Source organism: Heterodontus francisci, unplaced genomic scaffold, assembly GCF_036365525.1.
Source record: "Heterodontus francisci isolate sHetFra1 unplaced genomic scaffold, sHetFra1.hap1 HAP1_SCAFFOLD_313, whole genome shotgun sequence".
Taxonomy (NCBI): domain Eukaryota; kingdom Metazoa; phylum Chordata; class Chondrichthyes; order Heterodontiformes; family Heterodontidae; genus Heterodontus; species Heterodontus francisci.
Window position 1 is genome coordinate 1758651 of NW_027141364.1, and position 72089 is coordinate 1830739.

General features: G+C 45.0%; 1 protein-coding gene and 1 pseudogene across 1 annotated transcript; both read right to left on the reverse strand.

Annotated features, from left to right (window-relative positions):
- Nucleotides 1–10117: 10117 nt before the first annotated feature.
- LOC137362981 (probable G-protein coupled receptor 139) lies at nucleotides 10118–12882 on the reverse strand. The gene is made up of 3 exons (XM_068027092.1): nucleotides 12723–12882; nucleotides 11282–11449; nucleotides 10118–11019 (listed from the first exon to the last, which is right to left on the reverse strand). Exons 1-3 carry the CDS (start codon nucleotides 12880–12882, stop codon nucleotides 10118–10120), a joined length of 1230 nt encoding a protein of 409 aa, XP_067883193.1.
- A 23630-nt stretch (nucleotides 12883–36512) lies between these two features.
- LOC137362982 (probable G-protein coupled receptor 139) lies at nucleotides 36513–52901 on the reverse strand (annotated as a pseudogene).
- Nucleotides 52902–72089: the final 19188 nt, after the last annotated feature.

The following is a 72089-nucleotide window of genomic DNA, read 5'->3' on the forward strand; positions in this document are numbered from 1 at the left end:
AAATCCCAAAACATGCCAACTCAAATCAGAGCCTGCTCCGCCGTTCTATACGATCATGGCTGATCTCATCTTGGCCTCAATTCCACTTTCCTCCGTGTTCTTCTTAACCATTCAACCCATTACTAATTAAAAATCTATCTGTCTCCTCCTTAAATTTACTCAAAGTCCCGGAATCCACCGCACTCTGGGGTAGTGAACCTCACAGAATCACACCCTTTGAGAGAAGTAGTTTTAAATCTGCTGCCCCTTATACTAAAACTATGAGCTCTCGTTTTAGATTGCCCCACAAGAGGAAATATCCTCTCTGTGTCTACTTTGTCAATCCCCATATTCATCTTATGTACCTCATTAGATCTCCTCTTGTTCTTCTAAACTCCAGAGAGTAAAGGCCTAAACTGCTCAGTCTCACTTCATAAGACAAACCCCTCATCCCTGGAACCAATCTCGTGAACCTCCTCTGAACTGCCTCTGATGCAACTATATCCCTCCTCAGGTAAGGGGACTAAAACTGAGTGCAATACCTAAGGTGCAGTCTCACTAATGCCTTGAACATTTGCAGCAACACTTCCCTACTTTCATATTCTATTCCTTTAGCAGTAAATGCCAAAATTCCATTTGCCTTCCTTATTACCTGCTGCACATGCATAGTAAGTTTCTGCGATTCATGCACGAGGACATCCAGATCCCTCTGCACCGAAGCACTCGGAAGTTTCTCTCCATTTAGATAATAATTTTCCTTTCTACTCTGGGGCTGTACTACAGGCCTCCCAACAGCGAGCGTGAGATAGAGGTACAAATATGTAAACAGATTATGGAAAGCTGCAGGAGCAACAGGGTGGTGGTGATAGTAGATTTTAATTTTCCCAACATTGACTGGAATTCACTTAATGTTAGAGGTCTAGATGGAGCAGAATTTGTAAGGAGCATCCAGGAGGGTTTTCTAGAGCAGTATGTAAATAGTCCAACTCGGGAAGGGGCCATACTGGACCTGGTGTTGCGGAATGAGCCCGGCCAGCTGGTTGAAGTTTCATTAGGGGACTACTTTGGGAATAGAGATCACAATTCCGTAAGCTTTAAAATACTCATGGACAAAGACGAGAGTGGTCCTAAAGGAAGAGTGCTAAATTGGGGGAAGGCCAACATACCAAAATTCGGCAGGAGCTGGGGAGAGAAATGGCAGATGGAGTAAATCAGGGCAAATGTGAGGTGATGCATTTTGGAAGATCCAATTCAAGAGTGAACTATGCAGTAAATGGAAAAGTCCTGGGGAAAATTGATGTCCAGAGAGATTTGGGTGTTCAGGTCCATTGTTCCCTGAAGGTGGCAACGCAGGTCAATAGAATGGTCAAGAAGGCATACAGCATGCTTTCCTTCTTCGGACGGGGTATTGAGTACAAGAGTTGGCAGGTCATGTTTCCGTTGTATAGGACTTTGGTTCGGCCAAATTTGGAATACTGCGTGCAGTTCTGGTTGCCACGTTACCAAAAGGATTTGGATGCTTTGGAGAGGGTGCAGAGGAGGTTCACCAGGATGTTGACTGGTATGGAGGGCGCTAGCTATGAAGAGAGGTTGAGTAGATTAGGATTATTTTTATTAGAAAGACGGAAGTTGAGGGGGGACCTGATTGAGGTGTACAAAATCATGAGAGGTATAGACAGGGTGGATAGCATGACGCTTTTTCCCAGAGTGGGGGATTCAATTACAAGGGGACACGAGTTCAAAGTGAAAGGGGAAAAGTTTAGGGGGGATATGCGCGGAAAGTTCTTTACGCAGAGGGTGGTAGGTGCATGGAACGCATTACCAGCGGAGGTGGTAGACGCGGGCACGATAGCGTCTTTTAAGATGTATCTAGACAGATACATGAATGGGCAGGAAGTAAAGAGATACAGACCGTTAGAAAATAGGCGACAGGTTTAGATAGAGGATTTGGATCGGCGTAGGCTTGGAGGGCCGAAGGGCCTGTTCCTGTGCTGTAATTTTCTTTGTTCTTTGTTCTTTGTTCTTTGTTCTTTGTTCCGATCAAGATGGATAACCTCACACGTATCCACGTTAAACTCCATCTGCCAAATTTTGGCCCATTCACCTCCCCTATCCACATGCATTTGTAAATTTCTTATTTCTTTATTGCAACTTACTGTCCCACCTATCTGAGTGTCATCTGCAAATTTGGCTGCAGTACCTTCCATCCCTGCATCCAAGTCATTAATATAGATTGTAACTAATTGGGGCCCAAGGCCCGAACACTGTGGCACCCCACTAGTTACATCTTGCTAACCAGAAAAAGACCCATTTATCCTCTGTTTTCTGTTGTTTAAACAATCCTCTATCCAAGCCAATAAAATGCCACTAACACCATGTGATCTTACCTTGCGTATTAACCTTTTGTGCGGCACCTTATCAACTGCCTTCTGGAAGTCCAAAACGCGAGCACTATACAATTGCTCTCCCTCAGACGGCGACCAGCCTTTACACTGATAAAGTGGGTGGCTCTGAAAAGAGACATTGGGCCAGCTGGAGGTGTCCGGGGATGTTGCGGCTCTTCTTGCTGTCCTGGGCCGCGTTGCCAGCCAGCTCTAGAATTGCAGCTGCCAGCTACTCGAGCACAGCAGCCAGATAGACCCGGGCTCCGGCACCCACATGCTCAGCATGGTTCCGCCTTTGTCAGTAGCCTGTGAGCACGGCCCACCGGGAACTGCTGCCCGTCGCGAGACTTGGCCTTGCCCGAGCTTTACCACCGGTCTTCCCTCGTCAAGACATTTTTTTCCCCAAAAATATACTTGATTCATAAAAATCTGTAAAAACTACATTACAAAACAGTTCAGGAAGAATGATAGAATCCGCCCACCTCCGTCACACTTCTCCCTTCTGGAGGAATGATGATGAGGACATTGGTGATTGGTCACTCTGTGCAGCTTCTCATTGTGTTATTCATGTTACCAATCAGTTAGCTGCTGAGTTCACCAATCCAGAGACATCACATTAATAGAGCGGCAAATAACCGCGCTGGATTGGCAGACTCCAAATGGTTTCTTTTTTCAAATTTGAAACGTCGGCCAACATACTTGTAAAACAAGGAGCGGCTTCACTCTATATCACGTTAATAGGTCATATAGCCTTACGACAAGGATGCAATAATAGCCCCCATATCGTATTATTTCACATTTTCTCACAAGTTCCAGATCAGCTTTTCCAATGTGGCATCTATTCGGATTCATTCTGTGTCCTTTTTTTTAAGCATTCGGTAACCGGCAGACAAAAAGCCTCATTCACATTCATTCTGCAACCGTTATAAATTGATCCTTGTTCGTGGGAGACAAAAGCGGAGTGTAGATTTTCAGTGTCAGGTGTCAGAGTGAGACAGATGATTCCTAAACCACTGGGGTTTCTAAATAATATACTTATTAATTATTGCAGCTAAACGTGAACAGAACAAACCGAGAACTGATATATTTGCGTTAAATCAGCTTTCATTATCGAAAAACGTGACTGAAAAGCACACAATGACCAGCGATCAATTTACATGCTATTATTAACTAAAGACAAATGCAATGCGGCCAGTGAAACTGCATGAGCCAGAATTTACCTGATTGAAAAAAAGAGATTAAAACCACCATCAGAAAGTTCCAGACTCTTCATATTGACACAAAGTGATGTCGATAATCATGATGATGTTGTAGTTTTTTCAGAGAAGTTGTGGGTGGATCTTCAAAGAGCCTTAGATGTGTTTGGGTGTTTTTCAGTACATTGTGGAGTCTTACTTGGACCTGGTGTACTTGATGGTGGTGCCCTTTATAAAAAGCTGCCAACCCTACTGACAGATTTAAATACTTAAAGATAAAGGGCACACCAACAATAAATACACTCATTTGCCCTTCCCCCACCCACATAACCATACAATTGTTAAATTTCCCTTTCTGCCAAAATGCTTACCTTTGCTATCTAAACTTCCTCCCAAAACTGCATAATCGTTAATGTCCAATTCTTCCCACCAGCCCCTACACCAATGATGTTACTTTGACCGCTTTTGCCCCTCCTTCATTGAGTGATACCCCTCTCCGCACCAATGTGACGCCTGTTTCCAGGGACGGGGATCTGAAGGCGAAGGAGTGCCAGCAACTGGGCTGGAGATCGGAGCGGGAACTCAGCTGGCGATGTAAGTATTACAAAATAATTAATTTTAGTTTATTAAAATATGCAAATGAGGGTCCCATTGCCGAGCAGTTGGGCTGGGAGGGCGGGGGGAGGTGCGTGGGCGGCCTGACCCCTTGCCGCCACTGGCAATATGGTGTTGGGCCATCTCAGAGTCGGTGTGCGTGGTGGCGCTATCCCAGAGTCATCTTCAAAGGCTCCACCTCCCCCCCACCCGCCCCCTAAGGACCCAGACGCCTGGGAGACCACTAAATCCAGCCCAATGTACCTGTTGTCTGAATTCCAGGCTTGTAAACACCTCTTTACCAACCTCACACCCTCGCAACCTCTTTATATCTGGGATCTGGTGCCGAGAGCTGTGCACTCTCCTTATTCAGTCTTACCCTCCATTCCATTATCTATCTAGAATGTGCAGCCCAGAATTGTACGCTCATTGTATTCAGCTGCCATCCCTCAGTTCAAATATGTGGGATGAATTTTACTAGCCCCTTGATTCCGTGGGTCACGGCGGGACGGAGGCATAAAGTTCTGAGGAGAGAGGCCCACCTCGATGCCCGACATAGAGAAGGGTCCACCTTGGCGGGGGAACCTTGGTGTTGCCCCTACCGCTTGGCAGTGGGGCCATCGTCTAAATATTTAAATTAACAACGTTTCATCTCTGTTTAAAAAGGGAGCGAAGGATAGACCGAATAATTACAGGCCAGTCAGTCTCACCTCAGTAGTAGGCAAATTATTGGAAACATTTGAGAGAAAGGATAAACTGTCACTTAGAAAGACATAGGCCAATCAAGGATAGTCATCATGGATTTGGTAAGGAAGATCCAGTTTGACCAAATTGATCGATTTTTTAGAAGAAGTAACAGGGAAGATAGATGAGTGTAGTGCAGTTGATGTGGTCTGCATGGATTTTAGCAAGGCTGTTGACAAGGTCTCACATGGCAAACTGGTTAAAAAAATCTCATGGGAACAACGGATATGCAGCAAGGTGGATACAAAATTGGCTCAGTGGCAGGAAACAAAGGGTAATTGTAGATCGGTGTTTCAGCGACAGGAGGGCTGTTTCCAATGATGTTCTGAAGGGCTCAGTACTGGGTCCCTTTTGTCTGGTGTATTTTAACGATTTGATGTAAATATAGCGGGCGTGATCAAAAGGTTTGCGGCCGACACAAAGATTGACCATGCGGCAGATAGTGAAGAGGATATCTGTCGGCTGCAGGAAGATACTGATGGTCTGGTCAGATGGGCAGAAAAGTCCAAATGGAAATCAACTTGAAGAAGTGTGATTTGCTGCTTTTGGGGAGGTCATCAAGGCAAAGGAATGGACAATTAATGGAAAATACTGAGAAGTGTAGAGGAAGTGAGTGACCTTGGAGTGAATGTCCACAGACCCCTGAATGTAACAGGAGTGCTCGATAAGGTGGTAAAGAAGGCATATGAAATCCTTTCCTTTATTAGGCAAGGTATAGAATACAAGAGCAAAGAGGGCATGTGCGAAATGTATAACACATTGGTTGGGTCACAACGTGAGTACAGTGTGCAGTTCTGATCACCTCAGTACAGACAGGATGTAATTGCACTAGAGACGGTACAGAGGAGATTTACGCTGAGATTGCCAGGACTGGAAGAAATGCAGATATGAGGAAATAGTAGATAGGCTGGGATTGTTCTCCTTGGAACAGACAAGGTTGAGGGGAGATCTGATTGAAATGTATAACATTTTGAGGGGCCTGGATTGAGTGGAGGTGACGGGTCTATTCAGAGACCTCTAGCAGAGAGGTCAATGACGAGAGGGCATAGATTTAAAACAATTGGCAGAAAAGTTAAAGGGTCTGCAACTCATTGACTGAAAGGGTTGTTGAGGCAGAGACCATCAACTCATTCACAAAGAGTCCGGATAGGCACCTCAAGTGCCGTAAGCTACAGGGCTATGGACCAAATGCTGGAAGGTGGGATAACAATAGGTTGCAGTGAGTCGGACAGAAGAGCAGAACTTCTTCAAGGTAGGCATTCCTGGAAGAGATGCGGCAATGGCAGAATAGGTGGATTGTTTTTCCACCTAAAAGACACGATGGGCCATGTAGTCTCTTTATGTGCCTTAAGCATTCCATGTTTCTTCTATGATGCTAAGATATAAAATGACTTACCTGCAGATGGTGGCCAACCCCATGCTGATTTTACAACCGCTGAACACAGCTTGTGCGCCTTCGGAGCTCCATAGTGAGAACCTAGTGTAGAGGAGAGAGGAATAATATTTTCAGGGTGGGAAGTATGGGGCAGCGGGGAAAATATTTTTTTATTGGCTGTAGGGATAGTGCGAAGGTGTTGAAGGGCAAATGTTAGAACGTTTGGGGGGGTGGTGAAGTTCGAGTGTGGAATAAATTACGTTTTTTTCAATAAGGGCCAATTAAAATACCATTGGAGGGTTTTGGGGAAAGGCCTCCCTATCCTAATTATTTGTTTTAAAAGCATCCTGACGACTGTAAATTAAAATATTTATATAATTGCTAAGGGCTGAACCCATTTAAGATGGTGCTGGTGCCTGCGCAGTGGCACAGGATGCCATTGCCGGAGATGCGGTGGCCGGACGCTCTGCATCATCGAAGCGACCGCCCCGGCCCCTCTATTTCAATCAGCCCCCATACATAATATCGCGGGCACTGAGAGGGAGCACTTCCATGTCGAAAGGTCTCTGCTCTCACAGCGCACCATTGCAGAGCACAACACACTGATAAATTGCAGTCCTGTATCTAGTTGAACTCTGTACTCTGACGGGTGAGGGGAGAATGGGTGAACTCTGCACTCTGACAGGTGAGGGGGGAAGGGGGGAACTCTGCACAAGATGGTGACTGATTTTAAATGTGAAAATCAAGAGCAATTAATGAATAATTCCTTACCTCGTCAGGATGGCCGTCCCACACCGATATTCCTGCCGGATGGCACAACTCCCAGGTCTTCCGAACTGTATTCCCAAATCCGAGGCAGAACACTGGTGGGGGCGGGGAAGGAGTCAAATTTTTGGGCGGGAGGGGGACTGGAAAAATTAATGCGATTGGTTGAGGGGATGGTCCTAAGGAGTTGAAGTAAAAGTGGAGAAAGTTTAGGAAGAAAGGTTGGGATCCAGGGTTTACTTATTTAGGGAAGCATAGAAAAATAAACTGATTAGTCATTAAGGCGGTGGGAGAGGGGTTTTGAACTGAGAATAAACGTTTAATATTATTTTTCAGAAAACTGTGACTTTAAATAGTGAAATGAAGCGGAAGGGCCTGAAGCCCGTTAAAGATGATGCTGGCACCTGCATGGTGACGCCACAAGTGCCTGCCACCTTACGTCATTGGGGGCGGGCGCTCTGCCCCTCCATGTAAATGAGCCGCCACGCCAAATATCAGGGCGGCTCCGTGGCTCACATCTCACAGGTGCGCTGTGCCGTTCTTGAAAAAGTCTGCCCATTATCTCGAGCCCGGAGTTGTGCACACTCCTCCTCCAGCCTCAATGGGCCGAGAGGACTACTACTGCTCCTCATGCATATATTCGAATGCTTGTACGCACACTCTTTCACTCGAAATATCCAATATTTGGACACCAAAGGTGTGCAGGCACTTTATCTAGCCTCCCTTTCCTCCCTCTGTAGAAATCGTTTCAAAGGATTATAAAGAACTGCAAAGTGTTCTCAATGATACTAAAATGTAATAACAATTAAAAAGGAATAGAAAGGATGATGCCGATTTATCAAAGATGAAAGATTGATCCAAAGACTAAAAAGGTTGGGTAACAACCATGAAGGATTATAAGGAATTATGAATATTACAAAGGATTGGCATGGATTATGAAGGATCTCAAAGGATTCTGAGTTTATAGAGTATTACGAAGGCCTTCAAATATGATGAACAATTTTGCAATATTATAGAGATTTATGCAGGATTATAATGGTCTATGATTTGTCATAAGGTGTTAAAAAGCATTCTACAGTATTGCAAAGGATTGTAAAGGATGTTCAAAGTTATATCAATTTTTACAAGGGAATATAATGAATTACAACTGATGATAAGATTTACCAAAATTCTGAATGATTATTATGGATTGAAATTATTATTATTAATAGCTATAATCATAATAGTAATAATAATAGTAATAATAATACTAATATAAGGTTCTAAAGGGTTATAAAGGGTGATGACGTGTTATACAGGATTGCAAATTATTCTAACGGATTTACAAGTACAAATCGATAGGATTATAAAAACTATCAAGTTTTGTGAAGGACAAAACGCGTTGTAAAGGACTAGAACGATTTATAAAGTTTTGGAAAGGGCTATTAACATTTATAACGTATTCGAATGAGTCATTAAAATTATGAGGCAGGATAAAGCATTGCAAAGGGCTATAAATAATTATAAAGTGTTAAATGGGTTATTAAGTATTACAAAAAAAATCAGAAGAATTGTAACGAAATACAAATGTTCACCCAGCATTAAAAAGTGTAATAAAGGACTTAAGTGATTTCGGAAAGGTTTGGAAAAGACTATGTAAGTTTATAAAGGATTATACACGGTTAAAATGAATCTAAAGGGTTATATAGGATTACAGAGGATCATGAAATACTACAACGCGTTATAAAGGATTATAAAGATTATAAGCTGTTGTAAAGTGTGATGAAGGACCAAGGATTATCAAGGGTTATAAAGAATTACTGCAAATTTTAAATTTAAGTGATATAAACAATTATGAAATATAACGTGTTATAAATGATTATAATTATCAAAAAGTATTATTAAGCATTATAAAGGGTTATAAAGGGTTATAAAGGATTGCAGAGTGTTAGAATGGATTATTAATGATTTTTAAAAATTACAAATGTTATAAAATATTGTAAATTATCACAATTAATTATAAAGTATGATGCAGGTTTCTAAAGTTTTATAAAGAATTATAATGTGGTATGAAGTATTATGACGTGCTATGAATTTTGTAACGCGTTATAAAAACGATTATGAATGATTATTGAATGTCAGATATGGTTACAAAGGATTATAAATTGTTATAAAGAGTAATTCTATTTCTTTTATTTGTTTACTATGTCATAAAGGATGATAAATGTTTATAAAGGATTACAAAGTCTTATAAAGCACTATAAAGGGTTACAAAACATTCCAAATGATTATAAAGCATGCTGATGAGTTACGAAGTGTTGTAAGTGTTATTTAAGTCTCATAAACAATTATAAAGTTTGTATACGATAATAAAGCTTTACAAAGGATTATGGAATACAATAAACAATTATCAATGGTCTTAACATTAGAAGGTGTTAGAAGGTTTTATAAACAATTGTAAATGCTGATAAAACATTATAATGGTTATAAATACGATAACGGATCATGAAGAGTTATGAAGATTATTCAGCATTATATAGGTTATATTGGATCATGTAGGTATACAGAGTATTACAAAGCATTTAAAGGATTATAAAGAATTCATGCTGAAGCTTCCCAGTATGTTCTCATTTCTTGTTCCTTCTGTTGTTGTGATTGTAACATTGGACTGCATGGAGACGACAGATGGGCGGTGCCAGTATTGACGCAATTGCCTCGCGTTAACTGTCTGCTCCAAAGCTTACCCTGGCAGCCGGAACCTGCGAATATCAGGCCCCGCCCCCAGACCATTGTGGTGGCACGCTGTGAAGTATGTCCCGTACCCACTCCCCATCACAATTGGGAATAGGCTGCGACCGCACACCCCCATCACCATGGGGTAATGACTCTGTCCCATTCCACCGTTCCTGATCACCATGGAGAACAGACCCCGCCCATGCTCTGTCACCATAACGAGAGGCCACAACACAGAGCTCTGCCACCATAGAGTCTGGTCTAGCCCCTGCTCTGTTACCGTAGCGACAGCCCCGCCCACCGCTGCTGCAAATATTTCTTTAAAATGTGGAAAATGTTGAAAATAGTCTATGATTCAGTTCTTGTCATCATTGAATTAATTTAATAATTGGAGAAAAAGGATACTTCAGCACAGTTTTCAACTGTTCTCTGAACTGATTCTGGGTCACAGCAGAAATGCAAGTGTTTGTGCAGCAACTCAGGAGTTGCAGCATGAAGCCTATTTCCTGCAGAAAAACTGGTATATATTCAGATCCATTTCCCAGATACCACATTCGATTCCATATTGAATACACCATTAATACTGCCCATAACAGTATGAAATTGGCCGAGATAACTAACAGTAAAATGATTGATTTCCTTCGGCTCTCCATCTCAGAGTCTCTGGAACTCTCGCCACTGCTATGAGCTCGCAGTCTCCTGTGTGCTCGACTGCTCACTACAATGTGTCTGACGGTCAACACATTGAGCACTAGAATCACCAGAAATGGGACAAACGGGGTTAGAATGTAATGGAGGAACTCGATTATTGTCCAGAACTGAGAGTACAGAACACTTGTAGTTGCAAAACAAAACCAGGGTTCGTTCCGCAGCCCATACTGCCCTGACAACATAAAGTACCGAGAAATGTTCTTTAAACAGCTCAGCACCGTCACTGTCCCAAGAACAATAGCCGACGTTTTCCTGGTGCAATATTTAGTTTTCAGCTTCTGGCGACAGATGGCCACGAATCGATCAAAGGTGAAAGTGACGGTGAACCAGACAGAACAGTCTGTAGCTGCAAATAGCAGGGCGGCGTGGATATTACACACGGGGATGGAATACTTCAGGAAAAGAAAATGTTTCAGGTAAACAATGGGAATATGCCTCAGAATCAGGTCGAATATAACAACCAATAGATCTGCCGCTGCCATGGCCACGAGGTAGAAAGTGACACATTTGGAAAGGCCACACTTTTTCCGAGACAGGATCGAAATCGTCACCAAGTTAACTGTGAGCAAAGGAAATAAACAGAAATTATACATCAGACTGGGCGCAAAGTTACCAGATTGATTGAATACTTATTGAGATGTTCAAACGAGCCTCTGTATCCAGTGATATATTGAAAGTAATGGACGTGAAAAACGTCGTGAAAGTCTGTGATCCGGTGGAAGGCGGGAAACATTAAATGAGAAAAGGATAACACTGAAAATGTTGTATTCAATGTTGGTCATAATCCTCCACTCCCATCCTTCCCTTTCTGGTTTAAATACTGTTCCTTCTTAATCGACACAGGTTAAGGAATATAAAAGTGCTACCAGCTGCTGACAACACATTGAAGTCATTGAATTGAGTAGTTATTCTTTGTAAAGTAGCTGCAGTAAGCCTCTTTATCAGTACTGATGCAGTCCCTGGTGAAATACCTTTACTGTTGACTAAACCTTCAATGCAAAGGCACAAAGGAAACTTGATGTGGAACATGAAAAGTCAATTGTTTTTGGATAGTCAGTGAAATTTCAGTTTACTCAGTCAGAGCATTATTGTATCCCCGGAAGAAAACATGGTGTTTCTATTTCGAGTGTTAGAGATGTATTTGTGGCATCAGCTGTCCATAATCAGAGAGATAATAAGCAAAATTTCTCGACGTTGCACAGACAACTTGCTCACCTTTCTTGTCAGAGATTAAAAACCCTGTTAAATGATGCAGGTGTGTTTATCGAGGAGTAAATGAAGACATTAAATAGATTAAGGAAAAGTGTGAAATCTGTGAAAAGGTTTAGAGGACACCCTCAATTCCTCTTGTATACTTCCCAGTGGCACGTGACTTTAAAGAAATAGTTATCATGGGTTTAAAGGTATGGGACAAAGACAATAACCTTTGCATTCTACATTTTATGGACCTAGCGACTAGGTTTCACATTTCTATAACAATAAAGAGCGAGGGAAAAGGGGTGATTACGGATAAAGTTAAGTAGAAATGGATAGGGACCAGACTTGGAGCACAAACTCCGTTTGTGATTGTTAATTGAAGGGAATTTGTCAAAGACGCGTTCAGAGACATGTCTGATAACATTAACATTATGGTTATGAATACTTAGGCTGGAAGTCCTTTCAGCACAGGACTGTTTGAAAGTAATCACGCAATGACTGCATTAGATCTTGTTGACCAGCCATACTGCAAGTAGACAACTGCCCTGGCATGACTTCGTTTCAGATGCTTAGATAGTCCCGATGAATTGTGTGATAGTCCTCCTGCTCTAGAAGGTAGGACAATTCGGTCCTGTTTTGATCACATTGGAATGCTTTACATGCAGGGGACGGGAGTTAATCAAGGTTTAGGTCTCTGAGAAAAGTCGGAGAGCTCTGAGGCATCGCATAATGCCATCCAAGGTGGAATATAATTAAGGAGATTTGGTGAAAGATAAAAGAGAGGAGAATAAGGAATGGGAGGGTCCTGGTAAGGATAATTGGTTGGGATGACACAAAATTCTGGGAGACGGTGGCATAGTGTTAATGTCACTGAACTGAATAACCAAGAAACCTGGGCTAATCTCCTGGCGAAAGGGTTCAAATCCCACCACGGCAGCTGGTGGAAATTCAATTAATGAATGTATGTAATTAATTAATTTTAAAATAAATTCTGGAATTGAACGCGAGTCTCAGTAAGGGGGCACGAAACTGTTATTGATTGTTGGAAAAACCCATCTGGTTCACTCTTGTCCTTTCGGGAAGAAGGTCTGCCATTCTCAACTGGTCTGGCATACGTGTGACTCCAGACACAGCAATGTGACTGACTTTTATCCACCCTCTTAAAAGACCTATCAAGCCATTCAGTTGTCAAGTGCAATTGGGGATGGGCAACAAACGTTGACATTGCCAACGCTGCCCACAGCCAATGAAGGAATTAAAGAAAGTCGCTATCAAACATGGAAATCAAAGTAATAAGATTCATTCGTAGGTTTGATTTCAACATCTCACAATATGAGCAGTACACAGCGCGAAATGATGAACCTTGTAACTCACATGCTCATGTGTTTTGTGATGAATGTCCTGAGGAAATGAATGCAGTAGAAAAAGGTTTGTTTTTATTATTATTCATTCAGGGGATGTGGGCGTCTCTGGCTATGCCGGCATATATTGCCCATCCCTAATTGCCCTTGAGAAGGTGGTGTTCAGCTGCCTTCTTGAACCGCTGCAGTCCATGTGAGATAGGTACACCCACAGTGCTGTTAGGAAGGGAGTTCCAGGCTTTTGACCCAGCGACAGTGAAGGAACGGCGATATAGTTCCAAGTCAGGATGGTGTGTCACTTGGATGGGAACTTGCAGGTTGTGATGTTCCCATGCATCTGTTGCTCTTGTCCTTCTAGGTGGTTGAGGTCGCGGGTTTGGAAGGTGCTGTCTAAGGAGCCTTGGTGCGTTGCTGCAGTGCATCTTGTAGATGGTACACACTGCCTCCACAGTGCGTCGGTGGTGGAGGGAGTGAATGTTTGTCGATCGTGTGCCAATCAAGCGGGCTGCTTTGTCCTGGATGGTGTCGAGCTTCTTGAGTGTTGTTTGAGCTGCACCCATCCAGGCAAGTGAAGAGTATTCCATCACACTCCTGACTTGTGCCTTGTAGATGGTGGACAGGCTTTGGGGAGTAAGGATGTGAGTTACTCGCCGCAGGATTCCTAGCCTCTGACCTGCTCGTGTAGCCACGGTATTTATATGGCTACTCCAGTTCAGTTTCTGGTCAATGGTAGCCCCTAGGATGTTGATAGTGGGGGATTCAGCAATGGTAATGCCATTGAATGTCAAGGGGAGATGGTTAGATTCTCTCTTGTTGGAGATCGTCATTGCCTGGCACTTGTGTGGCGCGAATGCTACTTGACACTTATCAGCCCAAGCCTGGATATTGTCCAGGTCTTGTTGCTTTTCTACACGGAATGCTTCAGTATTTGAAGAGTCGTGAATTGTACTGAACATTGAGCAATCATCAACAAACATCCCCACCTCTGACCTCATGATTGAAGGAAGGTCATTGTTGAAACAGATGAAGACGGTTGGGCCTAGGACAGTACTTTAAGGAACTCCTGCAGTGATGTCCTGGAGCTCAGATGATTGACCTCCAACAACCACAGCCATCTTCCTTTGCGCTGGATATGCCTCTAACCAGCAGAGAGTTTTCCCCCTGATTCCCATTGACTCCAGTTTTGCTAGGGCTCCTTGATGCCATACTCGTTCAAATGCTGCCTTGATGTCAAGAGCAGTCACTCTCACCTCACCTCTTGAGCTCAGCTCTTTTGTCCATGTTTGAAGCAAGGCTGTAATGAGGTTAGGTGCTGAGTGGCCCTATCGGAACCCAAACTGGGTGTCACTGAGTAGGTTATTCCTAAGTAAGTGCTGTTTGATGGCACTGTTGATGACACCTTCCATCATTACTGATGATTGAGAGTAGACTGATGGGGCGGTAATTGGCCGGGTTGGACTTGTCCAGGTTTTTCTGTACAGGACAGACCTGGGCAACTTTTCATATTGACGGGTGGAAGCCACTGTTGTAGCTATACAGGAACAGCTTGGCTAGGGGTGCGGCAAGCTCTGGAGCACAGTTCTTCAGGACTATTGTCGGAATATTGTCAGGACCCATAGCCTTTGCAGTATCCATTGCCTTCAGTCGTTTCTTGATATCACATGGAGTGAATCGAATTGGCTGAAGACTGGTATTTGTGATGCTGGGTATTTCAGAAGGGGGCCGAGATGGATCATCAACTTGGCACTTCTGGCTGAAGATTGTTGCAAATGCTTCTGCCTTACCTTTCACACTGATGTGCTGGGCTCCCCCAACATTGAAGATGGGGATATTTGTGGAGCCACCTCCTCCAGTTAGTTGTTTAATTGTCCACCACCATTCACGGCTGGATGTGGCAGGACTGCAGAGCTTAGATCCAATCCGTTGGTTATGGGATCGCTTAGCTCTGTTTATTGCACGCTGCTTATGCAGTTTTGCATGCAAGTAATCCTGGGTTGCAGCTTCACCAGGTTGGCACTTCATTTTGAGGTATGCCTGGTGCTGCTTCTGGCACGTCCTCCTGCACTCTTCATTGAACAAGGGTTGGCCTCCTGGCTTGATGGTAATGGTAGAGTGGGGGATATGCTGGGCCATGATGTTACAGATTGTGGTTGAGTACATTTCCACTACTGCTGATTGCCCACAGCGCCTCATGGATGCCCAGATTTGCATTGCTAGATCCGTTCAAAATCTATCCCATTTAGCACGATGAACAGCATCCTCAATGTGAAGGCGGGACTTCGTCTCCACAAGGACTGTGTGGTGGTCACTGCTACAAATACAGTCATGGACAGATGCATCTGCGGCAGGCAGATTGGAGAGGACGAGGTGAAGTATGTTTTCCCCTATTGTTGTTTCCCCCACCACCTGCCGCAGACACATTCTAGCAGCTATGTCCTTTAGTACTCGGCCAGTCGTGGTGCTACCGGTCCACTCTTGGTGATGGACATTGAAGTCCCCCACCCACAGTCCATTTTGTGCCGTTGCCACCCTCAATGCTTCCTCCAAGTGGTGATCAACATGGAGGAATACTGACTCGACAGCTGAGGGAGAGTGGTAGGTGGTAATCAGTAACAGGTTACCTTGCCCATGTTTGGTCTGATGCCACGAGACATCATGGGGTCTGGAGACGATGTTGAGGACTCCCAGAGCAATTCCCTACCTACTGTAGACCGCTGTCCCGCCACCTCTGCTGGATCTGTCCTGCCGTGGGACAGGAAATACCCAGGGATAGTGATTGCGGTGCCTGGGACATTGTCTGTAAGGTATGATTCGATGAGTATGACTATGTCAGGCGGTTGCTTGACTAGTCTGTGGGACTGCTCTCCCAACTTTGACACAAGCCCCCAGATGTTAGTAAGGAGGACATTGCAGGTTCGACAGAGTTGGGTATGCCCATGTCGTTTCCGCTGCCTAGGTCGATGCCGGGTGGTCCGTCTGGTTTCATTCCTTTCTATTGACTTTGTAGCGTTGCGGTACAACTGAGTGGCTTGCTAAGCCATTTCAGAGGGCATGTAAGAGTTAACCACAGTGCTGTGGGTCTGGAGTCGCATGTAGGCCAGCAGATTTCCTTTCCTAAATGATATTCGTGAACCAGATGGGTTTTTACAACAATTGATAATGGTTTCATGGCCATCATAAGACTAGCTTTTAATTCCAGATTTATTAATTAAATTCAAATTCCACCTCTGCTGTGGTGAGATTTCAACTCATGTCCCCAGAGAAATGCTCTGGTTCTCTGGGTTACTAGTGATAATACCACTATGCCACCACCTCCCCAAGGGGCCCAACTCCCTCAGATCGAGGCTTAGTCTGACGACGGTGTGAGGCTGCTCGTGGCCCCCAGCTCGTTGGGATCGAGCTGTTGGGATCGAGTCTTCTCAGAGTCGGGTTGCTTGTGAATGCAGCCCAAAGTGGGTGGTAAACTCCATCTAAGGCTAAATACTGGCACGACATCGATAGTCAACAAGTACTGTAATGGAAAGTTGAAAAGAACTTTAAAGAGCTAAAGGGTTGGATAATGTGTGTGGTCATGATACCTCGGAAAACCATTGCATCAAAGGACAGTTGTCCCGACTAGGTCCGCGGATGACATATATACCAGAGCTTTCTAAACATTGGAGGCATGCAACAATTGTGTGCCATGCAGGAATATCTACAGGAAAGATTAACTATTGGTTGAATGTTCAAAATGATGGCCAAGAACAAATATTCATGGTCTGGAAGAATGGGGTGAAAGGGTGCATGGTAAGGACTTGTAAAGCAAATTCTAATAGTGGGTCTGGAAGTGGTTCTTGTGTAAAGAAGTGATCATGCACTGGAGCATAGGAACATAGGAGTAGGAATAGGCCATTCAGTCCATCGAGCCTGTCTCGTCATTCGATATAATCATGGCTGATCATCCACTTCAATTCCTTTTTCCCACACTATCATCATATCCCCTTCTGCCATTTATATTTTGAAATCTGTCAGTCACTGCTTTAAACTTTCGAAATGACTGAGTTGCCACAGCCTCTGGGGTGGAGAATTCCAAAAATATACAATCTTCTGAATAAAGAAATGTATCCTCATTTCCGTCCTAAGTGGCTCCCCTCTTATTTTGAAATTGTGTACTCTGGCTCTAGACTCCCCATCCAGGGGAAACAACTTAGATGCATCCACCCTATCGACCCATTTAAGTATTTTGTAGCTTAGATCACTTGTCATTCTTTGAAACTCTAGAGAATACAGGCCTCGTTTCCCCTATACTTCTTCATAGGACAGTACCGCCATCCAGGGAAGAAGTATGGTGAACCTTCGTTGCACTCCCGCAATGGCAATAATATCCTTCCTAAGGTAAGGGGGCCAAAACTGCACCCAGCACTCTAAATGGTGTCTAACTAATGTTCTGTACCATTGAAGCAATACTTCACTACTCAAATACTCAAATTCTCTTGCTATAAAGGCCTTAGCCATTATACCATTAGTCTTCCTAATTGCTTGCTGCACCTGCATGGTAGCTTTCAGTGACTTTTCGACAGGGACACTCAGGACCCTTTATACACCGACACTGCCTAATCTCTTACCATTTAAAAGAAACCTTGCACATCTATTGCTCCTACCAAAGTGGACAGCATCACAGTTTTTCACATTGTATTCTGTCTGCCACATTCTTTCCCACTCACTAAGTCTGTCCAATCCCCCTTGAAGCCGCTTTGCATCTTCCTCACAACATACATTCTCACCTAGTTTTGTGTCATCCACGTACTTGGAAATACTACATTTGGTCCTCACATCCAAATCATTGATACGTATTATGAACATCTCGGTCCCAAGCACTGATGCCTGTGGAACCACACTAGGCACAGCCTGCCAACACGAGGGTGACCTGTTTCTTCCTATAACCTGCTTTCCGCCTGTTAACCAATCATTAATCCATGCCAGTATATTACCTCCGATCCCATGTGCTTTAACTTTGCTCACCGAACTCCTGTGGGGGACCTTATCCAAAGCTTTCTGACAATTCAAGTATATCACGTCCACCAAATCCCCTTTATCAATTCTGTTAGCAACCTCCTCAAAAAAGTCCAAGAAGTTCGTCAAACATAATTTCCCATTCATTAGTCTCATATGCCCAATCAGATCATTATGATCCAAGTGTCCAATTACCACATCCATGAGAATATATTTTAGCTTTTTCCCAAGGACTGATCTAAGGCTAACAGGTCTGTAATCCCTGTTTTCTCTCTCCCTCACTCCGATAATGTGCAAAGGAAACTTTTAGTAGTGTTCCCGAAAGATATCAGCGTGCTAATAGTGGCCGTAGGTTGAATATATTTCACAAAGAAATGAAGGCTAGAGTGCAATTTCCAAATAAAACTAGCGATAGAAGTCCTCATGACCGTGATGTTTTAATGGCTGCCAATAAACTTGAGGATAAACGAATAAGAGAAGCATTGGAGAGTTGTCAAGTGTTTGGGGTTTATTCTAAGGTACCAGATGGGGGAAGAACAAGTCTTGTTACATAGATGGACTTGCACTGAAAACGTCTTTCCCGATGGAATTTACAAGGTAAAATTGAGGCTCGTTGAAAGGGATTCTGAAGAACAATTGGGTGATACAATGTTAGAGTGGACTCTCCCAAAGCTGGAAAATCAATCTTGCAAATCTTTTTTGTCTCCTTTGACCACATATTTATGGGAGCGTAGATCAATTGTCATGAAAGCCATATTTCTGTAGGGTGATGCTTTTCAAAGATGAGTGTTTCTGAAACCACCCAAAGGGACGCAGATGCATAAGGAAAACTATGGAAACTGAACAAGTGCGTTTGAACATTAATAATGCTTCCATGGTGTGGTATTTCTCAGTAAGATCTGATTTGTTGAAAATTGGTTGTATTGAACGAAAGGCAGTGGGTCAGGAAACCCTCCCAGCCAACTATTAAAATGAGGTTGGATAAATATGCCAAGGCCAGAACATTTCGGCCCGTTGTCCACGTGTTAGTGCTATTACCAGTCCAGGGAGAATCAGTGAAAGCCCGTTTCAGTAGCTTGCACAGAGTAAAAAAGATAATTGACAATGTGAATTATATAATTGACACTGCAGAACGGAGGAAAAAAAGCAAAGTCAGGGCGACATTAATACGTTAAAACGGCTTCACAGACGGTAAGTGGACAAACAAAGAGATCTGTTAGACAGTTAGGAAAGAATAAGGAGAACGGGACATTAAAAACGAGTTCGAAGGAGGCATGGAGGATCCCCTAATAGAACCTTCTGCTGTCCAGTCAGCTAACACTGAAATGTTCCAGAAATGAGACAGCATGAGTCAATGCAAAATAAACAGGCTCCTGTTTAAATGCAGAACTGAGAAGGGACCTCAGACCCCTGCTCACAGCAGGAACAAACCAGGGTGCAGAACCCTAACCCTACATGATGTGGACACAGGAAAGACCCTTCCAATAGAAAAAAATATCCCTACATCTTACGTGCCAGGAATGTGAACCAGGTTCGGTAGAACAATCAGTAAATGCTGCAGCATAAACCGATTGAGCACAGTCAGAGCTCCCCAGTTGGAGTTCCCCAGTTGTGCTGGTGCCGAAAACTGATGAATCAACAAGGTTCAGAATCAATTGCAGAATGATTAATGCAGTGAACAGAGCTGATTCCAACCGAATTCCCCATCTGGAAGACTATATACAGGGTGGGAATCGCGACAAACATAATAAAATAGACTTGTTAAAAGGGTACTGGTAGGTTCCCTTAACCACCTAAGATGGTTTATTCCATTGATGGGCGAAGCCCATTGGATTAAGCAAATCCACCACACCTTCCAAAGGTTGATGGACCAAACAGTGGATGGCTTTCCCAACTGTGTAGTGTACATGGATGATCTGTTGGTGTGAATTGACACCTGGCGGCCACCTAGACATTTCGAAGCGCTCTTGCAATGGTTATGGGCAACTGACCATGTGGACAATCTAGTTAAGAGCGAGTTTGCTGAAGCTCAAATAATCTACCTAGCTGCGTACAGTGCATCAAGGATGAATGTTGTCCAGAGAATCAAAGGTACAGGCACTGATACATTTTCCCATCCCCGTGGCCAAATACAAAATAAAGTGTTTTTCTGAATGTATGGGTTTCACCACAAACTCGTCCTAAATTCAGCACTATAGCAGTCCCACTGACAGATTTGTTACAGAAAAAATAAACAAACGATGTGTGCTCAGGTAGATGCTAACTGTTTTCAAGAGGCTGGAAACAACCTTAACCAATGAACCAGCGATGGCAGCTCCAAACCTTAACAAACCATTTAAAGTGTCAGTGGGTGCTAGTGACCAAGGGGTAGGTGCCATCCTGCTCCTATTTTATGAATTAGGCATTGACAGACCATTTGGATATTTTTGCAAAAAAAAAATAGATAATGGGATCCTGGATGGTGGCGAAGGAAGCTGTGGTACTGTTGCTAGCTCTTGAAAAAACTTTGAATTATTGGGTGTGTTCTCGTACACCAGTCGAGGAAGGTAAACATGCAGGTGCAACAGATGGTAAAAAAGGCAAATGGTATGTCGCTCTTCATAGCGAGATCATTCAAGTACAGAAGCAGGGATGTCTTGCAACAGTATTACAGGGCCTTGGTGAGGCCACACATGAAACATTGTGAGCAGCTTTGGTCTCCTTACTGTGGAAGCATGTTCTTGCCAAAGAGGAAGTGCGGCAAAGGTTTGCCAGACTGATTCCTGGGATGGCAGGACGGACGCATGAGGAGCGATTGAGTTTGTTAGGATTATATTGGCAGGAGTTCAGAAGAGTGAGGTGGGATCTCATAGAAACCTATACAATTCTAAAAGGACTTGACAGGGTATATGCAGGAAAGATGTTCCTGATGGTGGGGGAGTCTAGAACCAGGGGTCATAGTCTAAGGATACGGAGTAAACCTTTCTGGACTGAGATGAGGATAAATCTCTTCACCCAGAGAGAGGTAAACTTGTGGAATTCGCGACTACAGAAAGCAGTTCAAGCCAAAACATTGTACTACTTTTTTTTAAAGGAGTTAAATATAGCTCTTGGGTCTAAAGGAACCAAAGGGTGTGAGGAGAAAGCCAAAACAGGCTTCTGAGTTGAATGATCAACCATGATCATAACGAATGGTGGAGCAGGCTCGAAAACCCGAATGGCCTACTCTTGCTCCTATTTTCTATGTTTCTATGACAAGTACCAGAAATTGCACTGTATAAATGCCGCACTCACACAGTAGCTTGAGACAGTGACAGGAACAGTAACTCATAAGGAAAATGCCACACTCACACACAGTACAGTAACAGTCAGAGAAACGGATAGTAAATGACGACCAATAAATCCCACACTTGCACATAGCAGAACTTTCAGAGATGTGCGTCAAAGCTGCTGAAACGTTCGGCCAAACATGGAACACCAGATAGGACACGCCACTCGTGGTGACAGCATGTCTTGCACCATTGTACATTTTCTTCACTTCGTAGCACTTGCACCATTGGCTCGATGGAACCCAACAGAGCGTAAAGGGATAGATGCAGAGGAATATATTTCGCATTAAAATGCAATTGGATAAATACTTAAGACGGAACAAGTTGTACGAATATGGAAAACAGACTGGGAAATGGTATTAATTGGAGGGGTGAGGGCTTGGAGGGGTTTAAACACAAGGGTGAGAATATTAAAACTGAGGGACTGCAAGACCAGGAAAAAAAGTATGTCATTAAACACAGGGATGATGTGTGAAAGGGATTTGTTGTGTGTTGTGTTGTGAGCAGCAAGATTTTGGATGAGCTGCAGTTTATGGAGATTTACAAGTGGGAGGATGACCAGGACAGCATGAGGATCGTCCAATTTGATTTAACAAAGACGCAGATATGGGTTTATGTAGCAGAGAGGCAGATGTGAAGGCTGATTTTAGAGAGGCGGTACTCGGCAAGATTGTTGATAGAGGGAATGTGGGGCCGCAACTCAGCTCCGGACCAAAAGGATTCGCAAGGGAGCAAACGGTTTGGTTCAGCCTCAGACATTAGCCTGAGAGGGGTACGTAATCTGCTTTTATTTTACCATGAGAAAATGTCATCCATTGTCCCAGCACTTAGGAAACAAAGGGCAGTAACATAATGAATCATGGTTTACGGATCTAGTAGCTGGATATAGACACTGACTAAAAACATCACCAGCAGAAAACAGTGAGGCATAAATTTGTTGAACAGTAATACAGTTCACAGAGGTTTGCTGTTAATAGTTAGATACAGAGGTTTTGGATACAGGAACAAAAATAGCAGCAATGCGGGCAGAATAAATGACAAGAAGAGTTAAACATTTAACCATGGTTTATGGAATTAATAGCTGGATGGAGATGCTTACCAGGAACACCAACAATAGCAAGGATGGGATAGTAAATCGTTTGAATAACCTTCAGTGCATAAAAGATTCGATCTGTTAATGTCATCCAAGAAACGTCAGAAAGTTCGTCAGACCAATAGGAGAAACTCTTAGTTGTAACATTCCAATCTGTTGTTCCCAGATTTTGGTCCATTGTTGTAACATTAAAATCAATGTTTCTTAGATTATGGTCCATCCTCTCCATCTCTCTGGAACTGCTGTTCCCTGTTAGTGCCGGAGGTGACACTCTGACACACACTATGGGACAACATATTGAAGACGTGCTTTATTAATAGACAAAGGAAACCCTCCAGTGACACAATTAGGAACACATGGAGACTGAAATTTGTTACGGTCGCTACACAAAGAAGTTCATTTAACCACTTTCAATCGAAAACTTTGTATACTAAATAAAGTATAAAAAAAACCTTTCTGAGTGGAATGTATGAGGGTTGCTAAGGGAAGACAAAGCAGAAAGAGCAGAGTCACTGGCCAGAATGCTTCAATCCCGCTCAGATATGGTAATTCTCTGAGAGGGCGGGAGATATAACAATATTACGCCCTGTCTAAAGCAGGACAGTTGGATAAGCCCTTTAACGATAGGCCAGTAGTTTAAAGTCTAACTATCGCCCCTTGACATTCAACGGCACTGAATCCCCCACCATTAACATCCTAGTGTTAACATTGACAAGAAATTGCTCGGCCAATATGGTCCACTCCTGCTCCTATTTAATATGTCCTTATGCTCTTCTACACCCACCTCTCAAAGAGGTGCAATTCCCCCGTGACATATTTAATGAACACCCCATCGATAGTTGTTACCTTGGGATCTGCGTATGTCACTATCCTCTTTCATATCCAATATAATCATGGATTAATGTAAGATGTAACTGTCTACATTTGACCAGTTACTCTGCTGTTCACGTGCACAAATTTCGAGAAATATTGAGACCACACCCAAAGTCCAAATCGAACATTAATGTATTTACCAGCTTTTGTAGGAAAACTAATTAGCAATATATTACATCCGTTAGTAATACAATGCACCGGTTTGTCACAAATACGTTACAAAAGGTTGGACATATATTCACCCGATGAGTGTTCACCTCCAGTTGCTTGTACCTTTCATCAACTTGCTAAATTTCTTGGCTGCAGCACCAATTCGGTCTTTAAAATAATCTGCATATCCTTCTTTCAAGGTGGGGAGGATGTTCCTTTAACAGGGTTGTACAGTCCTATCAAGATTCAATTTAAGCGGCAGCTGTACAATGATATGTTGAATTTCTTTTCTAAATCTTGCAGTTAAGCGGTGCATCGACATTGCCCTTTTGCTTTTTACTTCCATCAGTAATTTTTCATCACTTTTGAATTCTGCAGTTGGCTTGAGATCGCGATCAGCAGAAGCAACAGTCGCTTCTTTGTCTGGTCACACATTCCAGGACCAACAAGATATTTCAGCATTCAGAGACCCCCAAATTGTTGACGTCTTCAAAGTTGTTCTCCGGTGAATTAAAAACTGACTTCATTAGGAAGCACAGAGAAACACCCATAGTTGAAACTTATGCATTGAAAAAGAAGACAAACTTTGACAACCTCCATTGATGTCAGTTTTTGTTATCTTCTTGCAAATACCAAGTAAACTTTACACTGCTTAAATTAGCCGAATCTCTGTAGTTGAGCTTTAAAATCCAACCTGGAACAGACATCTTGATTCCATGTTCTTTCTATCAAGTTTAATCTCTGATAAGACTTGTTGAAATAAAACTTTTCACTTAGAGTCTAACAATGATGCAAAGCAAAACAGAACTTTAAGGTAAGGTTGCTCGTTGGTGTCAATCCTTGTTATGACACTTGGGTCTCCCGGTCAGACATTCCATATGTTGAAATATTATTTTCGTTTGAAAAGCCTTTTAGCCTTTACAATGTGTGCAGGTAGATTTGATCAGTTTCTGTACACTTGACTACAAAAAAGAGAATTCTGTATTTCATTTAAACTATCGATTCTGCTGGTTTAGATAGCTTCACATGACTCAACCACACATTTTGATGGAAATAGAAACATAGAACTACAGCTCTGTATAAAAATTACGCCACAGACGGAGGGAATTAAGCCCATCATGTATGCACTGGCTGAAAAAACTAGCCACCCAATTTAATCCCACCTTCCAGCACCTAGTCTGTAGCCTTGCAGGTTGCTGCACTCAAGCTGCATGTCCAGGCAACTTTTAAATTAGTTGAGGGTTTCTGCCTCCACCACCAATGCAGACATTGAATTCCAGACCCCAATACCCTCTGGGTGAAAAGGTTTTTCCTCATGTCCCCTCCAATCCTTCCACCAATCACCATAAATCTGGGCCTCCTGGTAATTGACCTCTCTGCGGGAAATAGTCCCTTCCTGTCTACTGCAACGAGGCCCCTCATAATCGTGTACACCTCAATTAAGTCACCCTTACCCTCCTCTGTTCGATGGAAAACAACCCTAGCTGATCCAATCTTCCTTCATCGTTGCAACTTTCAAACCCTGGTAACAGACTTTTAAATCTTCTCTGTACTCTCCCCAGTGCGATTATGTCCTTTCTGTAATGTGGTGACAAGAACTGTACACAATATTCCAGCTGTGGCCTAACCAGCGTTTTATACAGTACCAGCACTACATCCCTGAGTTTGTATTCCATACATTGACCAACAATGGAAAGCATTCCATATGCCTTCTTCCCCACTCTATCTACCTATCCTGCCACCTCAGGGACCTGTGGGCATGCACCACCATCTCTCTCATTTCATCTACCCCTCTCAATATCCTTCCCTTTATTGTGTGTTCCCTTGTTTTGTTTGCCCTCCCCCAAATGCATTACCTCACACTTCTTCGGATTGAATTCCGTTTGCCACTTTTTCCACCCACTCACCCAAACCATTGATATCATTCCGGAGTATCCAGCCATTCTTTTCAATATCAACTACACGGCCAATTTTTTTGTCACCAGCAAATTTCCCAACCGGACGACCTACATTCAAGTCCAAATCCTTAATATAAACCACAAACTGCAAGGCAACCTGTGGAACACCAATTGAAACAGCCTTCCATTCGCAAAAACAGGCATCGAATTCTACACTTTGTTTCCTGCCACTGAGCCTAATTTGGATCCAACCTGCCACATTCCCCTGCTTCCCATGGGGTTTCATTTTTCTCACCAGTCTGCCAAGTGGCACCTTGACAAATGCCTTAGTAAAATCCAAGTAAACCACATCCACTGCACTACCCTGATCAATACTTCTTGTCAGTTCCTGAAAAAACCTCAGTGAAGTTAATAAGACATCAGGAAAAAGGCCTGTAAATACTCAGCAGGTATGGCAGTATCTGTGGAGAGGGAAGCAGAGTTACCGTTTCAGGTCTGATGAAGGATCACAGATCTGAAACATTAACCTTGCTTCTTTCTGTACAGATGCTGCCAGAGCTACTGAGGATTTTCCATCAATTTTTCTTTTTATTTCAGATTTTCAGCATCTACAGCATTTTGCTTTTAGTATTGTAAGACACCACCTTCCCTTAACAAATGTATGCTGACTATCCCTGATTAATTCTGCCTTTCTAAGGGGCAGTTTACCCTGTCACTCAGAATTGTTTCTAATAATTTACCCACTACCGAGGTCCGACCGAGCAGCCTATAAATATTTGCCGATCTCTCGCATACTTTTTAAACAATGGTATAACGTTCCATCCTCTGGTTAACCTCCAATCCTCTGGTACCTCGCCCATATTCAGTGAGGATTTGAAGATGATCCTCAGCGCATCTGCCATTTCCTCCCCCACTTCCTTTAACAATCTAGGATGCAATCCATCTGGTTCTGGCGAAAAATCCACCTACAAGGATGTCAAATGCTCCAGTACTTCCTCTTTCATTATTCTTATCATATCTAATATTCCACAATCTTCGTCTTTTGTAGCAATATCTCCTTCGTCCCTCTCATTTGCGAAAACAGAGGCAAAATGAAAACTCATTAAGAACCCTGTGCAAGCCTTCTGCATCCAGGCATAAGTCCCTTGTGCATCTCTGATAGACCCTATCCTGTTCTCAGTTATCCTCTTGCTCTTCATGTACTTTTGAAGCATATTTGGATTTTCCTTGATTTTACCTGCCAGCATTTGTTTTTTTTTTTATATCCTCTCTTTGGTTTTCTAATTTCCTTTATACTCCTGCACTTTCTATACTCCTCTCAGCTTTCTAAAATAGTAAGATTTTTTCGACTGTCAGAAAATTTCTTTATTTTCTATAATTTCCCCTCTATGCTTCTAAATAACCAGGGCCTCCAAATTTGGACATACCGCCCTTTATTTTTATGGGCACATGCCTACGCGGTGCCTGCAGAATCTCGTTTTTGAATGCCTATCATTAGTTTGCCATTGATTATCGTTCACGTAGGTGTATCAAATCCATTTTGGCCAGGTCAACACTCAATTTCGTAAAATTTGCCTTCACCAAATTTGAAACTTTTACTCTTCTTTTATCTTTGTCCTTTTGCACTAGAGTGCTGATTCGGGGCTGCATTAGAGTGCTAAAGTGGGAGGTTTGTGACTGAGGGACTTCTGTGAGGCGGGAGTGAGGAGCTCTTTTCATTTCCTCCCTGTACTCAAAGAGCGTGAGGGGAGGCAAGACTTTCCAAAGAGCGCAGCTGACTGGCGAGAAAGTTCTGGTGGGTATTTTTCAAACTGGATTGAATTGGAAGTCATTATTTTAGCAAGACTTAATTGATTTTTTTTTATTATAATGGTCTTCTAAAGTTTTAAATTTAAAGGGTTTAGTCATGGCAGGAGAGCTTAAGGCCATGGTTTACACCTCTTTCTGCATGTGGGAATCCGGAAACATTTCCAGCCCTGGGACCGGCATGTGTGCAGGAAGTGTGTCCAGCTGCAGCTCTTGGAAGCTCGGATTTCAGAGCTGGAATGGCGGCTGGAAACACTGCGGAGCATCCGTGAGTCTGAGAGAGTCGTGGATAGCACATTCAGGAAGGTGGTCACACCGCAGCTGAAAGGACGTGAGCAAGGGAGGGAATGGGTGACTACCAGGCAGATCAAGAGAAACAGGCAGGTAGTTCAGGAGACCCCTGGGGTGCCGCTTGCAAATCGGTATTCCATTTTGGAGGCTGATGAGGCTGGTTCCTCCAGGGAGTGCGGATAGAGCCAAGCTTCTGGAACCACAAGCAGCTTATCTGCAAAGGAAGGGGGAAAGAGAGGAAGAGCAATAGTAATAGGGGATTCTATCGGCAGGGGAACAGATAGGCGCTACTGTGGCCGGCAACGAGACTCCAGGATGGTGTGTTGCCTCCTTGGTGCCAGGGTCTGGGATGTCACTGAATGGAAGCAGGGCACCGTGAAGGGGGAGCGTGATAAGGCAGAGGCCATGGTGCATGTTGGTGCCAATGACATATGTAGAAAGAGGGTTTAGGTCTTGCATCAAGTATTCAGGAAGTTAGGCACTAAACTAAAAATCAGAACCTCTCGAGTTGTAATCTCTGGATTACTCCCAGTGCCACTTGCTGGCGAGTATAGAAATAGGAGAATAGCACAGATGAATGGGTGGCTTAAGAGTTGGTGCAGGATGGAGGGTTTTAGATTCCTGGACCACTGGGACCGATTCTGGGGAAGGTGGGACCTGTACAGGTCTACATCTGAGCCAGAGGGGGACTAACATCCTTGCTGGCGGGTTTGCTAGTGCTGATGGGAGGAGTTTTAACTAATTTGGCAGGGGTAGGGGACGCAGACTCCTAGCAGAATAGGGAGACAGCTAAACACAGGAAAGCAAATAAGTCAGTGGGAATACAGTGGAAGTAGGTTTCAAGGGAGAAAGAACAGGATTGATGGCCTCTACTTCAATGCCAGGGGTTTTACAGGGAAAAACGTATGTGTTAAGGGCAATGTTTGACACGTGGAATTGTGATATATTAGCCATTACGGAGGCATGGTTGAGGGAGGGGCAGGATTGGCAGCTCAATATCCCCGGATATAGAATCTTCAGGCGCGACAGAGGAGGGGGCAAAAGAGGAGAGGGCATTGCAATATTAGTTAAGGAGTCAGTTACTGCAGTAAGGAGAGATGATATCTAGGAGGGGGCACCAAATGAAGCTTTATGGGTAGAGTTTAGGAATAAAAAAGGGACAGCCACATTGCTACGTTTTTATTTTGGACCCCCAGATAGTCAGCGGGAAATTGAGGAGCAAATATGTGTGCAATTCGCAGAGGTGTGTAAAAATAACAATAGGATAATTATATTAGATGATTTCAACTTTCCCAACATTAATTGGGATAGTCATCGTGTTAAGGGTTAAATGGAGTGAGGTTCTTGAAATGTATACAGAAGAACCTTTTTAGCGCAATATGTAGAGGATCCAACAAGGGAGGGTGCAGTGCTGGACCTAATTCTGGGAATAAAGTCGGACAGGTGTTTGATGTGTTGGTGGGGGCGCATTTTGGTGATAGCGACCACAACATGGTACAATTGAAGCTTGTTATGGAGAAAGAAATAGAGATGTTGCAGAAAAATGTTTTGGATTGGGGGAGAGTGAATTTCAGTAAAATAAGGCAGGAGCTGGCCAAGGTAGAATGGAAAGAGTTACTTGTTGGGAAATCTACAGAAGAGCAGTGGGGGGGCATTTAAAAAGGAAAGCGGGAAGGTACAGACCCAACGTGTTCCCTCTAGGGTAATAGGTAGGAGCAAAAAGCCCAGAGAAACATGGTTGACCAGAAACATTCAGGGTATGCTGAGAAGGAAAAGAGAGGCGATTAGCAAATACAAGGAGAGCAAATCAACGGAAGCATTAGTGGAGTACAGCAAGTGTCGGATGGAGTTTAAGAAATAAATTAGGAGTGCAAAGAGGGGATGTGATAAAGCTCTAGCTGGTAAAAGTAGGGAAAATCCGAAGATATTCTATATGTATATCAAAGGGAAGAGGATAACCAGGGAAAAAGTAGGACCCATTAGGGACCAAGGGGGGAATTTGTGGGTGGAGCCAGAGGACATTGGTAGGGTGTTGAAGGAATACTTCACAGTATTCACAGTGCGGCACAGTGGTTAGCACCGCAGCCTCACAGCTCCAGCGACCCGGGTTCAATTCTGGGTACTGCCTGTGTGGAGTTTGCAAGTTCTCCCTGTGTCTGCGTGGGTTTCCTCCGGGTGCTCCGGTTTCCTCCCACATGCCAAAAGACTTGCAGGTTGATAGGTAAATTGGCCATTATAAATTGCTCCTCGTATAGGTAGGTGGTAGGGAAATATAGGGACAGGTGGGGATGTGGTAGGAATATGGAATTAGTGTAGGATTAGTATAAATGGGTGGTTGATGGTCGGCACAGACTCGGTGGGCCGAAGGGCCTGTTTCAGTGCTGTATCTCTAAACTAAACATCTGTCTTCACCCAAGAGAATGAGACTGCTGATGTGGAACTCAGAGAGAGAGAGTGTGAGGTTCTTGAGCAAATTGTCATATGAGCGACAAGGTATTGGAGGTTTTGGCAGGCATGAAAGTGTACACATCTCCAGGTCCAGACGATATGTGTCCCAGGATGCTTTGGAAGGAGAGGGTGGAGATTGCAGGAGCTCTGATCCAAATTTTGAATTCCTCTCTGGGGGAGGTGCCAGAGGACTGGAGAACTGCTAATGTGGTCCCACTATTTGAGAAAGGTTGTAGACATAAGCCAGGGAACTACAGACCAGTGAGTCTGACGTCAGTGGTAGGGAAACTATTGGAGAAAATTCTGAAGGAGAGAATCTATCTCCACTTGTAGTGGCAAAATTTGATTAGGAATAATCAGCATGGCTTTGTCAGAGGGAGGTCATGCTGAACAAATTTGATTGAATTGTTTAAGCATGTGACTAGGTGTGCAGATGACGGTAGTGCCATTGATGTAGCTTACATATATTTCAGCAAAGCCATCGGCAAGGTCCCACATGGGAGACGTATCAAGAAAGCAATTGCATATGGGATACAGGGTAACTTGATAAGGTGGATTCAAAATTGGCTTAGCTGTAGGAGACAGAGAGTGATAACAGACAGCCGTTTTAGTGGCTGGAAGCCAGTGTCCAGTGGTGTACCACAGGGATCTGTGCTGAGTCCCCCATTGTTTTTTATTTATATAAATGACATAGATGACTATGTGGGGGGTAGGATCAGTAAGGTCGCGGATGACACAAAGATTGGCCATGTGGTTAACAGTGAGATGGCATGTCTTGGGTTACAGGAATATATAGACTGGGATGGTCAAATGTGCAGAAAAGTGGCAGATGGAATTTAACCCTGAAAAGCGTGAGGTGATACGCTTTGGAAGGAATAATGTGATATTGAGGTGTTCAATAAAAGGGGTGACACTTGGACGTTCCGAGGAACAAAGGGACCTTGGCGTGTTTGCCCATCGATCTCAGAAGGCAGAAGGGCGGGTTAATAGGGTGGTGAAAAAGGCATATGGGACAATTACCTGTATAAATCGAGGCATAGATTACAAAAGCAGGGAGGTCATGTTGGAGTTGTATAGAACTTTGTTAAGGCCACAGCTGGAGTATTGTGTGCAATTCTGGTCGCCACATTACAGGAAGGATGTGAGTGCACTGGAGGGGTGCAGAGGCGATTCAACAGGATGTTGCCTGGAATGGAACATTTAAGCTATGAAGAGATGTAGGATAGGCTTCGGTTATTTTCACTGGAGCAGAGAAGACGAGGGGAGACCTCATAGAGGTGTACAAGATGATGAGGGGCATAGACAGGGTGGATAGGGAGCAGCTGTTCCCCTTAGTTGAAGGGTCAGTTACGAGGGGAAACAAGTTTAAGGTGAGGGGCAGGAGGTTTAAGGGTGATTTGAGGAAGCACTTTTTTAACCAGAGGGTGGTGACGATCTGGAATGCACTGCCTGGGAGGGAGCTAGAGGTGGGCTGCCTCACATCCTTTAAAAAGTACCTGGATGAGCACTTGGCACGTCATGACATTCAAGGCTATGCGTCAAGTGCTAGCAAATGGGATTAGCTAGACAGGCCAGGTGTCTTTAATGCATCGGTGCAGACTCGATGGGCCGAAGGGCCTCTTCTGCACTGTATTGTTCTGTGATTCTTTTCCATGACTATGCTAAGACTAACTATATTATGGTCACCATCTCCAAAATGGTCACCCACTTCATCCACTTGCCCAGATTCATAACCGAGGACTAGATCTAGAAATGCGTTTGCACTCAGGCTTGTTACCTGCTGGCTAAAAATGTTTTCTTGAATGCCGTTCAAGTATGCTGTGCCCTCTGTGCCCTTCATACTGTTTTTGTCCCAGTTGATCGTAGGGTCGTTGAAAAGTGCAATTATATCTGCCCTATAGTTTTTGCAGTCAACAATTTACCGACATATTGTTCTTCAATTCCCTTTTCACTATTTTGCGGTGCAGTACATTCATTGTAGTGCAGCTACAAGTTTTGCATTTCTGAGCTCAACCCATAAGGCATCATTTGATCATTCATTGAGCTTATCACCCCACCTCACAGCTGGTATTGACTCCTTAACCAATAATGCTACACACCCTCAATTTTACTTCCCTCTCGAACCCGCCTGAAAAGTCCATGGATGTTAAGCTGCCATTATTGCCCCTCTTTAAGCCAATAATATTACGATTTCCTACCCACCAAGTCCTTTTTCCCTCCAGCAAGCTCCTGCACCCTCTCCATAACTCCTGCCCTCTTTCTGCCGAGCTCTTGACCCCTTCCCAGAACACTTCTGCCCTCCTGCGGGCTCCTGTCGCTCTCCTCAAGATATCTCATTGTAACTCCCCCCACAAGCTCAAAGCACCCCTGCCCTGACCTACCTGCAAAACTACCCCCAAGCTCATGACAGCTTGTACTGAGCTGCTGTCCAGCTCTTCTGAGCTCCAGTCCACCCCCCCCCACAGAGCTCCTGTCCGTTCATTCCCTAAGGTCCTGACACCTCCCATAGGTCCCATCTGACATCCCCAACGCCTGTCACCCTCCCATACACATTCAAATCGAGTTCCTGCTCCTCCCATCGGTCCCTGTTTCCGCCTCTACTGAGGTTCTCTTCCCCCACCCCTGAGCTCAGGACGCTCCCTGCGAACTCCTGCCCTTCCCCAATATCCCGCACCACTGCATCCGAGCACCCGTCCTAATCACTCGAGCTCTTGTCCCCTAAGTCAAACTGCTGCCAACACCATGAGGTGCTGTTCTCATAAAGCCAACTCCCTGTCCACCTACCTCCAACCTTGCTCCACCCTTCTGACACCTCACCGCCGAGCTGCTTTTCTCACTTCTGCTAAGATCTTGCCTACACCCGCTGAGCTCCTGTTCACCTATCCACGAGCCCCTGTCCTCATGCCTCAAGCTCCAGTCTCCCCATCCCTAAGCTTCTCTCCTCCTACTCTGAGCTGCTGACACCTTCACGGAGGAATCTCCCGCCTTCCCTTGTGAGCCTGCCCCCTTCCCGAGCTCCAGAACCACTTCCCATGAGGTACTTTCCCATCCCTGAGCTCTTGTTATTCTATCCATGAGCTCCAGCCCCATGCCCAAAGCTCCCCTCCCTCAATTCCCGAGCTACTCTGTCCAACTCTTAGTTCCTCACCCCGCTGGAGCACCGTCTCCCCACCCCCTTCCCAGATGCGAATCCTTGCCCCATGCTCCTGTGTTACGTACCGTGAGCTACAGTTACCACTCCACCAAGCTCCTGTACCACCCCGCCCCCGAAATTCCCTGCACAACCAGGCATTCCAGGCCACTCTGCCTCCACCCATTCTTTCCCCATTATCCGATCTCCTGGCCTCTCTCTGGAACGCGTTTTCCACTCTCCGAGCTCTTGCATCCTCCCATGAGCTCATATCCTGATGTTCTCCAGCTCATGTTCAGCTCCACTGAGCCCCTCCCCTTCCCTATGATCTCATGTCCCCAGGATCCTTGTTCCCCTCCCTTAAATTTCTGCCCTGTTCCCCCTCCATCAAACATCTGACCCACTCAGGATCCTGTCCATCACCACCACCCCCACCCCCCCGAGTTCACTTCACCCATTTCCCCGACCTCCCGTCGGCCACAGCACAAGCTACTGCCACCAAGTGCAGTGCTCCTGCCCCCTCCGGCCCAGCACCTGTACTCCTCCAGCCGATCACTTATTCATCCTTCCTGGGCAATTTGAGGCCCATCAGAACCCCCGCCCCCACTCGCCCTCAGCGCCCATCGCCCCCCACAATGCTGTCCTGGAATATTCTCGCTGACTCTGCCTCACTTACCTCTCGTCCAGGGCTCAAGTGCTGGGACTGATGCCACCTTACTGTAGAACTGGCAGTTTCCGCCACTTCTGGTGGCACAGCTAATTTCCAGAATCTGTTGCCCTCATATTGACTAGCAGATCTGAAGACAGGATATTTGCAAGGGGACGGGTATCCTGGTGCCTGGAACTTCGTGCCTGAATGCCATTGAATCTTGCCATGGAGGAACGCTGGAGCGGGGTTGCTTTTCTGTGAAGCGCCAGGAGCTAGCTGGCATGTCTAAATCAAGCCCATGGTTTCATAACTGCACCAATGCTGGCCATTCAGCCCATCGAATTCATGCAGGCTTTCTGTAGAGAAATCCAGTCAGTCCCATTCCCCAATTTATCCCAGTAACCGTGCAAGTATATTTCACTCAAAGGCCCATCTAATTTCCTTTCAAATGTATTGAACGTCTCTGATTACAACAACCTCGTAGGCAGCCAGTTCCAGCTCATTACGACCTGCTGAAAAAAAGTTCTTCTTCACATCCCCCACCCCCCGCATCTCGTAACAAAATCCTTAAACCTGCATCCCGTAGTTCTTGTAATATCAACTAACAGGAGTATTTTTTTCTTGTCTACCCTATCCGAACCTGTCAGAATGTTATGCACCATTATTAAGACTCCTCTCAATCTTCTTTGCTCGAAGGAGAATAACACGAACTTCTCCAACCTAATCTTGTAGCTGTAATCTCTCATCCCATGAACCATTTTGGTATACTTCCATTGCGTCTTCTGAAAGGGCTTACATCCTTGCTAAAGTGTGGTATTTGAAACTGTGCACAATACTCCAGTGTTGGCCAAATCGGAGGCTTTGTAAAGTATCAGCTGACCATCCTGCTTTGGCGCTAATTACTCAAACCTATGCAGCCATAGATCACATATGCGTTGCCAACTATTCTCTCAATATGTCCTGCCTCCTTTGAACATCTTTACACACGAACCTCCTGGTTATTCTGTCACTTTACACTCTTTAAAACTTTGCCATTTCCTATGTATTCCCTCTCCCTACCCCTTTTGTGAAAATGCATCATCTCAGATTTATCTGTATTGACTTCCCTCTGCCACATCTCTGCCCATTCTGCCATCCTAGTTATCTTCTGTTGCAGTTGATTGATATCGTCCTCATTGTCTGGAACACTTCCACTTGGGTACCATCAGCATTTTTAAAAATTGTACTCTCTTACATTATCTAAGTCATTTTTTTGTGTATCAAAAAAGCAGTGACACTGTTCCTGAATTTTGGGCAACACCTCTGTCTACTATCCTCCATTCTGAAAAGCAACTATTCGTTGTTGTTCTATGTCCTGAATTTCATTCATTTATCTAAGCTGATATTGAACCTTCCATTCCAGGAGCCTTAATTTTATTACCCAGCCTTTCATGTGGAAATTTCTCAAATACTTTCTTAAAATCCATATTGACAACATCCATTGCTTTCCCTTCATTAACCTTCTTTGCTACTGCAATAAAACTAAATTAGTCAAGCACATTAGTCTTTCTTTTACAAATGTGTGCTCCTTCTCCCTAATTAAGTCAGAGCTTTCCAAGTGCCTGCTGATCTTTACCCTGCTTTTTGTTCCTAAAACCTTACCCACCATAAGTGTTAAACTGACTGGCCTGTAGTTCCTAGGAATGCCCTTACATCCTTTCGCCATTGCTCATCTAAACCTTATTTGCCATGATCTCTCTTACCTAAATGATCATCCACACCGACCTCGTCCATTCCACAGCAGCTTATCTACCAATGCCCCATTCCCACATCGACTGCGGGCATATAGGTCAAGGAATTTCTCCTGAACATATTTCAGAAATTACCCCCCCAACCCCCACCTTTCCCTTTACTCTAACATTATCACAATCGATATTTTCCCAATGGATATTTGGTTAACAAAAGTTACTCATCATCACCACTCTTTAGAATTTGCAGATTCTTTTTGATTTGTTTCTTTATCTTTCTTTCATTATTTGTAGGTCTACAGAATACCACCAATTGCGGAATCATGATATCTTTGCTTCTCAACTCTATTCTAAATGATTCTGCTTTTCACCCTCAATTATATCCTTTATTTATAACAGTACAATGTGTTCTCTTGTCAGTACTGCCACACCATCTCCCTTCTTCCTTCCCGATATTAGCTGAACGCATTGTACTCTTGAATGTTAAGTGCCGAGATCAGACAATTTGTAAGCCACATTTTCCTTATTGCAACTTCGGCATATCCTCATTCAGCAATGTGTGCTTGTAGCTCAAGACTAATATTCAATTGCATGGGTGAAAGATTAAACTGGTCCTTTTATGATTACTATGACGGTCAGTGAGGGGCGTTTCATGTCGGGGTGCCCTCGCAGTCTTGGACCTGCCTCAGCAGCACCGAGGTCTCCCACCACGCTGCCCAGGTTCCAGAGTTACTGGCCCTCTGATTGTGCTGAAATATTCTAAAGCCTTCCCTCTGCCCTTAATTGGATGTCGAACACAGAGCGACAAATTAGGAGGCTGCCTCCTGGAGATTCCTCCGCCAGTCCCTATGACTGCAAGTGGGACTTGAGACCCCTATTTCGTCCTGGTGTCGGGGTCCCAAAGCCTGCGTGAAAAACCAGTCAAGCGATTCAAGCACAGCTAACGAGAAAGATAGATGGACCTTACTCTTTTTAGTATTAATTGTGAGATGTTCGTGGAATTTATCTGTGTGACTTGATTTTGTTCTTTTCTGACTTCACACCAGGAAGGAACTTTATCCCGAGGGATAGATTCCTTTGAAATGAAGCTTCATTTAGTTTTTATGTTGGGAATTCTTAATTCTTCTCATCATTTCATGAATTTTATAATTAGATTAAAAGGGTGTTTCACCACATTCTTCAACTTTTCCCTGAACTTAGTCTATGTCACCACATAAATGCACGTATTTGTGCAGCAACTCAAGAGCTGGAACATGAATCCTATTTCTTGTACAAAAAATGGTAGATATACCGACCTAAAGCCCAACCAATACATTTTGTTCCATACGGAAAACACCATAAACAATGACCATAACAGTATGAAATTCCCTGAGATAACAAACAGTAAAATGATGGATTTCCTTCGGCTCTCAATCTCCGAATCCCTGGGAGTTCCTACACTCCTCTGAGCCCGGAGTCTCTTCCGGGCTCGGCTGGTCACTAATATGTGCCTGACGGTGAAACCATTGAGCAACAGAATCAAAAAAAAAAATGGGACACAAGGGGTTAGAATGTAATGAAGGAACTCGATTGCTGTCCAGGTATGAGAAAACAGAACATGACCTGTTATCTCACAAAAGTAGGGGTAGTTAATTAGCCAATAACGATCTGTTAACATAAAATACCAGAAAATGTTCTTTAAACAGCTCAGCAAAGTCACTGTTCCCAGAACTACAGATACTAGAGACCCACTGAATATTTCCAACACCTTCTGTATTTATTTCAGATTAGCAGCTTCCGCAGTACTTTGTTCTTTTATCGAAAGTTAAGTGTTGGACTGACTGAGAGATTCCCTCACCTGTAACAGGCAGCATGGAAATCAGTTATGTTGAAACAATGATAGCAAATTAGTTCACTGAAACATCAATGAAGCAAATAATACAGGCAGTATTTACTTTTCAGCTTTTGGCAACAAATGGCCACTAATCGATCAAAGGTGAAAGTGACGGTGAACCAGACAGAACAGTCTGTGGCTGCATGAAGAAGGACAGCGTGGATATCGCAAAGGGGAATATCTCGCAGGAAATAAAAATGTTCCTGATACAGAATCGGAATATGCCGCAATATCAAGTCGAGAATAATGACCAGTAGATCCGCCACTGCCATGGCCATCATGTAGCCAGTGACACATTCAGAAAGACCACACTTTCCCCGATACAGGATCACAATCGTGACTAAGTTAACTGTGGGGGAGAGGAATAAACAGGGAAATTATGCACCAGACTAGGAGCAACGTTACCAATTTGATTGTGTACAGATTGAGATTTGCAAATCTATTACTGTGGCAAATGATGTATTGAAATGATTGTACCTGGGAAGGTTTTGTGATCTGGTGGAAGGCAGAAACATGAAATGACAAAAGGATGGTACGAAATTGCTGAACTCAATGTTGATCATTATCCTCCCCTCCCCTCCCACCATTCCCTGCCTCGTTGAAAATACTGCTACATATCTGAGCACCCCCAGTTCTGCCAAAGCATCACCAACCCGAAAAAAAATAAGTATATTTCTCTCTCTACAGATACTAGAGACCCACTGAATATTTCCAACACCTTCTGTATTTATTTCAGATTAGCAGCTTCCACAGTACTTTGTTCTTTTATCGAAAGTTAAGTGTTGGACTGACTGAGAGATTCCCTCACCTGTAACAGGCAGCATGGAAATCAGTTATGTTGAAACAATGATAGCAAATTAGTTCACTGAAACATCAATGAAGCAAATAATCCCAAACTTCAATAAGTTACCAGTAAACACGGAAAATTACTTATCATGTTGCGAGAAAAAAAAAGGCTTGAAGGTGTTCAGGTGATGCATGTTACCACATAAAGTGATAGATCTAAATTGTTGCACTTTTGACAAGGTTTTCTGAAGAGAGAGGGTTGAAGTTAAATAATAATGACTGTATTGGGAAATGGAGAGAAAAAGAAGGATTTTGAGTTGTAATCAGGAATGGAATGAGAAGTAAATGAAACAATAGTATTAAAGTAATCGTGGGTAATGACATCCCTATAACACATCAGCAACCTTGGACGCATTAATGAGGTCAGTAACAAACGTCTGGTGGTCTTATATCAACATTGGCGTGATTGGTTATTTGCTTGGACTGGCGGTATGTATGTTGTGAATTCCCCAGGTTCGGTACTCAGATCACTGTTTCTAATACACGAGAAGAATACCACAAAATATTTGTGGTGGAATTAGCATTATTATTTCAAGTGAATTTTTTATATCCACATACCATTCATTCTATTCTTTTCATATCTTCCCTGCCCTGCCAGACTAATCCCATCCCTTCCATCCATCTCTTTTAATGCACATCACATCCCCAACCAAACAATCCTTTACATACACCTCTCCATTTTTATAAAAAAATGTCATATCATGTGATGTGAGCGTCGCTGGCCAGGCCAGCATTTATTGCCCATCCCTAATTTCCCATGAGAAGGTAGTGGTGAGCTGCCTTCTTCAACCACTGCCGTCCATGTGAGGTAGGTATACCCACAGTGCTATGAGGAAGGGAGTTCCAGGATTTTTACACAGAGTGACAGTGAAGGAACGGTGATATAGTTCCAAGTCAGGATGGTTTGTGGCTTGTAGGGGAACCTGCAGGTTGTGGTGCTCCTCCGCATCTACTGCACTTGTACCTCTCGGTGGTAGAGTTCGCGGGTTTGGAAGCTGATGCCTCAGTAGCCTCAGTGCGTTGCTGCAATGCATCTTGTAGATGGTACACACCGCTGTCACTGTGCAACGGTGCTGGAGGGAGTGAATATTAGTGGATGGGGTGCCAATCAAGCGGGCTGCTTTGGCCTGGATGGTGTCGAGCTTCTTGAGTGTTGTTGAAACTGCACCCATCCAGGCAAGTGGAGAGAATTGCATCGCACTCCTGACTTTTGCCTTGCAGATATATTCGACAGGTTTTGGGGTGTCAGGAGGTGAGTTACTCACCGTAGGATTTCTGGCCTCTGACCTGCTCTTGCAGCTGCGCTATTTATATGGCTACTTCAGTTCCGTTTCTGGTCAATGGTAACCCCTAGGATGTTGATAGTGGGGGTTTCAGCGATCGTAGTGCCATTGAATGTCAAGGGGAGATGGATGATTCCCCTTTGTTGGAGGTAGTCGTTGCCTGGCACTTGTGTGGCACAAATGCTACTTGACACTTATCAACCCAAGCCTGGATACTGTCGAGGTATCTGAGGAGTCACGAATGCTGCTGAACATTGTGCAATCATAAGCGAACCTTCCCACTTCTGACCTTATGATTGAAGGATGGTCGTTGATGAAGCAGCTGAAGATGGTTGGGCCAAGGACACTGCATTGAGGAACTCATGCAGTTTGTCCTGGAGCTGAGATGATTGACCTCCGGGAACCACAACCATCTTCCTTTGTGCTAGTTATGATTCCAACCAGCTGAGAGTTTCCCCCGATTCCCATTGACTCCAGTTTTGCTAGGGCTCCTTGATGCCATACTCGGTCAAACGCTGCCTTGATTTCAAGGAGAGTCACTCTCACATCACCTCTTGACTTCAGTTGTTGTGTTTTTCTTTGAACCAAGGCTGTAATGAGGTGAAGAACTGAGTGGCCCTGGCAGATCCTAAACTGAGCGTCACTGAGCAGTTTTTTGCTAAGCAAGTGTCGCTTGATAGCACTGTTGATGACACCTTCCATCACTTTACTGTTGATTGAGTGTAGACTGGTGGATTGGTAATTGACTGGGTTGGAACTGTCCTACTTTATATGTCAAGGACATACCCGGACAATATTTCACATTTCTGGTTGGATTCCAGTGTTGTAGTTGTACTGGACCAGCTTGGCTAGGGATGCGGCAAGTTCTGGAGCACAGGTCTTCAGTACTATTGCTGGAAGGCTGTCAGGGCAGTATCCAGTGCCTTCAGTCATTCCTTGATATCATGCGGAGATAATCAAATTGGCTGTAGACAGGCATCTGTGATGTTAGGGACTTCAGGGGGAGGCCATTTTGGATCATCCACTCAGCACTTCTGGCTGAAGATGGCTGCAAATACTTCAGCCTTATCTTTCGCACTGATTTGCTGGGCTCCCCCATCATTGAGGTTGTGGATAAATGTGGCGCCACCTCATCCTCTTATTTGTTAAATTGTCCATCACCATCCAATATTGGATGTGGCAGGACTGCATAGCTTCGATTTGATCAGTTGGTCGTGGGATCGGTTAGCTCTATCTATCACATTCTTCTTTTGCTGTTTGGCGTTCAATAGTCCTGTGGTGGTGATACCGAGCCAATCTTCGTGATGGACAGTGAACTCCCCCACCCAGCGTACATTCTGCATCCTTGCCACCCTCAGTTCAACATGGAGGAGTACTGATTTATCAGCTGATGGTTTGGGGGCGGGGCGGGGGGAGGTGCAGCAGTAGGTGGCAATCTGCAGAATGTTTCACTGCCCATGTTTGACATGATGCCATGAGGTCCGGAATCAATGTTGATGACTCCCAGGGCAACAGTCGCCTATTCTATACCACGTGTCGCCACCTTTACCCTTTCGGTTGGACAGGACATATCCAGGGATGGTAATGTTCGTGTCTGGGGCATTGTCTGTAAGTTATAATTCGATGAGTATGGCTATGTCAGGCTTTTGCTTGTCTGCTCTGTGGGATAGCTCTCCCTATTTTAGTGCAAGCCCCCAGATGTTAGTAAAGAGGACTTTGCAGAGTCGACAGGGATGTGTTTGACATTGTCATTTCCGGTGCCTAGGTCGATGCCGGGTGGTCCGTCCAGTTTCATTCCTTAGCGTACTTTTAGCGGTTAGGTACAACTGAACGGCTTGCTAGGCCTTTGCAGAGGGCATTTTAAGAGTCAACCACGTTCCATCCATTCCCTGCCATCTCATTCCTATGCTATGCACCTTCCCAATCTATCATTGTCAAGAGCTGTCAGTGGGAGGACAGAGCCGAATAACTGAGGCCAGGCAGCAGTAAGATCAAGGGATCATAGCCCAGTAACCAGGACTGGGGATGAGAGAGAGCGGGAGCACGGAAAACAAGCCAGGGAGCAATAGGAACTGAGGCCCCAAGCACTGCAACTAAGGCCAGGGACCGGCAACAGCCTGTACCCAGTAACCGAGGCCAGGGTGCAGCAAACAGTTCAGCCCAATAACCGTAGTCGGGGAGCAGCGAGCACCCGGGTTGAGAATCCAGGAGCAAAGGCTGTGAACAGCGAAGACAGGAGCCAGAGACCAGAAAATTACGCTGGGGATCAGCAGGAGATGGGATGTGGAGCTCTGTAACCAGGCCTACGGAGCTGCAAGAGCACAAGCACAGTCACTTACTCCATGGAGAATTGAAAGCCTGGGAGCAGTTCACAGTAGCAGAAGCTGGGACGCAGTGAGCGGTGGGTGCTTGAGCCAATTAACCAACAGTTGGGGGCAGGGAGATCTGGAGCCCAGTAAGTGACACCGGGGTGCAGTAAAAGTTGTGGGCCAATAAGCGAGGATGGGGAGAAGCGAGAGCTGGAGTCCAGGAAATTAAGCTGGGGAATTGTCAGGGCGAGGCAGTGCAGTGCACGAATCGACAACGGGGAGAGGCAGGAGCCAGGTACAAGTAAACATGGCTGGAGAGCAACTAGAGCCGAAGGAGAATAAATGAGGTCAGGGAAAAGCAAGAGCTTGGTGCCAGAGTGCACAAACAGAGGTCAGGAAGCAATAAACAGAGAGAGTGTGCGGGGTGGGGGGGAGGTGGTGGTGTTAGTAGCACAGTAATGGAGGCCAGAGAACTGTTTTCAGACACAGCACAGTAAACGAGTCTGGGGAGCTGCGAGGGCTGGGGGGCAGAGTACAGTAACCAAGATAGGAGAACTGGGAATAACCGTAACTCAGTCAATGAGTTCAGGGACCAATGAGAGCCGCAGCCCAGAAGCCAAGGCCAGCAAGCAGCATGAGCTCAGGGCTGGAGCTGACAAATTAGTCTGGGAATACTGAGAGCCAAAGCACAGTAACTAAAGCGAGGGAGAGCTGAGAGGCTGTGGTAAGTAGCCAAGGTCGGGGAACAGTGAGAGCAATTTCCGGAGCCCAGATACAAGCCCAGGGAGAAGTGAAAGCTGGATCCCAGTAACTGTGATTGGAGAGCATCTAAAGTCAGTTGCCCAACCCCAGTAACTGAAGAAGGGGTGCATATAAATCCAGAGTTCAGTACCAAGGGAAGGATGCAAGAAGAGCCAGAGCCCAGTAACTGAGGCCGTGGTGCAACGAGGCTGGAAATCGTAGCCCAGAAACGGCGGCCGTGCTGAAGTTAGGTAGCCCAACATCTGTAACCAATGCTGGGCAGCAACGAAGGTCAGAGCTCTATAACTGAGGCAAGGGTGCAAGAAGAGCTGGAGCCCTGTAACCGAGGCCAGGGAGCAGGGAGAACTTAGGGCTAGAGCTTATTATCATGGCAAAGATGTGTGAGTGCTAGAGCTAGTTATACAAGGATATGGAGCAGCAGGAAATGGAGCCCGGTGAAGTTCGCCAGTGTGCAGCAAAAGCATTGGGCTGGAGTCCATTAACTGAGTCCAGCAAACAGTACAATCAGGTTACCATCGCACAGCAACTGAGGTCGGGGAGCAGCGAGAGCTGTTGCCCATTAACCACAGCTGAACAGCAGCCAGAGCCTGGGCTTTGGACTGAGAAAATGAATTTTGTTGGGGAGTAGCAGCAGCTAGGGACTTGATCCTTGTAACCAGGATTGGGGAACAGCAACAGTCTGTGTTCAATGGCCAGTTGCCAAGACCAGGGAGCCGAAGAGAAAGGGGTCAGTATCCAACGTCTGTATGCAGGATTAGCATGGGGACAGAAACCAATAATGAGATATGGGCATAGCAAGAACAGGGGTCCACAGTCAGGTAGCGGAGGGCAGGGAGCAGCGAGAGCCAGAACCTAATAGCAAGGTCAGGGAGCAGCAAATGCAGAGTCCATCAAGTTAAGCTGCCGAGTGGTGAGAGGCGGTGATGAGTAACCAAGATTGGGAAGCAGCGCTGCTGGTGAGTGGAAGCTAGTAAACAAGGATGAGGAGCAACAAGAGCCAGAGCCCACTAATGGAGGCCGGGGTTTAATCAGAGCTGGAGCCCTGGTAACTGATCTGAGGTTGCCACGAGATCAGGAACCCAGTATCAGATACTATGCAGCAGCAAGAGCATCAGGTCATAGCACATAAACATGGCGCGGGGGGCCGTGATAGCCCGCGACCATAACGCCATAACAAAGGTCAGCGAGTAGTGAAAGATGTTGCTCAGCTTATGCGACAGGGAGTAGCTTTCAGTAAAAGCCAGAGCACAGCATCTGAAGGCCAGTGGCTAGGGAGGGCCAGAAACATAGAAATAAGGAGCAGGAATAGGCCATTCGGTCCTTCGAGCCTGCACCGCCATTCAGTACGATCATGGCTGATCATCCAAACTCAGTACCCTATTCTCACTTTCTCCCCGGATCCCTTGATCCGTTTAGCCCTAAGTACTATATCTAACTGATTCTTGAATAAATATAATGATTTGGCCTCAACTGTTTCCTGTGGTAGAGAATACAACAGGTTCACCACTCACTGGGACAAGAAATCCCTCCTCACCTCAGTCCTAAATGGCTTACACTTTATCCTTAGAGTGTGGCCCCTGGTCCAGGACTCCCTCGCCATCGGGAACATCCTTCTTGCATCTAGTCTGTCCAGTCCTGTTAGAATGTTGTAGGTTCTATGAGATTCCCTCTCATTCTTCTAAACTCTAGCAAATGCAAGCCTAACCGACAACAATCTCTCTCCATACGTCAGTCCTGCCATTCCAGGAATCAGTGTGGTGAACTTTCACTGCACTCCCTCCAGAGCAAGAACATCCTTCCTTTGCTAATGAGACCAAAACTGCACACAATACTCCGGATGTGGTCTCACCAAGGCCTTTTATAATTGCAGCAAGACATCCTTGCTCCTGTACTCAAATCCTCTCGCTATGAAGGCCAAAATACCATTTGCCTCCTTAACTACCTGCGGTACCTGCATGCTTACTTTTAGTGACTGGTGCTCAAGGACACACAGGTCTCGCTGCACCTCTCCCTTTCCCAATCTACCGCCGTTCTGCCTTTCTTTTTTTGCCGCCAAACTGAATAACCTCACATTTATCCACAGTATACTGAATCTACCATGTATTGGCCCACTCACTCAACCTGTCCAAATCCCACTGGAGTTTTTCTGCATCTTCCTCACAGATCACACTCCCAGGCAGCTTTGTGTCGTCCGAAAACTTGGTTATATTACATTTAATACCCTCATGAATATCATTAATATATATTGCGAATAGCTGGGGTCCTAGCACTGATTTACTCCACTCGTCACTGCCTGCCACTCGGAAAAAAGACCCGTTTATTCCTACTCTTTGTTTCCTGTCTGCCAACCAGCTCTCTATCCATGTCAGTACCTTACCTCCATTTCCATGTGCTTTAATGTTTCATGCTGATCTCTTATGTGGGACCTTATTGAAAGCCTTCTGAAAGTCCAAATACACCACATCCACTGGTTCTCCCTGATCTATTCTGCTATAGTCCTCGGATCCATCCTCAAACAATTCCAGTAGATTAAGCATGATTTTCCTTTCATAAATACATGTTGAATTTGTCCGATCCTGTCATTGTTTCCCAAATGTACTGCTGTTACATATTTTATAATGGGTACTAGCATTTTCCTCACTACTGATGTCAGGCAAACCGGTTTATAATTCATTGTTTTCTCTCTACCTCCCTTTTTTGATAGTGCCCTACAATCCGTTGGAACTGTTCCAATGTCATAAAATTTTGAAAAATGACCACCAATGCATCTACTATTTTCCGTGCCACTTCCTTAAGTACCCTGGGATGTATATTATCAGGCCCTGGGGATTTATCGGCCATCAATCCCATCAATTTCCCGAACACCATTTCCCTACTCATGCTGATTTTATACATTTCCTCCTTCTCACTAGACCCTATATTCCCCAACATTTCTGGGAGGTAATTTGTGCCCTCCTCTGTGAAGACCAAACCAAATTATGTTTTTAACTGGTCTGCCATTTCTTTGTTCCCATTATAAATTCCCCCGTTTCTGACTATAAGGGACCCACATTTGTCTTCACTAATTTATTTCTCTTCCCATATCTCTCATCAGATACCAAGGCCAGGGAGCAGTAAAGTCTGGGTCTGGCGACTAATTACTGAGACCAGGGAACCATGAGAGATGAAGACCAGTAACTGATGGCAGGGAGCAGCCAAAGTTGGAAGCCAGAGCTGAGTAACCGAGGACAGTGAGCAACCAGAGCTGGGAGCCAGAGCCCGGTAACTGAAGCCGAGTAGCAGCTAGAACTGGAATCCAGAAGCCAGTAGCCAAGGTAAGGGAACATTTCTTGCTCAGGACTGGAGCTGATCAACGGAGGCCAGGGAGAACCAGGAGCATCAGGCCATAGCATAATAGTTGAATTCAGAGAGAGGAGACCCGGCATCCATAGACCAAGGGCAGGGAGCATTGAATGATGGAGCCTGGTATCTATCGCTGGCACACAGCAAGACATTGGAATCATATCCTCTCAACTGAGGGCAAATGGCAGTGAAAGGCAGCAGACCATGGCCCAGTGACCGAGGCCAGGGAGAAGCAAGGGCCAGAGACAGTTACAAAGGCTAGAGAGTAGCAAGAAACGAAGCACAATAATAGAGACCATGGAGAGATTGGTGCCGAGGCCAGAGACAAGTAAGCGAAATCAGTGTGTAGCGAGAGCTGGAGCCCAGTAAGCAAGTCAAATGAGCAGCGTGAACCAGACCGTGAAGCTGGGGGGCCGTGAAAGCTTGGGAGCAGTAAATCACACAGTGGATTGATGAGAGCTGAAGGCCTGTAATTGAGGTCAGGGGGCAGAGTGAACAGGAACCCAGCAACTGAGACGTTGGAGAATTGACATGTGGCATCCAGAGCATAATGTTCGAGTTTGGCGAGCAGTGAGAGCTGGAACTTAATAGCCAAAACGGGGTGAAGTCTATTGAAAGGAGCTAAATATGCTTAAATCCATGTTTTGATTAAAGTAGGTGTCAATATATTTAAATTCATGTTCGGATTGGTAAGAGTGTAAAATATCTTTAAAGTATTTTATGACAAGATTTGTATTCCAAAGATCGGTGTGTGAGAAGATTTAAAGATGTTTTCTTCAAAGGTTGTTAATGAACGGCTAAGTTGTTCTTTACTGTTTCAAAAGCGGGCTGAAATGGCGCCAGAAAGTCTGGGGAGAGTCAAAAACGGCAATCAAATCAAGCCAGGTAAGGTAAATTGAATGAGAATTGTATCAGTTCAGGAAGGAGAATCAGGTGCAGAGCTAAAGAGTATGCAAAGACTGGGACTTAGGCAGCTCTGAAAATGAAGATATAAAAGCAGTGTTCTCAAGGCGACAGTTCGCACGGGCGTAGGCAGACCGCATTGGAACAACACCCAGGAGAAGAAGAACCCAGAAGAAGAACACACACAGAAGAAGAAACCAGGGCAGAAGAACACACCAGTGTCGGACTGAAGAAAACATAACCTGTGTTCAGGCAACTTCGAGGAGCAAGGATAGAAAGCAGCTTGTCTACTATCGTTCAGTATTATGTTTATGAATTTACCTTCTATATTCTGATGACTTGCTGCATCAAACCCATCGTCAGTTGTCCTTTGATCTTGACCAAGAACTCGTCAAATATCAGGGACCATACAAGTGAGAGCTGGAGACCAGTCACCAAAGGCAGAAAACTGTGAGAGCCGGAGCCCTGTAACTGAGACCCGGGAGCAATGAAATCTAGGAACCAGTAAGCAATGCCATGGAGCAGTGGGAACTGGGAGTCAAAAACCGAGGTCAGGGAGCAGCATGGCCAGAGCCCAGTTACTGAGGCCGAGCAGCAGTAATAGTGGGGGCCAGTAATCGAAGCTGAGGAGCTGCGCGAGTCGGGGTCCAGAGCCCAATACTGACACTGAGGAGCAGCGAGAGCTGGTGCCCAGTAACAAAGGCAAAAGAGCAATGAAAGCCCGAGATCAGTAACTGAGACCTGGGAGCAGCCAGAGATGGGAGCTGGCGCTGAGTAACCGATTCCATGGAGCAGTGAGAGTGAGGAAAAGAATCCTGTAACCGAGGCCGGGTAGCAGTGAGTCAGAGCCAGAGCCCAGTCACAGAGTGCAGGGAGCAGCAAGAGCTGGGGCCGAAAGCCCACTAACTGGCGCAAGGCAGCAGCGAAGCCAAGGGCCGGACCCCAGTAACGGAGGCCTGTAAACAGTGGGAGCTGGGTGCCAGAGCCCAGTAACCAAGGCCATGTAGCAGTGAGAGCTGGAGCTCAGAATCCTCGGCTGAGAGGCAGAGTGAGCTGTATCCCAGCAACAGAGGTGGAGGAGTTGTGACAGTCAGGGCCTAGTAGCCAAGGTCAGAAGCAGCGTATACCGGAGTCAAGTAACCAGGGCCATAGAGCAGCGTGAAGAGGCTGCTGGATTTCAGCAGCCGTGACCAAACAGCAGCAAGAGCTGAAGCCCAGTAACAGCGTCTGGGGTGCAGTGAGATCTGCGGGCTGAATTCGAGAAATCGAGGCCAGGAACCTGTGACAGCCGGAGTCAGTTAGCACGGCCACAAGGCCTGGGTGCAACCAAAGAAAAAGCCCAGTAATTGAGGATGGGGAATGGTGAGATGTGTTGGCTTGTAATTGAGGCCCCAGAACAGCAAGAGCCAGATCGCAACCAACGAGTTCGAGGAGCAGGGAGAGCATAGATTAGAGATACAGCACTGAAACAGGCCCTTCGGCCCACCGAGTCTGTGCCGACCATCAACCACCCATTTATACTAATCCTACACTAATCCCATATTCCTACCAAGCATCCCCACCTGTCCCTATATTTCCCTACCACCTACCTATACTAGTGACAATTTATAATGGCCAATTTACCTATCAACCTGCAAGTCTTTTGGCTTGTGGGAGGAAACCGGAGCACCCGGAGAAAACCCACGCAGACACAGGGAGAACTTGCAAACTCCACACAGGCAGTACCCAGAATCGAACCCGGGTCCCTGGAGCTGTGAGGCTGCAGTGCTAACCACTGCGCCACTGTGCCACCCTGGTAGCCGTAGACCAGGATCTTAAGCTGAGCAGCAATGTGAGCCAGAACCCAGTACCTGAGGCCAGTAAGCAGGTTGCAGAGGCCAGAGATAGCTGGCATCTGAGGTCAGGGGGCGCTGAGAAAGAGATCTAAGTATCCGCTGTCAGGGATCAGTCAGAGACAAAGTTCAGTAACTCAGGCTGGCGTGTAGTTAGAGTCGGAGACCTGTAATTGAGTTTGGGAAGTGTTGAAAAGTGTTGGCCGGTAAGTGGAGGCCGGGGAGCAGAAAGAGACGAACCTCAGTAAATAAAGCCACAAAGCCTGGGAGGAACCAAAGAAAAAGCCCAGTAATTGAAAATGGGGAATGGTGAGATGTGTTGACGTGTAACTGAGACCCCGGAACAGCAAGAGCCAGAATCTAGTCAACGAGGTCAAGGAACAGGGAGAGCTATTAGCTATAGTCCAGGAGAGAGAGGACAGAAGACCAGACAGAGAGAGAGAAAGAGATCAGAAGAACAGAGAGAGAGAGAGAGATCAGAAGAGCAGAGAGAGAGAGATCAGAAGAACAGAGAGAGAGAAAGGAGTGCTCGGAGCGTGTCCCAGATTGTGCTAGGATTGTTCAAGAGAGTGATAGGTTCCCAAGGGCCTCCTTGGGAACCCAGAGTGTACTGTCGGTCCCCAGGTGTTGTCGACAGGTGCCCCGAATGTGATACTGGTGCCCAAACATGTGCTAGCGGTTGAAAGATTTGTTGTAGAGTGTCAATATTTATTAGGGGTGCCCATGATCGGGCAAAGGTGGCCTAAATGTGTGCATGCTGTGCCCATGGTGTACTCATGTACGCAAGGCAGAGCTAGGGCATGGCATCATGTGCTAGGTGTGACCACATACTTGAAAGTGTTGCCCAAAAGTGTGATGGGGTGCCTAAATGTGTAATGGGGTGTGCCCAGGAGTGTTCCAGTGCTTCACGAGTGTGCAAGACTGTGATAGGGGTGCCAAAGAGTATTCGGAGGTGCTCAAAACTTTACAAAGGGACGGCAAAAGTGTTGCCCAAGAGTGTGATAGGAGAGAGCAAGTGTGTGCTAGGGGTAAAGAAGAGTTTGATAGGGGTCCCCAAGTGTTTCCTGGGTGACCAATCATGTCCTAGGGGATGGCAAATGTGTGCTAGTGTATCTAAGTGCCTGCTTGGTGTGCCCAACAGTGCGATAGCTTGCCCACTTAAGTGCCCAGAATGTTTTAGTAGTGAGCAGTTGTGTGATAAGGGCGTTTATGAGCATCTTAGGGATGCACAAGAGCTATCTAGGTATGCCCAAGAGTGTACTCGGCGATGACAAGTGCGTGGCAGTAGTGTCCAGGAGTGTGATGAGGGTGTTATAGAATGTCAAGAGCGTTCTACAGGTTCCCAATAGTGTGTTTGAGTGAGCAAGTGTCTGCTAGGCGTGCTCAAAAGCATGTCAGTCATGGCCAAGAGTGTGTTAGTGGATGGGAAGAGGGTAATAGGTGTGTCCATTAGCGTGCTGGGGTGACCAAAAGTGTTCAAGGTGTGCCAAATTGGATGCTTGAGGTAGCCAAGTGGGTGCAAGTTGTGCCTAGATTATAGTAGGTAAGTCCATTAATCAAGGCTAGGGTACAACGGGAGCTGCACCTCAGAAATGAGGCTGGTGAGTGTGAATACAGGAGCCAGAACCGTGTAACCGAGGCCTGGGAGCAGTGAGAGCTGGAGCCCAGAAACTAGGACCAGTGAGCAGCGAGAACTGTACCCAGGAAGTGAGAACAGCAAACAGCGAGAGCCTGTGGCTGGAGCCAAGTAACCAAGACAAGGAACCAACGAGGGCCAGAGCCCTGTAATCAAGACTGGGGAGAAGGGACAGCTGAGCCCAGAAACTGGGGCTGGTTACAAAGACAGGGTCGGGGGTTGGAGGGTGTGGTGGGGGTAGGGGGACGGCAGCGAGAGCCATGGCCGGAACCCAGTAACCAAGATAAAGTACAATGAGTGGCAAAGGCTGAAGCGCAGTAAATGAGGCTGGGGAGCACCAAGGGTCAGAGACCAATAACTGAGGCTGCTGAGCAGCGAGAGCTGATCCCACAAACGGAGACAGAGCCAAGCAACCACGATCAGGGCCCAGAGAGAGCTAGAACTCTATAACGTAGGCTGTCGCATATTGAGAGCCAGGGACCAGAGCACACTAATCAAGGTGGTGCAGCAATGAGGGAATAAAGCAGAAACCCAGTCCCTGAGGCTGGGGAGCAGTGAGCGCCAGGGCACTGGAACCGACGCCGGGGATCACCTAAAGCAAGAACACAGAAACCGATTCTGGAGAGCAGATAGAACAGGACCGCAGTGTCTGAGGCTGGAGAACAGTGTGAGCTGGAGCCTAGTAACAGACAGCAACAAGTGGTGAGAGCTGATGGCTCGTAAGCAATGTCAGGGACTAACAAGAGCCCAGCATGGAGCACCACCGGGACACTCTGTAAGTGGCTGGCAGCATGTCCCACACCAGTTTATGTTTTATGAGCTGCATAGCATCGGCACCGGTGACTTTAAGGAGGACAAAATTGTACCCAGTAAGGTACACAGAGGTAAATCACATCACTTTAAGACGGGAATTCGATAAATACTTAATGTGGACATGCTGCACGAATATAGGAGATGAATGGTGGAATGGTGGATTGAGGCATGAAGGGATTTGAACATTGAAGAATATTGAAACCAAGACATTGCCAGACTCTACGCCATTGTCGGTCAGTGAGCACAGGGAAGATGAATAAATGGGATTTTGCTGTGAGTTCGAATATGGGTAGCAGAGTTGTTTATGAATGTTTATAACTGGGAGACTGGTCAGGGCAGCATCGTAAATTTAATCTCTGGATTTAATAAGGCATGGATAAGAGTTATGCAGTGACGGCTTGAGAGAACGGACGATATAACGGAGGTGTTTGTAGGCAGGATTAGTAATAGAGAAGATATGTGGTCGAGACAGACCTCAGCATCATACGAATCACCAATGTTTCAAACAGACTCGTTCAGCCTCAGTTATTGGCCTCAGAGAGGGATAGTGTCACAAACAGAGTGTGTGAATGGGATTGAAGAGAATGCCTTCCAACTTCCCAATACATAAACAACAAAGGCAGTAATGCAATGAATTGTCGTTAATAGCTGGACATCGAGACGTAACAGCGATACCAACAATAGAAAAAATGAAAGAGGACGTTACACAATCAGTAATATAGTTCGGAATGATTTATAGCAGAAATGGCTGAATGGAGAGACTTACCAGGGACGCCAACAATAGCGAGGCAAGGATAATAAATTGTTTGAATAACACGAAGTGCGTAGTAGATTCGAAGATCTAATGTAAGCCAATCATAATCTGCAGAAAGAAAATCAACCCAAGTGAATAAACTCCTGCCTGTTGTAACATTCAAATCTATTCTAAACAAATTCTGATCCATTGTTGTTACATTCCAATCTATTGTGCTCGCATTCAGATCCATTCTCTCCCTCTGTCCGGAGCCACTGATCCCCGTTAGTGCTGGAGCTGGTTCTTCTGCTGACAATATGAGATAACAAATTGAATGGCAACCCTTTATAATATAAGAGGGAAAGCCTCCAGTGACACAATTAGCAGCCTTGGAGATTGGCATTAATTGCAGTCACTAAACAAACAGCTTTTGTTAACCTCTTCCAGTCCAACAGATTCTGTACCACAATAAAGGAGATTAACCCTGTCCGGATTGTATGTATGAGGGTCGCTGAGGTGAAGAATCCAAGAAATAGTGGAGGTGATGGCCATCATTTTTTCAATTCTGTTTGCATTGGGAGGCGTGTTGGAGGACTGGAGGATTGAAAATGCTACAGCTTGTTTATAAAAGGAGAAAGGGATAAACCCTGCATGTACAGGACAGTCAGGCTAACTTCAGTGGTGGGGGAATTTTGACCATAATATATTTGTTGCTTTGAAAAAACACGGGTTTATAAATGACAACCAGCACGGACTTGTTAAAGGCAAACCGGATCTTACAATCTTGATTGAGTTATTTGGTTAAGTAATAAAGAGGATTAATTAGGTTCGTACCGTTGAAGTTATGTATATGGACTTTCAAAGGCTTTGGCCAAATCCTATTTTATAGACATGTGAGGAAACTGAAACCAATGGATCAAAAGTCAGTGAGAAAAATCAATTGTTTATTGACCAGAATCTTGGTCAAAAAGGTAACATTTAAATAGTGTCTTAAAGGAGGGAAGCGAAGTAGATAGGAGGAGATGTTTAGGGAGGGAATTCCATAGCATAGTGCCGAAGCAGTTGAAAGCATATGCATCATTGGTGGAGCGATTAAAACCGGGAAATTTAGGAGGTCGGATTTAGCGGAGCACAGACGTCGCCTCGAAATTTAGGACTGGAAGAGATTACGGAAGTAGGAAGGCATGAGGCCGTGGGGACATTTGGCAACTTGATTAGTATTTGAAAATTGAGGTGCTCGTTAGCTGCGAGACAGTGTAGTTCAGTGAAAACATGGGAAATCTCTGCATGGCATTTTTTGCGAGTTCGGTCACTGCCAGCAGTCGTTTCGATGAACGCAAGTTTACAGAGAGCAGAAAGTAGTAGACTGGCAAGCAGTTTGATCGTTTCGCCAAGTATGGAGGTAACTAAGTCATGAAAGAGAGGATTAGCAGCTGAACAGCTGAGGTGTGGTGGGTCGGGTGGTTGGTTGCTAATGGGCGAAATTATGAGATGGAAATATGTGGCCTTAGTGACGGCGTGAATATGTCATTCATTTCTGATATCGGGGAAAAGCATGATACATTGTTTGTAAACAGTATGGTTCAGCCTCAGCAAGACGCCAGGGAGAGGTATTGAGTCGATAGTTGAAGAACAGAGATTGTGGCAGAGATCAGGAACAATGGCTTTATTCTCTCCAATGCTTAACCAAAGAGCTCAATCAAGATTGTAAGATGCGGTTTGCTTTTAACAAGTCCATGCTGGTTGTCATTTATAAACCCGTGTTTTTTCAAAGCAACAAATATATTATGCTCAAAATTCCCCCACCACTGAAGTTAGACTGACTGGCCTGTATATGCAAGGTTTGTCCCTCTCTCCTTTTATAAACAAGCGGTAGCATTTTCAATCCTCCAGTCCTCCGACACGCCTCCCAATGCAAACAGAATTGAAAAAATGATGGCCATCACCTCCACTATTTCTAGGATTCGTCCCCTTAGCGACCCTCATACATACCATCTGGACATTTAATTGGTGGGAATTTCTGCTTAGCAGCTGCTCTATGTTGGATAGGCAGTCTGATGATGTAGCGACAATGGAGGGATCGGGACGGCTTGTGGTGAGCTGGGTGTCATCAGCGTACATATAGAAATTAATGTTTCATCGTCAGATAATGTCACCAAGGGACAGCATATAGATGGGAAATGGGAGGGGGAGTTCAAGGAAAGATGCATGGTAGGCACCAGCGATAACGATGTCGGAGATGGAAAAACATACATTGCAGTTGCTTATCTGGCTACAGGTAGAGAGATCAGAATGGAACCAGACGAAAGCAGTCCCACCCAGCTGCATGGCAGTGGAAAAGCGCAGCAGGAGAGGGTGTTATCAACTGTGTTAAAGGCTGCAAACAGGCTGAGAGAGACAAAGAGAAATAGTTTGCTTTTGTCACAGACACATAGGATGCCTTTTTTTAACAATATTATCGACCTGCACAGCCACCTTCAAAGATGTATCCGCTGTGCAGATGTATCCGCTGGAGCCTGCAGTTGCTTTAATATTGAAACATTTGGTTCAATTGCCTCTCCTCTTCTTCCGACCAAAACGTATCACCTCACAGTTTTTTTTTGCATTAACCTTCATCTGCCACGTGTCCACCCATTTCATCAGATTGTCTATATTCTTTTGAGGACTGTCACCATCCTCACCAGCCCCTCCCCCCACCCCGATCAATACACCTTTATCATTTGTGTCTTATGAAAATGTTGAACTTGTGCTCTGTGCACTCTTCCATTAATATATCTCATAAAACAGCAGTCCTAGTAATGAACCCCAGAAAACCGCATTGTATACCTTCTTCTAAATCTAAAAACTACCTTTCACCACGGCTCCCTCTTTCCAGCCCTTTATCAAATTTCTTATCCATGCTGCCACCTTCTTGTTGTTATTCCATGCGCGTTAATGTTGTTGCCAAACCTCTTATGTGGCACTTTAGCTCATGTCTTTTGGAAGTCCATGTACACCATGTCATCCGCAATACCTTCATCAACAATTTCTGTTACCTTATCAAATATGAATTAAGTTAATGAAACACGATTACCATGAACAAATCTGTACTGACTTTCCCTAATCAAGCCACACATGACCCGGATTATCGTTTCTGAAATCTGTCCCACCAACGAGGTTAACCTGACTGGCCTATAGGTGCAATGGTTATACTTACACCTTTTTTTTGAACAAGCGTATAACATTTGCAACTCTCTACTCAGCTGGTACTACCCCTGCATCACAGGAGGATTGGAAGATTATAGCCAGCAACTCCGAAATTCAACCCATATCTCCCTCGACAACCTAGGATTTGTTACATTTGATCTTCGTAACTTATTCACTTTACATAATGTACCTCCTTTTTCTCTATTTTGAGCTCATCCAGTATGTCAAATATTTCCTCTTTTACTATGATTTTGACAGAATCTCCTTCCTTGGTAAAGACAGATGCGAAATATCCATTTAATACCTCATCCATACCCTTTGCCTCTATTATCTAATCTCCGTTTTGGTTGCTATTCAACTGCATTCCTCATTTTACAACCCATCAGGTATGTATATAAAAACAAGAAATGCTGGAACCACTCAACAGGTCTGGCAGCATCTGTGGAAAGGGAAGCAGAGTTAACGTTTCGGATCAATGACCATTCATCGGAACTGACAAATATTAGAAAAGTCACAGGTTAAAAACAAGTGAGGTGGGGGTGGGGCAAGAGATTACAAAGGAGGTCTAGATTGGATCAGGCCACATAGCTGACCAAAAGGTCACAGAGCAAAGGCAAGCAATATGTTAAAAGTGTGTTGAAAGACAAAGCATTAGTACAGATTAGGTGTAAATACACAGACTATTGAACAGCAGCAAGTGCAAACCTGAAAATAAACAGTGGGTAAGCAAACTGGACAAACTAAGATGAAATGAAATAAATGCAAAAAAAAAGGATTGTAAACAATGTAAAAAAGAATGTAAAAAAAAGGAAGAAAAAATAACTAAAAATGAAAGTAAAATGGGGGACTGTCATGCTCAAAATGATTGAACTCAATGTTCAGTCCGTTAGGCTGTAGTGTGCCTAATCGGTAAATGAGATGCTGTTCCTCGAGCTTGCGTTGATGTTCACTGGAACACTGCAGCGATCCCAGGACAGAGATGTGAGCATGAGAGCAGGGGGGAGTGTTGAAATGGCAAGCAACCGGAAGCTGAGGGTCCTACTTGCGGACTGAGAGGAAATGTTCCGCAAAGCGGTCACCCAGTCTGCGCTTGGTCTCCCCAATGTAGAGGAGACCACGCTGTGAGCAGCGAATGCAGTATACTACATTGAAAGAAGTACAAGTAAATCGCTGCTTCACCTGAAAGGAGTGTTTGGGGCCTGGGATAGTGAGGAGAGAGGAGGTAAATGGGCAGTTATTACACCTCCTGCGATTGCAGGGGAAGGTGCCATGGGACGGGGACGAGGTGGTGGGGGTAATGGAGGAGTGAACCAGGATGTTATGGAGGGAACGATCCCTTCGGAATGCTGACAGGGGAAGTGAGGGGAAGATGCGACTGCTAGTGGCATCACGCTGGAGGTGGCGGAAGTGGCGGAGGATGATCCTTTGGATATGGAGGCTGTTGGGGTGAAATGTGAGGATAAGGGGAACCCTGTCACTGTTCTGGGCGGGAGGGGAAGGGGTGAGGGTAGAGGTGCGTGCGGGGAATGGGTCGGACAAGGATGAGGGCCCTGTCAACCACAGTGTGGGGAAATCCTCAGTTGAGGAAAAAGGAGGTCATATCAGAAGCACCGTCACGGAAGGTAGCATCATCAGAGCAGATGCGTCGGAGATGGAGAAACTGGGAGAATGGAATGGAGTCCTTACAGGAGGTAGGGTGTGAAGAAGTGCAGTCGAGGTAGCTGTGGGTGTCGGTGGGCTTATAATGGATATCAGTAGACAACCTATCCCCAGAGATGGAGACAGAGAAGTCGAGGAAGGGAAGGGAAGTGTCAGAGATGGACCATGTAAAGGTGGGAGAAGGGTGGAAATTGGAAGCAAAGTTGATAAAGTTTTCCAGTTCGGGGCGGGAGCAGGAAACGGCACCGAACTGGAAAACTTTATTAACTTTGCTTCTAATTTCCACCCTTCTCTCCCCTTTACATAGTCCATCTCTGACACTTTCCTTCCCTTCCTCGACTTCTCTGTCTCCATCTCTGGGGATAGGTTGTCTACTAATATCCATTAAAAGCCCACCGACTCCCACTGCTACCTCGACTACACTTCTTCACACCCTACCTCCTGTAAGGACTCCATTCCATTCTCCCAATTTCTCCATCTCCGACGCATCGGCTCTGATGATGCTACCTTCCATGACGGTGCTTCTGATATGACCTCCTTTTTGCTCAACCGAGGATTTCCCCTCCACTGGTGTTGACAGGGCCCTCAACCGTGTCCGACCCATTCCCCGCACCTCTACACTCACCCCTTCCCCTCCATCCCAGAACCGTGACAGGGTTCCCCTTGTCCTCACTTTTCATCCCACCAAACTCAATATCCAAAGGATCATCCTCCGTTATTTCCGCCACCTCCAGCGTGATGCCACTACCAGTCGCATCTTCCCGTCCCTTCCCCTGTCAGCATTCCGAAGGGATCGTTCCCTCCGTGACACCCTGGTTCACTCCTCCATTACCCCCACCACCTCGTCCCCGTCCCATGGCACCTTCCCCTGCAATCGCAGGAGGTGTAATACCTGCCCATTTACCTCCTCTCTCCTCATTATCCCAGGCCCCAAACACTCCTTTCAGGTGAAGCAGCGATTTACGTGTACTTCTTTCAATGTAGCATACTGTATTCGCTGCTCACAGCGTGGTCTCCTCTACATTGGGGAGAGCAATCGCAGACTCGGTGACCGCTTTGCGGAACATCTCCGCTCAGTCCACAAGCAGGACCCTCAGCTTCCGGTTGCTTGCCATTTCAACACTCACCCCTGCTCTCATGCTCACATCTCTGTCCTGGGATTGCTGCAGTGTTCCAGTGAACATCAGCGCAAGCTCGAGGGACAGCATCTCATTTAACGATTAGGCACACTACAGCCTAACGGACTGAACATTGAGTTCAATCATTTCAGAGCATGACAGCCCCCATTTTACTTTCATTTTTAGTTATTTTTTCTTCCTTTTTTTTACATTCTTTTTTACATTGTTTACAATCCTTTTTTTTGCATTTATTTCATTTCATCTTAGTTTGTTCAGTTTGCTTACCCACTGTTTTTTTTTCAGGTTTGCACTTGCTGCTGTTCAATATTCAGTGTATTTACACCTAATATGTACTAATGCTTTGTCTTTCAACACACCATTAACATATTGTTTGCCTTTGCTCTGTGACCTTTTGGTCAGCTATGTGGCCTGGTTCAATCTCGACCTCCTTTTTTATCTCTTGCCCCACCCCCACCTCACTTGCTTATAATCTGTGACTTTTCTAATATTTGCCAGTTCCGATGAAGGGTCACTGACCCGTATAGTTAACTCTGCTTCTCTTTCCACAGATGCTGCCAGACCTGTTGAGTGGTTCCATCATTTATTGTTTTTATTTCAGATTTCCAGCATCCGCAGTATTTTGCTTTTATTTTAGTATGTATAAACCTACGTACAACTTTTAAATTCCCTTTTATGATAGCTGCTGTTCTCTTTTAATACTCACACATTGTCAATCGTTTCTCTTTCCCTTTTCACTTCCCCCGTGAGCTTCGTACTATCAGCCTGGTTGGCACTTGTGTTATCAACCTGCAATCTGGCATGGGCACCATTTTTCTGATTCATCTTCATCTTTATCTCTTTCGTCCTCTAGGGAGCTTTGGTTTTGGTTGTGTTTACCTCCCAGTCGTGGGAATGTAACTCCATTGTCCCAAAACCATATCCTCTTTAAAGGTAATCCTGTGATCATTTGCATTTTTGCTTGGTAATCTTTGATTCCACTTTACTGGGGATGATCCGTTCTCCCTCTAGTGAAATTGACCCTAGTCAATCCAGTGTTTTTACTTCAAATTGTCTTTTTTGCCCTTTTCCATAAATATCATAAACGTTATAATTCTACGATTCCTGTTCCTAAATGTTTGCAGAATGAAATTTTATCCACCAAAAGCACCAGCACCTGAGCAATGGACTGATTGTCCACCTTTTCTGCCCTTCAATTCTCTGATTTTATTGTAGGATCAATTGAGACGCGACCCAATTATAATCAGTACAAAGAGAGGCCACTCACCAGTTAACCTTTTCTCCCTTAACACGTCATTTGAGTTCACCGCTGAAGTATACTGTCAGAAGTTTCCATAGCCTTTAGGTTATCAGGTTCGGGTAAAGATCCTTGGTAGGCCACATCATTCCCCCGAAACAGATCCAAATATGTCTCCTTTAATGTTGGGCTTCAAACATATTCATCAACAAAATTAGCCTGAAGACACTGCTGAAGTTGTTCTCCATCACTCCAAGTTACCCTATTACTTTACCAGTCTATATTATTTTAACGAAAGTCACACATTATCACGAATGTATAGTTTTTTTCACCTCTCTGAAATTTCCCTGCAAATGTGCTACTTTATGTATTGTCCACTGGTTGCTGGCCTATAGAAAACACTCAGTATTGTGATGGTATCTCTCTTCTTTCTAACCTACAACCAAATAGTTTCTCTCCCTGACCCCTTAGTCTCCAGAACGGTAATCTACCCCCTAATCTATACTGCCATCCCTCCTCATAACTTTCCTTCCCTATCTTTCCTGAACATTGTGCAGCGAGAAATATTTATTACTCTGTCCTGTCCTCTATTGAGCGATGCATCTGTTATCGTCACGACATCGTATTCAACTGTACCTATTTGCACCTGCAGCTCATTAACCTTATTTGCCTCATCCATGTGTTTATATACAAGCATAGTAAACCTAATTTGGGCCTTACTAAATTACTTATGAACCTGACCCCACCTACTAGGTTATTATTTTCCACTCGAGTGCTAGCTACTGCTCCCAACCTTCTGTGAAACTTGATTATCCTTCCTGATGATACATCCAGGTTCCCATCCCTTTACCAAGTGTGTTCAAACGTTCCCCAACAGCATTAGCCAAAGGGACGTCAATGTAGCTTCAGAGCAATTGGTTTTGATTAAATTGTTATCCCATGGAAGAGAATATTTTGAACAGAAGCTAGTATTTTTCATCTTGAAATTATTAGTGTACAACTTGATATTGCTGCACGTCGAAATAAAAAAGAAAGAGTGGATGGACAAACGTGGCTTGAAAGGATCCTATATGTGGCAGTGAAATTCTTTGCAACTTATCTGCACTGTAATATCACCAATGGCTTGCTATCCTGTTTTTCTTTCCACTTAAGAATTTTGAGTGATTGAGATGGGAGAGGTCCTGAGTTCAAATCCACAATCAGCCCTGCTGACATGCCATTTTTGATGCATGCAATCAATTGCCATCTCAGGTCCTTTCAGCTTTGAAGAAGTGAGGCTGATTTGTGTGCAAAACATATTTGTGATCAGAGGTGATGGTCTACATGAATTGAATAAAGACTTGCTTTACATATGGTATGGTTATACATCTGGAGTGGTTGGATGTATACATGACAGGGCTCTGTCTGTATTTAAACACATGGGGAAGCACAGTCATTTGAGTAACCATGCAGATCTTGTAACACGCCCTAATTGAAGCCACTGGGGGCAGGACACTCGTCCACCCTGAATGTGTAGAACTGATAAGTTGCCGGGCGTGTCCCAACCCACCTGGGCAGCACATTGTTTTTTTCCAGACTGAGTGAATGCAGTGAAGGTTTAACGCAATGGGAATAGCGCTGCATGACGTCACTTACTTCTGAGAATGAAAGAAACTCGTGTTTTTCTCTTTTGCCTGAAAAGGTTCAGAAGAGATTTGATAAAGCTGTTCAAAATGACGAGCAATTTTGACAAACGAAACTATGGCGTTGGAGAATGGAGGGTAGAACGTAAATACAAAATTGGTCAATCACTGTGTTGGGAGTGTGTAATATAGGCCGCCAAACAGTCATGGAGAGATAGAAGAGCAGATATGTAGGCAAATCTCAGAGAGGTGTAAAAATAATAGGTTAATAAGAGAAGGGGATTTCAACTTCCCCAATATTAACTGTAATAGCATAGGGCAAAAGACTTAAAGGGGGCATAATTCTTAAAGCGGATCAAAATGAGATTTTTGAGAGAGCATGCAGAAAATCCTACAAGAGAAGTGGCGGTACTTGAACTAATCTTAGGGAATGAAGCCAGACAAATGGTAGAAGTGTAATTGGGGAACATTTCGTGGATAGTGACCATAACTGTAAGATTTAAGGTAGTTATGGAAAAGGACAAAGATGGACAAGAAATAAAGGTACTGAATTGGGGGAAGTCTGATAAAACAGGATGTGGCCAAAATGGACTGGGAGCAGCTATCTGTAGGAAAGTCTACATCAGACCAGTGGGAACATAAGAACATAAGAAATAAGAACAGGAGTAGACCATTCGGCCCCTCAAGCCTACCCATCATTCAGTAAGTTCATGGCTTGTCAGCCCCAGACCTCAACCCCTCTTTCGTGCCACCTCCTCAAAGCCGTCCACTTCCCAATATTTCAAAAATCTATCTACCTCTCTTTAAATACTTTCAGTGCACTAGCCGCCACAACTCTCTGTGCACAGAATTTCAGATATTCACTGCCCTCTGAGAGAAGAAATGTCTTCGCAACTCAGTTTTTAATGAGTGGCCCCTTATTCTACCACTATGTCCCCTAGCTCGAGACTCCCTGACAAGTGGAAACGCCATCTCGACATCTACCCTGTGAAGCCGCCTCAGAATCGCGTATTTTTCAATAAGATCGCCCCTCATTCTTTTAAACTCTAATGAATAAAGGCCGTTCTAATGTTTAGCCGTTCTTGATAAGTCAACACCTTCATCCCAGGAATGAACCTAGTGAATCTCTCTTGAACTGCTTCTAATGCCAGTATATCCTTTCGTAAATACTGGGAGCAAACTGTACACAGTACTTCAGGTGTGGCCTCACTAATACCCTGTACGGTTGCAACACGTCTTCCCTATTTTGAAACTCCAACTCCCCAGCAATAAAGGCCAGCATTCCATTTGCAATCTTCATGATTTGCTCCACTTGCATGCTAACTTCTTTTGTTTCATGCACAAGAACACCCAGATCCCTCTGTACTGCACTTTTTTGAAATTTCTCTCCATTTAAATAATAGTCTGCCTTTTGATTCTTCCCACCAAAGTTCATGACTTAACACATTCCTACATGAAACTCCGTCTGCCACGTTTTTGCTCACTCACTCAACCTATCTATATCCCCTTGCAGATTCCTTATGTCCTCATAACAACACGCCCTCCCACCTATGTTTGTACCGTCAGCAAATTTGGATATATTACACGCTGCCCCCTCTTCCAAGTCATTAATATAGCCAGTAAATAATTGAAGTCCTAAGACTGATCTTTGTGACACTCCACTCACTATGTCTCCTGAAGCAAAATGTCCTGGTAACTCACCACCTCAATGATGTGTCTCAGTGTCCGCAGCTCGGACTGCAGCTCATCAAATCTGAGTCGAAGGTTCTTGAGCAGCCAACATTTGCTGCAGACATGGTCACCGTCGATCACACTGGCGTCCATCAGCTCCCACATTCGATAGCTGCAACACATCGCCTGCCCAACCATCTCTATTCTACTTAATTAATTAATTTAGATGTTAAATATTTTAAAAGTTAATGTATTAATTGTACACGTCAGCTGTAATAACGTCTCCTGATATAAACCACTTGGCCAAAAAGAGACAAGGAAGAGATACCCACCTACCTGTTTTCCCGTGACGTCAAACTTCAGCTCTCTGCTGCCGGATTTAACCTCCCACCACCGCTGCCCTTCTCTGCACATAGACAATTACAAGCCAATTAACTTCTTCCCCTGTAACGAGGATCAAAGCAATCCACTTACAGATTTCCTATGATCTCACCTAAGTTTTTTTTTAAACTCAGCGTTTGCGTACACAGCTAGAGAAAGAGAGAGAAAGAGAGATTGCTGTCTGCTGTTCCGCTCCGCCCCAGGTGAGAAGAGGGCGTTGACCCCGGTCTTGGTTTTTACAGCTCCTGCATGGTTTTGTTTCCTTCTAGGTCCGCTCTCTGCCACTCCGCTCAGCTCCCAGTTGACTGAGTGCCTCGAGACTCAGTCTTGGTTTTTGGAGCTCCCGCTCGGGTTTGTTTCCTCCGAGGTCCACTGTCTGCCAGTCGGCTGCGCAGTCATTCAAAAAGGAAATAGCGAGAGTACAGGGCCAGCATGTTCCCATCAAGGTGAATGGTGGACCAGTAAGTCATGGGAACCCTGGATGTCAAGGGATATAGAAGATTGGAGAAGGGATAAAAAGGAGTCCTATGGAAAATTCAAAGGCTGAAAACAACTGAGGACCGAGGGGAGTATAGAACGTGTAGAGCGAAGAGGGGACATGAAAAAATCACTGGCAGGCAAGATAACGGTAAATCCCAAGGTGTTCTAAAAGTATATTAAGGGCATTAGGATAACCATTAAGGACTAAAGTGGCAATCTGTGTGTGAAGCCGGAGGTTGTAGTTGAGATTTTAAATGATACTTTTCATCTGTGTTCATGATGGAGAAGGACGATGTAGGTGCAGAGATCATGGAAGGGGATTGTGATTATACTTGAACAAATTAGCATTGAAAGGGAGGAGGTATCAGCGGTTTTAGCGGGCTTAAAGGTGGATAAATCCCCAGGCCCAGATGAACTGTATTCCAGGCTGCTATGTGAGGCAAGGGAGAGATTACAGAGACTGACGCAGAATTCCAAATCCTCATTGGCCACCAATGAAGTACCAGAGGACAGGAGGACAGCGAATCTGGTACGATTATACAAGAAGGGTAGTAGGGACAAACCAGGTAATTACAGTCCAGTGAGCCGAACCTCAATGGTAGGGAAACTATTGGAAAGAATTCTGAGGGACAAGATTAATTTCCACTTGTCGAGGCAGGGAGTAATCAGCAATAGACAGCACGGCTTTGTCAGTGGGAGATCATGTTAAACAAATTTGATTGAATTTTTCGACGCGGTGACGATGTGTGCAGATGAGACTAAAGCAGTTGATGTAGTCTACCTAGGGTTCAGTCAGGCTATTGATACGGACACGCATGGGAGATTGGTCAAGAAGCTAAGAGCCCATGGGATCCAGGGAAGTTTGGCAAATTGAATCCAAAATTTGCTCAGTAGCAGCAGGCACAGGATGATGCTCGAGGGTTCCTTTTGCAATTGGAAGCTTGCCTTCATCGGTCGGGGTATAGAGTACAAAAATTGGCAAGTCATGTTGCAGCTGTACAGAACCTTAGTTGGGCCACACTTAATATATTGCGTGCAATTCTGGTCCCCACACTACCAGAAGGACGTGGAGGCTTTGGAGAGGGTACAGAGGACGTTTACCAGGATGTTGCCTGGTCTGGACGGCATTAGATATGAGGAGAGGTTGGAAAAACTCGGATTGTTTTCACTGGAACGACGGAGGTGGAGGGGCGACATGATAGAGGTTTACAAAGTTATGAACGTCATGGACAGAGTGGATAGTCAGAAGCTTTTTCCCGGGATGGAAGAGTCAGTTACTAGGGGACATAGGTTTAAGGTGCGAGGGGCAAAGTTTAGAGGGGATATGCGAGGCACGTTTTTTACACAGAGGGTGGTGAGTGCCTGGAACTTGCTGCCAGGGGACGTGATGGAAGCAGATACGATAGCGATGTTTAAGAGACATCTTGACAAATATATGAATGGAAGGGAATAGAGGGATATGGGCCCCGGAAGTGCTGAAGGTGTTAGTTTCGGCAGGCATCAAGATCGGTGCAGGCTTGGAGAGCCGAAAGGCCTGTTCCTGTGCTGTGCTGTTCTTTGTTTTTTGTTCTATTGGTGTAGCCCAGGGATCTGTGCCGGGACCCTTGCTGTTTGTAGGGTGTATTAACGATTTATATGTTAATATAGGAGGTATGATCAGTAAGTTCTCAAATGGCAGGAAAATTGGTGGTGCCGTAAATAGTGACAAGGAGAGCCTTAGATGACAGGACGGTACAGATGGGCTGGTAAGATGGGCGGAGCAGTGGCAAATGGAATGTAATCCTGAGAAGTGTGAGGTGAAGCATTTTGGGAGGACTAACAAGTCTCGGGAATATGCAATGCATGATAGGACCCAAGGAAAAAAAGAAGGTCAGAGGGATCTTGATGCATTTGTCCATCGATCACTTAAGGCCGCAGCACAATTAAATAAGGTGGTTCGGAAGGCTTATGGTATACTTGCCTTTATTATCCGAGGCATTGAATATGAGAGCAGGGAGGTTATGATGGAGCTGTATAAAACGCTAGTTAGGCCACAGCTGGAGTCCTGTGTACAGTTCCGGGTGCCGCATTAGAGGAAGGATGTAATTGCACTGGAGAGGGTGCAGAGAAGATTCACCAGGATGTTGCCTGGCTGCAGCATTTCAGCTATGAAGAGAGACTGGATAGGCTAGGATTGTTTTCCTTAGAGCAGGGAGGCTGAAGGGGACCTGATTGAGGTAGCAAACTTACGAGGGGCATATATCATACCATCAGGAGCTTTTAACAGTTTCATGATGTGAATCTAACCGGCCTTGGAATATTTTTATGAATGTTTTTTTTTCAGTGATAATGAGACATCTCGCCGTCTCAGTGTTCCACTGGGAGAGCACAATGCCCTCCCTCCCCAACAACATGGCTCAATTTAACTGGGATTTCTATGTCTTTACTGGTTATAACTGTTATCAAAGATCATTTCATTCTGTGTGTGTCTGACGCTGGTTCAGAGGTCTGGCTACTGAACTGAGTTTGTTGCTGACACTTTCACCTCTCCCCTGCTTCACTGTGGCGCCATCAGAGTCACTGGACGACATTGTAAAATAGAAAGTATTGATGTGATGCTTTATTGGTCTACACTCTATCAGTTGGAATCAAGAGTCTTTCCGTTTTCTTGCAGATTATCAGCCACAGCGCTGATGGAGGTGTTTTATTAATTAAACAATCCCACCTTCTAATGGATTACTTTATAATTGGAGGAGAAGTAATTTCAATGACTGTGAGGTTTGTCTGGAGAAATCTTTAGATCCTGTTTATTCCATGCATTGTAGATGATGTGAAGAGTGTAGGTGAACAGGTGGAGACGTGGGTGTTCTGCAGATACTTTATATTATTCACAGAGGTTTCACCACTGAACAAACTAATTCTCAGAATAGAATCAATGATCCTGGAGCAGGTGAAAAGAGCACAGGGGCTGAATAAACTGCATGTGAAAATTAGAATTAAACAATAGTTTGCAGGGTGTGAGTACTCCAGAGAGATAGGGAAGGAGAAAGCAGCAAGGAGAATGAAACCGAGGGAAAGAGACACGCAGAAGTAAAGAGGAAGAGAAAGAGCAGCAGTGTGAATAATTCACTATCATAAAGTGCTGGAATGTCCAGAAAAAGTAGTGAGAGAAATTGGGAGATGAAGTTGTCTGTTGTCAGTTTGTGTTCATTTTCCTGTTGGATTTGATCCTCTGTGTTGATTTCTGTCAGGTCCTCATTTCGTTTTGCTGAAAATTCCTATTCCTTACTTAGTGACTGAATGAACAGAATAGAATCAGTTCTTCACCGATGGTAAGTCATGATTTAAATACAGCACTTTAAAATCTCTGTGACTGTTGAATTCAATAAAGAGCAATAAAAGCAAAACACTGCGGATTCTGGAAATCTGAAATAAAAACAAGAAGTGCTGGAACCACTCAGCAGGTCTGGAAGCATCTGTGGAAAGAGAAGCAGTGTTAATGTTTCGGGTCAGTGAACCCCTCTTCAGAACTGAAGAATTTAGATCGCGGGCGGCTATTAGAGGGTAAATCAACATCTGACATGTAGGAGTCTTTCAAACGTCAGCTGAATAGAATCCAGGACCAGCATGTTCCTGTGAGGAAGAAAGACATGTTTGGCAAGTTTCGGGAAGCTTGGATAATACGGGATATTGTGAGCCTAGTCAAAGAGAAAAAGGAAGCATTTGTGAGGGCTGAAACGCGAAGAACAGATGAAACACTTGAGGAATATAAAGACAGTAGGAAGGAACTTAAGCAAGGAGTTAGGAGAGCTAAAAGGGGTCATGAAAAGTCATTGGCAAACAGGATTAAGGAAAATCCCAAGACTTTTTATACATATATAAAGAGCAAGTGGGTAACCAGGGAAAGGTTTGGCCCACTCAAGGACAGAGATGGGAATCTATGTGTGGAGCCAGAAGAAATGGGTGAGGTGCTAAATGAGTACTTTGCATCATTATTCACCAAAGAGAAGGACTTGGTGGATGATGAGTCTCGGGAAGGGAGTGCAGGGAGTCTCAGTCATCTCATTATCAAAAAGGCGGAGGTGTTGGGTTTCTTGCAAAGCATTAAGGTAGGTAAGTCCCCAGCACTTGATGGGATCTATCCAAGAATACTAAGGGAGCAAGGAAATAACTTGCTGGGGCCTTGACAGAAATCTTTGCATCCTCATTGTCTACAGGTGAGGTCCCAGAAGACTGGAGAGTAGCCAATGTTGTGCTTTTGTTTAAGAAGGGTTGCAAGGATAATCCAGAAAATTATAGGCCGGTGAGCCTTACGGCAGTCGTAGGGAAACTATTAGAGAGGATTCTTCCCGACAGGATTTACTCCCATTTGGAATCAGACGAACTTATTAGCGAGAGACAGCATGGTTTTATGAAGGGGAGGTCGTGTCTTACTAATTTGATTGAGTTTTTTGAGGAAGTGACGAAGATGATTGATGAGGGAAGGGCGGTGGATGTTGTCTGTATGGACTTTAGTAAAGCCTTTGACAAGGTCCCGCGTGGCAGACTGTTGCAAAAGATGAAGTCACACGTGATCAGAGGTGAGCACGCAAGATGGATAAAGAACTGGCTCAGTCACAGAAGACAGAGGGTAACAGTGGATGTGTGTTTTTCTGAATGGAGGGATGTGACTAGTGGTGTTCCGCAGGGATCAGTGCTGGGACCTTTGCTGTTTGTAGTATATATAAATGATTTGGAGCAAAATGTAGCTGGTCTGATTAGTAAGTTTGTGGACGACACAAAGCTTGGTGGTGTTGCGATAATGATGAGGATTGTCAGAGGATACAGCAGGATATAGATCGGTTGGAGACTTGGGCGGAGAAATGGCAGATGGAGTTTAAGCCAGACAAATGCGAGGTAATGCACTTTGGAAGGTTTAATGCAGGTGGGAGGAATACTGTAAATGGCAGAACCCTTAGGATTATTGACAGGCAGAGAGATCTGGGCGTACAGGTCCATAGGTCACTGAAAGTGGCAACGCAGGTTTATAGGGTAATCAAGAAGGCATATGGCATGCTTTCCTTCATCGGTCGGGGCATTCTTCTCTTCTTTGGCCTCCTTATCTCGAGAGACAATGGGTAAGCGCCTGGAGGTGGTCAATGGTTTGTGGAGCAGCACCTGGAGTGGCTATAAATGCCAATTCTAGAGTGACAGGCTCTTCCACAGGTACTGCAAAAAATTTGTTTGTCGGGGCCGTTACACAGTTTGCTCCCTCCTTGTGCTTCTGTATTTTTTCCTGCCAACTGCTAAGTCTTTTCGACACGCCACACTTTAGCCCCGCCTTTATGGCTGCCCGCCAGCTCTGACGTACACTGGCAACTGACTCCCACGACTTTTGATCAATGTCACATTACTTCATTTTGCGTTTGCAGACATCTTTAAAGCGGAGACATGGACGGCCGGTGGGTCTGATGCCAGTGGCGAGCTCGCTGTACAATGTTTCTTTGGGGATCCTGCCATCATCCATGCGGCTCACATGGCCAAGCCATCTCAAGTGCAAGCGCCGCTGACTCAGTAGTGTGTATAAGCTGGGAATGTTGGCCGTCTCGAAGACTTCTGTGTTGGAGATACGGTACTGCCACCTGATGCCACGTATTCTGCGGAGGCAGCGAAGTTGGAATGAATTGAGACGTCGCTCTTGCCTGACATACGTTGTCCAGGCCTCGCTGCCATGGACGAAGGTACTGAGGACACAGGCTTGATACACTCGGACTTTTGTGTTCCGTGTCAGTGTTTTGAAGGGCTGTTACAAGAGAGTTCAGAAATCTTTGCAACAGCCCTTCAAAACACTCCCACAGGGGATGCTGAGACCAAGTGGGCCCTCATTAGAGACGCCATCTATGAGTCAAATTGACCACCTACGGCAAACGTGCGAAGAGGAATGTAGATTGGTTTCAATCTCATACTGAGGAGCTCGAACCTGTCATAGCCGTTAAGTGCATTGCACTGTTGTACTACAAGAAAGCCCCAAGTGAGTTAACATCCGTAGCACTTAAAGCAGCCAGAAGTACTGCACAAAGAACAGCCAGGAGCTGCACAAATGACTACAGGCAACACCTATGCAGTCATATTCAGCTGGTCTCAGAGGAATGTATAATGGCATTAAGAGAGCTTTTGGGCCAACCATCAAGAAATTCGCCCCCTTCAAATCTAAATCAGGGGACATAATCACTGACCAACGCAAGCAAATGGACCGCTGAGTTGAGCACTACCTAGAACTGTACTCCAGGGAGAATGTTGTCACTGAGACTGCCCTCAATGCAGCCCAGCCTCTACCAGTCATGGATGAGCTGGATGGACAGCTAACAAAATCGAAACTCAGTGATGCCATTGATTCTCTAGCCAGCGGAAAAGACCCTGGGAAGGGCAGCATTACCCCTGAAATATTCAACAGTGCCAAGCCTGCTATTCTCTCAGCACTACATGAACTGCTTTGCCTGTGCTGGGACGAGGGAGCAGTACCTCAGGACATGCGCGATGCCAATCTCATCACCCTCTATAAAAACAAAGGTGACCGCGGTGACTGCAACAACTGTGGTGGAATATCCCTGCTCAGCGTAGTTGGGAATGTCTTTGCTCGAGTCGCTTTAAACAGTCTCCAGAAGCTGGCCGAGCGCATCTACCCTGAGGCACAATGTGGCTTTCGAGCAGATACAGGAGAAATGCCGCGAACAACAGATGCCCATCTACATTGCTTTCATTGATCTCACCAAAGCCTTTGACCGTGTCAGCAGACGTGATCTCTTCAGACCACTAGAAAAGATTGGAAGTCCACCAAAGCTACTAAGTATCATCAACTCATTCCATGACAATATGAAAGGCACAATTCAACATATCAGCACCCCATCAGACTCCTTTCCTTTGCTGAGTGGCGTGAAATAGGGCTATGTTCTCGCACCCACACTTTGTTGCGATTACTTTCTCCCTGCTGCTCTCACATGCGTTCAAGTCATCAGAAGAAGGAATTTTCCTCCACACAAGATTGTTCAACCTTGCCCGTCTAAGAGAGAATTCCAAAGTATGGAAAGTCCTCATCAGGGAACTCCTCTTTGCTGACGATGCTGCTTTAACATCTCACACGGAAGAGTGTCTGCAGAGTCTCATCCACAGGTTTGCGGCTGCCTGCAATGAATTTGGCCTAACCATCAGCCTCAAGAAAACGAGCATCATGGGACAGGACGTCGGAAATGCTCCATCCAACAATATTGGCGACCACGCTCTGGAGTTGGTCCAAGAATTCACCAACCTAGGCTCAACTATCACCAGTCGGGGCATAGAGTATAAAAAATGGCAAGACATGCTGCAGCTGTACAGAACTTTACTTAGGCCACACTTAGAATATTGCGTGCAATTCTGGTCGCCACACTACCAGAAGGATGTGGAGGCTTTGGAGAGGGTACAGAGGAGGTTTACCAGGGTGTTGCCTGGTCTGGAGTGCATTAGCTATGAGGAGAGGTTGGAAAAACTCGGATTGTTTTCACTGGAACGACGGAGGTGGAGGGGCGACATAATTGAGGTTTATAAAGTTATGAGCAGCATGGACAGAGTGGATAGTCAGAAGCTTTTTCCCAGGATGGAAGAGTCAGTTACTAGGGGACATAGGTTTAAGGTGTGAGGGGCAAAGTTTAGAGGGGATGTGCGAGGCAAGTTTTTTACACAGAAGGTGGTGAGTGCCTGGAACTTGCTGCCAGGGGAGGTGGTGGAAGCAGATACGATAGCGACGTTTAGGAGACATCTTGACAAATATATGAGTAGGAAGGGAATAGAGGGATATGTTCCCTGGAAGTGCAGAAGGTGTTAGCTTAGGCAGGCATCAAGATCAGCACAGGCTTGGAGGGCCGAATGGCCTGTTCCTGTGCTGTACTGTTCTTTGTTCATTGTGCTTTGTTCTTCGAAGAAGGGTCACTGAAACCGAAACGTTAACTCTGCTTCTCTTTCCACAGATGCTGCCAGACCTGCTGAGTGGTACCAGCATTTCTTGTTTTTATTTCAATAAAGAGCAAGACTGATATCAGATATATATTTAAATGTACATTTGATTGCCTGTACAGTCTAAATATAATGACTATATTTTATAAATAATGAACTGTTCTCCAACAGCAATAACCACAGGGATTATTGTTTGAATGTATTAATTGAGTTGTATTTTTGGGATCTATAGATTAGATTTCCTCTCACACTCTGCTGCAGTCTATCACTGTGAATCTCAGCCTCTAATCTCACTGTATTAAATCCTCAGTCTCCTCAACCATTGCTTCAGTTTATCCACTGTCCCAAACCATCTGCTCCAGTCTCCCCTCCTGCTCCAACATGTCATTTTCCGTCCTCCCAATCACACTCACATGCTCCGTCTCCAGCTGCCTCGTCCAACCTGATTGTAATGCATTAGAGCATATGGAGGCCATTCAGCCCTCAGAGTCTGCTCCGCCATTCCAGATCAGGGCTGATACTCAAACTCAGCACTGCAGTTTTCAACCTTTTCCCATTTCGTAACAGTTCCTGTGGGTTCCCTGAACCCAGAGCAATAAACAAGCTGCACATCTCGCTCTCGAAAAAACCTTCCCAACCAACAGTCTGGAGATAAATTTCCAGTAACCCATTGGATCCAATCTTTGAAAAACCCCTTCTCATTTCCCCACTGGCTCTACGTCCTCACTCAGTCCTTCCAGTAAAACCGGTGCTGACTTTATTCACTTTCCGTATCAATTTCCCAATTCATTACTAATAATTGTGTTTTCAAACATTTCACTGTGACAAAGCAGTGCCCGGGTCAATGAATTAGTTTTCACTGCTCGATGCAGCAACAAAGCTGGAAATTTCAGTCCAATTCCTGTCAAACTGCTGATTTGTCTCCAGGTTTGATCAGTAATTTCTCTGCTTCCATTTCTCTCTCTTCCAGTTAACTTGGTGGCGATTGTCATCCTGTCTCGAGGAAAGTGTTGTCTCTCCAAATGTATCACTGTCTACCTGGTGGGAATGGCAGT

Bases quoted from the DNA above. Each gene is read 5' to 3' on its own strand.
- LOC137362981 (XM_068027092.1), bottom strand. From the start codon at position 12,882: ATGTCAACGTTTGTTGCCCATCCCCAATTGCACTTGACAACTGAATGG. The intron at 11,450-12,722 runs GTGAACCAGATG...TTTGCATTGAAG, and splicing joins TTCTTCCCGAAAGGACAAGA to GTTTAGTCAACAGTAAAGGT. The intron at 11,020-11,281 runs GTATTTAAACCA...CTTTGCTCACAG, and splicing joins GTGTCGATTAAGAAGGAACA to TTAACTTGGTGACGATTTCG.